Below are 72,089 nucleotides of genomic sequence, written 5' to 3' on the forward strand. Positions count from 1 at the left end.
CAGGAGATGGTATGAAGCAGCACTAGAGGGACATGCTCCTGAAAGGCTGGGCAAACAAGCTCCTCCACCTGTAACAAAAATGTAATGTGGAGGTCAGATTGAGGGCAGCCTGTAGTCGCACACTAACATAGACACACACACGATGACTCACACACTTAATGCTGTTAGCATAAATACAAGCACACTTGCAAAGACACAAAAGTTAAGTTCCACACACAGCAAACAATGCTCTTGAGTAAAGGATGATTATCTACACCACTTACTGCCACTATACTTGCTCACTTTAGCAGCTGCAGTCAAATGCAGTGTTTGAAACAACAGCGTCTGAGGCAGAGGAAGAATGAAAACGCTATTGGTCAGTTTTTGTCTTACTTCATGACGTGTTATTATATTCAGCTTTAGGGACAAATAGTAGAGCGGGTGGCTGTGGAAAAACTGGAAATGGATGATCCCATTTCACATCCCTTAGAATTTTAAATAGATGTGCTTAGGGTACTGTGTGTGTGTGTGTGTGTGTGTGAGAGAGCATGTGTGTGATATTCATGAGGCTGAGGAACAGAGCAGGAGGGTAATTTTCTGTACTCACTGAGCCAGGCATTCCTCAGGACAAAAGGACTGGAGAGACATAGATTACAAGGTTGAACAGGAGTGATGACGGGACTACGCACGTGCACATACACAACCACCAACCTCCATACAGTACATACACACTCTCACTCCCACACACACACACACACACACACGTGTACACATTCGACACCCCTATTTTCTCTTCTCGCAGCCTCGCCAAATCCGACTCCGCCCCACTAACTCACGGACGCCTGCTCTCCCAAATCCCTCTCTATTCCCAAATTGCTTGTCAAAAGGACGAAATTAGAAAATAAAACTGCAGCTGACAAACAAGATTACATGCTGTTTGCACCTGGCCGTGGCAATTAAAGCTCTGATGACAAGCGAGGATGGCCTCCTAATGTGGTGTCTCAAGGCATATCAGCGTTTTCACAACAAGATTGTGCCCCGTGTGCTATTGTGGCAGCCTTGCCAGCCGCGCTGCCTGTCATTCTTTGGCCCTTTGTGCTGTCTGTTATATTCTGTCACGAGCACGTCTGGGATTTGCTACATTGAGATATTCATAATTAAAACTCTGGCAACTGATACAGCTATACAAGTGACACTTCACTGATTTGGATTTAAAGGCTGATTTAGCCGAATAAAAAGGGGGGAAAGAAAACAAGTGCAGGAAACACAATCCAAATTTAGCAATACAAATTGCAGATGTGTTTGAATAGACAGAGAAAATTGTTGCCGGCACATATCGAAGTTCAAATATGCAGATCAAGTAACTTCCAAATGCATCCTAATTTGATGTGCTGTGTGTTCTGTGTAAACAGTGCAGTCCGGGGTTTCACTCCAAGTCCTCATGTTCAGCAGCTTTAGCTCAAGGGAATTTTCAGAAAGTCTCTTTTTCCTTACATAGCCCCATTTAAGTGACAGGAGACAAGCAAACAAAATTGTTTAAATGTACCACTTACACAAGCTGATTGCTTTCTTCTTTATTTGTGCCAGAATAATAAAACGGACCCTTTGCGCAAACAGACGCCACATCATTATTTCATACGTTTGCTGAGTTGAGCACAGTAAATTATGTACACTTTGCTTTCGTGTAGAAGACAAGCCTTTCCCTCTACATTAGTGTATAATCTGCCTTGAAGAGGGCGATGTCTGTGTACTAAATGCTGAGAAGTATCTTAAATTTCAGAAGATACTTAAGCGTGAAAGAGGGCTGAATTTAACTGTCTGAGTTCACAGAAATAATAGACAGTGCTAAGTGTAAATCTGTGGATATACTCTTTGCAAGGTCCTGTTATGCTTAGTATGAGTGCCAGTATCTATAGATAAAAGCCGAGTATAAATGCATTGTTTTAATGTATCTTTCATTGCTGATATTCTCTATCCTCAGTGTAATTCATTTTGCATGTCTTAGGTTGTGGATTCAAGTGTTTCTTGTTTTGATTAACACAATGCTGAGTTGGTTAAAGAAGCATTTTCTTTCTTCATGATACCAAAATGGTAATACTGGATTTTCACATCCCCTTTTGGCTCATTAATGATCTTTTAAGGTCTATCATTGACTGACTAGCCTGTAAAGAAAGTGACTCTCCTCATTAACAGTTGCAGTTCTCCTGCTATGTTGGCTCTGTGCTCCCTTTAGTGATTTCCATTGTTCTTATGTCCGCATGTAGAAGAGTTATTGGAGAGCTCGGGGCGTCAGAGTGTCAGATGAAGGCAGCTTTGTGACCCCTCTGTCCTCTCCTGATTGAATATCTAACTACCGGTTGCTCTCCTCACGTCAAACAACGCCGCTTTATGTTATTTCAAGCTGCTCCCGCTTGGCTCACTTGCTGCGATGGCAGTGTCAGATCCTGAGAGCTGTCGTTATCTGCAGCTAGCACAGATGCCATTGAGATTTGATGAATGGCACTTTTATGAAAGTAGTCAAAATCCTAACAGGCACAGGTTTGAATGAAGATATGAAAAAGCATCTTAGAAGCAAGACAGAAGGGATGAATAAAATTTGCAATTAATTCCTGGTTTGCATTACTATCGGATGAGTTGGGTTTGTTTCAGAGGCCATTGCAACAAATTGTCCAAAGTTTTAAACTATCAGGAAAGTTTTTTTTTTTTCTCTGTGTTGGAGAACTGACACATATTAACAAGATTTCTGATGTAAAAACTCAATACACAAAATGCACACAGAAATACTGCCAGCACGGGCCGACAGAACCATCTGAACTGGCCGCACACAAAAGGCACTGAACTTACAAAAACGCTAAATAGCTCTCCTAATGAGACAGAACTGACTGGAGCAGAGACAGCTCCCTCAAGACTCAGAGACCAGGACTGAGGGTAGGGCTACTGAAGTGCGTATAAGACTAAACTATATCTGGTTCAACTAGTATGAACAAGCTGAACACTCTCAAATGTTCATAAAGTTGTGCACTTATTGATCACACACCTTATTGATGGTGTTTTTTCAAATCTAGTGTGCTGGAATAAAGAGACAAAACTATGAAAATGAATCGCTGTTCTACTACTTTCTGACAGCACTGCATACGTATTTTTATGTAGCACAACACATTTACCTCTGATTCTGTATTTCTTTTGGAGATGAGTTTGGTATGTACTGTTGAGATGCTAGTTTCCAGCTCCTGAACAGCCAGCCATTGAAGTGGGAGCGTGTCTGGTCTATTTAGGATTGAGAGGCACCCACAGATGGAGTGTTCTGCATGGCAGCAAAGACGAACAGAGCAAAACTGTGAGTAAATGTCTTCTGTCCTACCAACAATAATCTTTTATTCACAGAGATGTAACTAAGTCTAGGAAAACAAAACAAAACAAAGTCTCGTCGCAACTGTATCTCAATCATGATTAATGCCATGTACGACTCTGCCAGTATTTCTCCTCCAAAGCCCTGTTGTGTTTTTACAGTAAGGAGTTATCACAAAAATGGATACTGAGACAGTTCAGTGCTTCCCATGAACCTCTTTTTCGTCCAAAATTCAGTATATGCACTCTGCGTTTTGACTTGGAGGCGATTATCTGGTGCTCTGTAATTGGCAGCATTGAAAAAAAAAAGAATCAATATTCACATATGAGTTCCCAGCAAATTTCAAAATAACTTTCATTGATGCACAAATGCCCTTCCTGTGTACACTGAGGTATACAAGGTTGAATTCAAAAGAATCTGCAGACTTTTTTTGCTTGTTATATATTTTTTTATTATTTTATTTTCTGAATGCTCCTTCTTTTAGTTCCTTAAAAAAATCTTTAAGCAGATGCCAAGGGCATCCACAGCACATACTAAAAATGCAAAACATCTATTCTTTCTGAGGTACAAGGGGGAAAAAAAAGAGGCCAACAAATTCATCTTTTAATCTCTATACTTACTCAAACCACCTTTTAACCTAAGTATTTTTTTAAATAAAAGTAAAAATGCAATTAAGCAATGTATTATTATTTTTCTCATACTTGCCTTCTTTTGCCACAGACTCTGCACTGCTGTATGTGATGATGTCTCGATTTTGTTTTTCAGGTTGCAGAACCTGTCCAGACAGCCAGGATGAAGATGTATCCTGGAAAAAATAGTCTGTAAACATTAATCTACATTCAATCTACTGGAAATATCAAGGGAATAGTTAAATGACTCAAAATAATAAAAATATAGTTGTGTTCAATATTTCAGATTCTTATAAGATAGATATACGTAAGGTGAATTTCTTCTGTCGTATTGTTCATGACTTGTGAAAAACCCACCAACATTTGTTGAGTGCTCAGTGCTCCCATCTCATGCACAGGCCACTGCCGTCTTTAAGGAAATGCACAGATCTGGATTTTCTCTACTGGTAGTTACCAATAATCTGGTCTTTATGTGAAATGTTCCTTTGTCAAAAGATATTTACATATAGCTTTCTCAACCATCTGTTCGGTTGCATAGAACATTGTTAGGGTTTACAGTCATTATGGCTTATTTACAGGTTTTTATAAGTTATTCCAATTTATCCTCATTTCCATGTCTATGATGATTTTCCAAAGGAGATTTCCTCAAGCATCAAATTGATGAAATGATCTCTCTGTTAGAGCTGTGTAACAAGTCCATAATATCCCATCGGTCTTTATTTGAGTTTAGATGTGGTTACTGTAAAGGCCTCAGCATATGGTTCTTGTAATTTCCATATTTTCATACTCATCAAATAAATAAATGTACCCTCATTCTTTATGACTGGTGGGTACAGGTGATCACTCAGAACAACTTTTTATTGATTTGCTTTGACCCTTTACTCTGAGGTGACAAGTGGAGCCAAACCATGCCAGCAAAATACTTCTCACGACATGAGAGCCAGTCATTGTTGTGGCGAAGGACTGGGATCTGGGACACACTTCCACTTGCTTCCTTGTCGGGAATGTGTTGAAAGATGACTCATCTGACCATATCTCCTTTCCACACATCTCTGTAGTACCTACGGTTGTTGCACCATTGAACTCGAAAATGTCGATAATGCATTGCATTACTACAATACCCTCTCGTTGTAATTGTGGACAGACTGTTGCTGCTGACAGTCTGACCATGTCCTGCATTGTCATCTGAGGGAGAGTCACTTTGTTTATTACACTAAAGCCAGACAGAATTACAGTTATACATACATACATACAAACATGCATACACACAGCATCACAGCTTGCTGTACAGCTGTAGACCTGTCAGAGTGCCCATGCTGACACCGGTCTATCCCAACATTAATACCACCAGGTAGCGTTAATAATTGTGGCTGACTGATGTATATGTTTCACCAAAGTAAGCACAGACTACAGTAATATGTGAGTTCAGTACTGAGCTTTGTGGTTGCCAGTTTGCTAAAATGGACCCATGAGAAAGATGCATAGACACAGGGAGGATTTGCATGTTCAAATGGATAGATGCAAATGACTGGTTAAAAAAGAAAACAACATTCAGTGCCTTCTTTAGTGCTGTCAGATGGTGACTGTGATCTGGATTATCTGCAGAAAGAGATTTTGATTTTGACTTGTCATGTTTCATCATCAACAGAGATTTCATCATGATTTTAGTTATACTATACATTTGTTTTTTTTTTCCTTGTTATGGTTTAGTCATTAAATAAACCTTTATCCACAAATACTTACGGTCACAAAGTTGTTGATGTAATTAACTCTGCTCTATATTCTTCCCCAGCTGTGAACCTGATCTTATGTGTGAAGAAAACGGGGACTTCCAATAGTGGACCTGCTAATTATGGTGTTCTCTGGTGACTGCCAATCCAGCTGCACATTGATGGGCTGTGAGCACAGATTTTACTAAAGGGCGTCATGCCACCCTCATGGAGTCTGTTTCTGACAGTTTGGCCAATAACATGTGCACCAGTAGCCCACTGGAGGTCATTTGGTTGTGCTGTCACAGTTCTCCTCCTGTTCCTTCTTGCACAAAAAAAAAAGCAGATACCAGTCCTGCTGCTGGGCTGTTGCCCTTTAAGAAACTACTGTACCTGGTGCCAGGTACTGTGATGATTAAATGTTTCCTTAAACACTTAAAGTGTGTCATACTTCCTGACACACTTCACACATACACTACACACGAGTCATTCGTAAAGTAATTTTAAAAACCACAGCATGGCAATTAACAGCAACAAATGTAAAATTTCTAAATGTGACTCGCGAACAGAAACTGAAGACGACATCTGCTAGACGTAGAGATAAATGAGGACCTAACTCTGAGGTTTCAGCCCAGCTCCTCCAAGGACTCAACATAGTAAGAAACAATCTCCAAGATAGATATTGATAGAGAAAAAGAAAAATAGGGACACAACACGTAGAGTAGTTAACGTTCAGTCACATTAGTCAGTGTCGTCTACACAGACTGAAAAACAACCTTTAAGATGCCATTGTTGGGATATTTATAGTTTTTTTACAGTCACTGAAAATGGGATATGGCATTTACATGGAGCAGCTCATAAATAATATTCTTGAGACTGAAATATTGAGGGAATAGTAGCATGCATACAAACACAAGTCTCTGCCAAGTCCATGTGTAGGCAAGTGAATTAATCAAAAATGAGAGTTGCATTTACTGTCTACAAACAGACAGTTGCATCTTCAGCTAGTATTTTTTTATACAATATATATATTCTTCTTCGCAATGGTGCTCTACTATTGTGCAAAATATGTCATGAAGGATGCAAGAGTGTAAGAATTGCTTTGTCCTGTCTTACAACTACTTCTTTGTTGTTTTCTCCCTCGCCTCTCTTAAAACTCATGTGTTCTGCTCTCTCAGAATACAGGACTCCTGTCTGTTCCTGGAGTTATCAAATAGCTTTTTAACATGGTGTCAATCTCCCTGTCAATTTCACTCTTTAGAGGCCTTTAACTCCAAACCTGATCACATGCCTTAACTTTCACTGTGTGACTTGGTAACGGATTATTTCAGGGCTTGTACGTATAAACGGTATTTGGCGTGTGTTGGTTTTAGTCTCAATGAAACTATCAAGCACAATATAGACCTATTACTGACTGTTTTATTTTCCAGAAACCATTGCATCTTTCTAACTCTTTACTCATTGGGTTTGAACTATCTCAATCTCCAAGGGTCTAAACTTCTTTCGATCTCTCTTTTTCTCTTGTTTTGTGTTGTCTTGTGCGTGATGTCATCGTACAGATTGCAAAGCCCCTTATGCATAAATAAAACTTGATTTTCATTTGAATTTCTCAAAAAATATTAAAATGTTTTTATCCCCACATGATGCCGGCCTTGGCCAACAAAGTGGCATCAAATAGTTAGTTTACATATTACTGAGACCACTGGTACTTTTACTGTGGGTACATATCTGAAAATATATAACATTCCACTCAGCAAATTAGTCTTATTCCAACATGAGTTGGCATCTTGCCTCTCAAATGACAGGTCACTGTCACTTTTAATTGCAACAGATGCTTTGCATTTCCTTCATTTTACACATTTTAAAGCGAAAAGGTACAAAATAATGAAGAAATGAAGAAAGAGAGGCAATCCCCTGCTGCTCATTGGTTCTCTGTCTTCCCTTGTCCAGGAGGAGCTCTGTCACATTTATGCCTAAGAAGACAAGTGCTCCCGCAGCTCCCTCTCCTGGGTTTTCCACCCCATCCTTCTCTTTGAAGATCTATTTTTTTTTTGCAGCATCTGCTTTTTTCCTCCCTCCCCCACTTCACTGCTACATAGCCTCTCTCACACACTTTGATTGCATGTATCTCTCATCGGACTCCTCTGGCTAATTGCATCATTCTAATGGCCTTTTTCATGATCAGACTCTGTGGTAAGTTGATGTTTCACGTTGCTTATTAATTAGCTTTAGCGAGAATAGGACAGAAAAGTAAAGGAAAAAGTGCTGATGTGTGTGTGTGTGTGTGTGTGTGAGAGAAGTGTGTAAATTGCAATTGTCTTGGTTTAGGGTATTGATACCGTGAGGCAATCAGGAAATGAGGCTAAGATCCAAAAAGTTTACATAATTCCTGGCTAACCCCTTTATTTTAATCCCATATCATTCCCAGTAAAGTAAATAAATAAATAAATGAAATAACCACGCATTCCCGGTTCCTACCAGTAAACAACCAGCTGCAGAAGGGCTCTAATGTCTATTGACATATTATCTCACTTGGCTGCAGCCATTATCAGCAGCATCCACACAGCAACAGGACTTGGCCTGCTATTGGAGAGAGTAGGTGTCTCCATCATCATCTTCTCCTAGCACACACATACATCTACATACACTCACACTCTCTCACACACGCCCACACACACACATGCACAGCAGTGGCAGTGAGGATGTTGAAAGTCTCCTCCTTTAGCTCGAGGGCTTACCTCTCTCTCTCCGTCTCCCTCTCTGCTTCCACTCTGTCACTCCGAGATGCTGCCACGTCAGTGCAATTTAACAGCTCTTTGATCCATGTCCTGAGAGTGAATGGCAACAAATTAAGCAAATTATTTGAACCACCCACGGGCCTAAGGCAAAGACAGAGGTGGAGGGAGGAGGGACCGGGGGGATGCTACAGTTGTTTAAAGGCGGGCAGAGTGCAACTTCTAGAGCCATGAAGCTATGGAGAAATAAATAAATGCAGTGGAGATGCGTTCAGCTTCACTGGCTTCCACCTGTCCTCCGTGAGAAGCTGCCTGCGCTGTTTAGTTTGGCAGCTGAAGGAATGTAAGATTTTAGTGAACGGTTTTAGAACACAACATCTCTACTACGTCTCATCTCCAGGAAGAAATCAATTGTGTGGCTCTTCTCCTTTTATTTTCATTGCTTGAGCAAAACAGTGTTTGATATTTACTCCCCGAGGTCTCTCCTTGTTTTCTGATATGTTGTTATGGTGGTCCTGCTGTGATATTGACGGCGCATTTTTAGAAGAGAAAAGTAAAGAAAAAAAAAGATACAGAAGAAAATGATACAGAGGCGCTATAAAGGAGTTAATGAAAGACAATGAGCTTCATACTACAAATCTGACATTTTATCAGCATTCACCAATATAGTGGTGTTATGTATTGTTATAATAAATGGACCAAATATGAATTCAACTAGTTTAGAATGTAGAGGTTTGATGTTTCTGAAGTAAATTGTGCAAATACAAAAGTTTAATTTTTACAGTTAGACGTTTACAGCTCAACAATGAAGCAGTATCTGTATTTTTTTTATTTTATTTTTTATTGCGCAAGCACAAATGCATGCACATGACAGCTGTTCTGTATGATTCTACAAGTCTCCTCAGACCTTGTAACTGAGCATGGACTTTGCATGAGTCTCTAACTTTTAATTGAAACAGTGTGCGGCATTCTAACTGAACTCTATGCCACAATCTGAACCAAAAAATAAAGGAAAAACTATGAGGGCAACAATAATCAAAGTAGCTTTCTCACAAAACTTAAAGTGCAGAAACCAAACAGTTTTTTTTCTGTCCAGCATGATGCAGAGCTAAGTAATGGCTACATCCTCTATGTTAATTTCACGCCATGGCTGGCTGTTGCTGCTCTGTTTCTGTTATGTACTGATATTGAGAGACAGTTTTTCATCTCGACTAGAAATATTGTCTTGTGGCACGCGTTTATTGGCATTTTTACCTGGGGCATGCACACTCAGCACACCATGACAGGGTTAAGGTTTAATGTCTTGATGGACATGGATAAAAACTGAAAAATCCATTTTAAGAAAGGGCCAAAGTCAAAACTGTCTTCTAAGGATCTATAATTGGTTTGCTTCTCACCTTGACTCCTGGCTTACTGCTTTTTAATGATCCAGCAGTGTGGATAGTGTGCTGCCAGTTCAGCTAGTTAAGTCTTGTGCACAGCAGGAGTTACCAGTATAACTGCTTCCATTATGATTACACTGCACCCATCCACTCGTTGTGTCCTGCTCATGTACATCTGTTTATTACACCCCATTTTATTTTATTTTTCTATATAAAATAGCATTAAATGTGAAGTTTGATGCAGCATTAGTCATTTATTTATTTGTGATTTACTTGATCTGATGGTTTTATTTATTTTTCTCTTTACGCTATTATGTCAGAAAAACTTAAGGAAAGAAAAAAAAGCTGATATACAAACGATGAGTTGGACAGAAGTAACCTGGACCTCATCAGCTCAGAATTGTGTTTCCAGTGTAAGAGCGGACAAATTGTCATTTCAGAGGAGTTTTTTTTTTTTTTTTTTAACTGCATTCTCCTGTTCAATACATGCCATCTGCTGACAGAAATTGTGCTGCAACAGTTACGAACTTGTTATATTGCTTGTAACTTCTTCTTGCTGGGTAAAATAATGAAGGTGATGTAAATCCAACCCAATTTTTCATCGACCAAAAATCTCTCTTTCCAAGGGAAGCGAAGTGTGCCCTGCAAGATGTCAATCATTGCCTGCCATTACCTCTCTTCCAGTGCTCCCACTCCTGAAATAACTGTGCTCCATAATATTCACCATTCAAGCCATCATAATTATGTCGCTCTCAGCGTTCAAGTCTCTGAGAGCCTCCTGCCCTGTATCCATCTACTCAGTCATCAGAATTTAAGTTGTCCTCATCCTCTACGTGTCCTCTACTCAGTTTCCCCAAGTTAACAGGAGGAACTGGGCAGACTGGAGCCCTGGCTTCTCTATTCATAATGTAATTTCACTGGTCATTATAGTCCAAGCACCATTCCCTTCAGATGGTGTCAGTGAAGGCACTAGATATGCATTACTTGGCAGATCTGGGTTATGGTATTTGCAAATGATTCTTAGCTCTGTCATCTGTTCAAATGTTAGGACAGTCATGGAAGAATATTTGAAGCTTCAGTAGACATCAATTCATCATTATAATTTTCTGTTTTGGACAATATTTGAATCTGCTATCCTACTCATATGATTTTCAAAATAAGTCACTACAATATTGTATGATTTTTTTTTTTTTTTTTAAAGGTGTTTGCTTAGAGTGCACTGAGATTGATGTCCTCTATTCCTACCTAGTGAAATGCAGAGCGCTTTGTTTTTGAATGAAAGTAAATCTAAAAATTCACAATGCTAAACTAATTAATGCTTAACGGCTCACATTATTGTAATGAGCTTTAATGAAGCATTTTCCCAGAGCCATTAAGATAAAGATCATAATGGATTCAGCACACAGGTGTGCTAACATTTATCTTCAGATCAATGGATTCCCACTGCCTGAGCTGTAATTAGACTGCCCGATTATGATAAGGGTCAGGCCAAACTTGTGTTGTGTATATTCAGCAAATGTCTTCACGGTTCTGTGTGTGTGCCTTCATACCTGTACATCCGCTGCTACCTCGGCTGAACATCTGTGCAGCAGAGGTGGCTTTGCAACAGCCTTGTTTGAAATTAGCCAATTAACCTTGTGAGACTGAGAGCAACTTTTGATTTTATCTTAAGGTGCAAAAGCTTCATGCATAACAATGATAAAGGGTACAACATGTAGGCTGACGTCGTTGAGGTGAGGTGATTGCGTGTATGTGATAGTGCTCTGCTATAAGACTAGTGCCTTTCCTTTTTAATATGCTGTGCTGCGGGAGAGAAACCTGTAATTGCGTAATGGAAGCCAGCTTGATCTATTGATCTGAACCATGAAGCTATTATGTACAGTTTCAGCAAACGTGGCTGTTTTATGTCAAGATTCTGCTAATAGGCTCCTTTATAGAGCTCTTTAAAAAAAGCAGAGGTCAGAGGTCAGTGTTTGAGAAAACTGAATGGACACGGAGAAGTGGCACGCTTTGAATACATATTGTATTTGGTTAATAAGAACTATTTGACAAGATGTGAAACTCAATAAGGAACTGAAACTTAAACATAGTCATAATTCTATAAATTGAAATCCTTAAAAGAATTAGTGTGTACATGTTTGTAGTTTATTTTGGCCATGACATCTCAATAACATATTTCCCAATGAAATTGAAGGTGAGATAAGTGAAGGTAACTGTGACATCAAAGTGGACCTAAAACATTTTATGATGAGTTGTTTATCTCTTCTTATGTCCATAAACTTTCTTTAGGCCTTCCTTGTAGTTGCATCACCACAGGCACAACTAGGAGCTCATTGAAGTGGGAAGAAAAACAGAATCTGAAAAATCAGATTCTGCATAGCTTTGAAGAAGCAGCAGTACCACTTCAGTGCAGTTGGCTTTTCAAGGGGCTTAATAAAGCAGCAGCGTTCACTCAGAAGTGAATTAGAAGGTGTCAGTAAAGGCATCACTTAGTGATCAAAGTCCTTAAATGAGTTTTCTACTGAAGTTTGTTTTTGTTGGTGGGGGAAACAAATTCAAACCCTTCATTCTCCCCGCTCTTTTCGTTGAGACTTAGTAAAGCATTATGGGGAGGCAGTAATTGCATGCACTCGTAATGAGACCATTTTAAAATATTCATTGAATTCATCTTAGGAACTGCTGTTATACTCTCGGCTGCATCCCCCCCCCCCCCCCCCCCCCCCCCCCCCCCTTTTTTTTTTTTTTTCTCCACACAGAGTTAACTGGTGGTGTTTTGTCTGTTGACTGACAGTGGCCACAGGTACAGCCGCTTCATGCCTGAGAGCGAGTTTCTGAGTCACAAAGCATTTCTAATTGGTCATGACAGGAGCTTCTGGTTGCCAGATTTGATCTATACAGCCCCCTAGAATATTATTGTTCACATTGTGCCCATGAAATATACATTTTATGAGAGTTACTGGAAATTCCAACCAGAGGCAACCAAACTCTAATGACAACTGGCTAGACAAATAAAACTCTAAATAAATAAAGCAAATACACTAACGCAATCAAATCATAAATCCTTCGATGTTTTTTTTACAGAGGCTTAACCCTTTGCACTGCATCTTAAGGACTACACTTGTGTAGTCGAAGCTGAACAGCAAATCCTGTAAATTAAGTACTAAATGAGAATAAAAGAGAGACTATTTATTTATTTTATTTTATTTTATTTACCAGCAGATGGGTCCTTAGATATAAACACATAAGCACATTCAGTGGTTCACAAGACCTAAGTTCAGGGTTACTCCCAAACTAACTTATTTTAACTTTTACAAAAAACAATCTCCAAGTAGAAATTTGACAACTCAGGTCAGCGGTGGTTTAAATTATGTTTCCACTCTATTTCCAAGTGTTGTTTTTAACACATTTCTAAACTCTGTATTTCTGGTTAAAAATAACTGGCATCTTTTTTTTTTTAATACTGAAAAATTTAATGAAATAAATAAAATCATGTTAAAACCAACGCACCAAATTCATCCCTCGTTACTTTACATTTTGGATATTTCTATTTATTAGACAAAGTGTTCGAAATGGATTTCTATTTTCAGTGTGTTGGATTATTGGATTATGTACTGCTATTTATTTTAATACAGTTTGTCATTTATAACCGAGTCATATTGTATGTAGGAGAACATTCTGTACCCACCTATCATCTATAGTATAGTAGTAGTAGTTTCACCCAAAAACTAATTAACCTAGAATTACTCTTGATGAAAAGGTGCTGAAATCCACAGCTGTCAGATGAAATTTCATTTTGATAAAACATACACTGAACCTGCTTTATTGCTATGAAATTGTTTATACTTGCAGCTTGAAGTTCTGTGTGACCTGCAGTGTGTGTTAGACTAGATTTCTTTTGTTATTAATATCAAATGTTAGGTAATTTCAAATCTGTTATTTACGTTTTGATCATATCCTCACTAATTCTGACATCAAGGGGTAGACCATTTGCATAGTGATGCATTGTGACATCTGGCCTCCCTTTTAATTAGTCCCCACAGCCTCTTACCATGTAAAAAGTGAGTTCTAAACATTAGCGTTTGAACATGGAAATGTGACATTAGATGCGAGGGAAAGGTGGCATTTGGAGCAGACTCAACCTGAATAGGAAGTTAGTTCATTAGGAAAGTCAAAGGAGAGCTCTGTGCAAGACAGGGTTTTTAATGTAATGTCAGAGTATCCCTATCATTAGTGGAGATGTGGTGATTTCCTGCCTTGGCTTCACTTCCACGGATGGTTTGAGTGACAGAAACTGTGTTACAATGTGACAAAAGTTGTGTTCAAGGGGGGACCTCATTTCACAAAGTTGAGGATAGAAATATTTTCCACTTCTTATGTCTGTGTTTGAAAGAGCTGAAGTAAAACTTTAATCAAAACGTTGGCTTCTTTATTCTTTGTTGACTTGCGACAAGGAAAATGATCAAGAGAGCAAAAAAAGCTAAGAAGCTAGGACGATTAAGATAAGTGTTTGTAAAGTATTTATGGTATAGTAAAGTGTATAGTACATACTGTATATACAAATTAATAAATTCCCAATAATTTGCCTGATGTCAGCATTTTGCATCCTGCAGGCATTTAAGCATCAAGATGCAAACCAAAGACAGGGGGGAAAAAAAAGCCTCTTCCAATTCTCAGGATGCAAAGAGATGAAATAAGGGGGAGATTTCTGATGAGCTTTTGCAAATTGAGAACTAGTGAGGATCACTGACAACTTCAAAGCTGTGTGGATGCAAGTCACCTATGAGACAGTTTATGCATTAATTTGTCCCATTTAAAGAGAAACCTGTGCACCACCAGTTAAGGAAAAGGGAGTTCAGAAATGAAACCAGCAATAACCTATTGAGCCTTATGGAGATAAAACTTTGTTGCCTCAAAGCCTGAATATCTTCTTGTGGTCCTTAGGTTCTTTTTTTTTCATAGCTGATGCAACATACAGTAGTTGATATATTACTCTGAGTATCCTATCATCCATTGAGTGAACTGCAGAAGAAGAGAGATGCAGTTTTGCTCTCATCTTACTGTCCTGAAAGGCCTTGTAGTGGGACTACATGCTTTCTAAAACCAATACTGAGCAGGAAGTCCAGCAGTGCAATTAGCATGAGAGGATGCTTCATGCATGCCCTGCCATCACAGAGTAGTCAGACAAAGTATGACAGAAGAAGAGCAGATCCCCTTTGGTTACATCACCAAAATCATATATATATATATATCTCAAATACTCAGTACCTCTTCATGTATGGTAAATGTGTGTCTGAGTTTATGTGTTTATATAAGTGGAATACTTTTTGTTTCTATGCAGAGATAGTACATACACATATACAGGCTTACTGTGTATATGGTTGCAGAGAAACATGAGAGAGGTACAGTAGAGCTGGCAGTTGTTCAGTTGTTTAGGACTGGGACACTGAGAACAAAGGCGGCCACAGAACACATACTGCACTGGGAGTTCACACTGTAAAATGGAAGGGACGGCTAGTTATTTTTTTCCCTTTCCTTTTCCTCCATTACCCAAAGGTCTTAATTAGTTTAGGTTAATCAGGCACTGCTGTAATTGACTACCGTTGTTTCTCCTTTTCATCTATCATTCCACTGCCTGCAACCAACCTGAAGTGAGGCACCTCATTTCATGTAACAACACTGATGCACCCCAATTCCCTTATATGATTGTTCTTTAGCTCCCTTCCTCCCTCTCGGTCTCTCTTGTTTCTTTCTTTGTTTCTTTAATCTTTTCTTCCCCAACATTTCTCCAAACTTCCCTTCACACATATTGTACCATCATTAATTCATTTTTTATTGTTGATTGTGCTCAGTTTTGAACATAAAACGTAGGAAGTTTTTGGCACATAGGTTAGTGTGATCACTAATCACAAATCAGTCCAAGCTAATCATAACTCACAACAGCTTTACAGAAAAATGCAGTTAATTTAAGTAATTGAGTCTGCGAACTGCATAATTCCAGCAGTTTTGATTGTTCTGTCATAAAAAAAGAACGCCATATTCATATACAAAATCAACTAATGACACTTGCAATCACAAGGTGCATCTTAAAAACAATCAGAAATGCAAATCGTATTCACTTCTAAGGAGACATGCTCCTTGTTGAGTTTATTTTAAGGTATTTGTACAGCTGATTTACAGGTTGTATGCAGTTGGTGCAGCCACAACTTTAGAATATCCAACGCTGTTTCTGATTTTAATATATCCATCAGTTTTAGGAAAGAACAACAACAATGTCAGGATACATTTATTTAGGATTGGTCCACAATGGAACATGATAATAGCCTGACAGTGGAAAAATTATAGCAATCAGCTACAACACTGACAGCGGTCAGCATAGGTACTGTGACTAGTCTGCCGTTATGCATCACAATGAGCTGCGGGCTGTGACACACTGTGTGGTTGAGTGTGTGATCATATCCAGCATATTTTTTCCATGCATTCCTCAAATCCTTTCAGGAATTCACATGTTCACACACAAACACTGTAGAAGCTTTTAGACACATCCCAGTGACCACCAAACATACTGACTTATTGCTGACACTGATAGCAGCAATTGCAGTAATTACTGATAAAACAGTCAAAAGTAACTGTGTGTCTATTATCTTATTATATCAGTATATTGTATAGTGGTATGGTATGTCACAGAAACACAATCCACAATTACCAAGAAGAGATTTGTTAAAAAGCTCAGTGTAGAGACCGCTTTCCAGTTTTATGGTAGACCGAGGTTTGAAAAAGTCACGGTTAAGACTCGTCAAAGACAGAAAGTTTCTCTCTTTCTCAAGTTGTGTGCAGCGTGCAGAGTGGCTGCCTGAGGAGGTAAAACTTCAAATATGTTTTCCAAATTTTACCTAATGATGCCTTAAAATGAATGTTTGCAACCAACTACAGAAGTTAAGCAAATGTCAGGAATTTTACATCTGTATTAAAACAAAAGTAGCCTACAGATCATCCTCAGACCATTATCAGATCTTTTTTACTTCTTTAATTCTGAGTCTACCAACAAGCACAATTTTAATCTCATATGACTTCTTTCACATTATGCCTTTTGACTGTTATGACAGTCTAGTTCAAGTTTCAGTTAGGAGACTTCAGAAGAGCTTTACATACCTGCATTAGGTCAAATTATAAGAGTATATACAGACCATATCTACCTCACACTTGCACTCAATAAACTCAATAATTATTGTCATTAGATATATGCACACTATAAACTGCGTGCACAAATATACTGCATATATTTTTAAAATGTTGGCATTATGTCCATCAAACTCTAAAATAAATATAAAGACAGAGAAGTGCAGACACTGACAACAGGAGATCTCTGCTTACATTTATGATATAAACACAAGTATTTTTGTTTATTTGTGCTTATTTTCTTACCTCCACTACCCAGTTGTCTTAGGTTAATGAGTGAAGGAATGAGTTCATAGGAGTGTGACACAGAGCACGAATACATGTAAATATACCCAAGTCAGAATCTGCCAACCCTGTTAGGAGGCACAGGGGAGAGATAATGGCTACTGTTTGTGCGCACAGCATATACTAGAAAGTGTCTCTGTCAGTGCCTCAAACAGTTTTGCCAAGGCTGAAGGACACAGATAAAAAAAAAAAAAAGTAGTGTTTGCCAAATCTGTTTTGAGGGAATAGAGTTTGATGTTATTTTGATTTTATTTAGGAGAAGACAAACAGGAGATACATTTGTGACATTAGGCAATGTCCAAGTGCAATTGGAAGAAAAGTAAAATTTAAGTAAAAAGGACATTTGATAAATGTTGGCAGGTTATCCTATTGTTTTTAAATCCACATAAAGCCATACACTGGCCAACGTGGAGCTTCTGCTCTTGGTCCATGTACTCTTAACAACAGCTCGCTGCTTTTCGTTTGGCTTTCTCTGGGAAGAAAATTGAAATGATCAGAGAGAAAACTCTACACATCCTGAGCTCACCTAGAGCTGATATAAAATAAATAAAGGCATTTCACACCAACTGTGCAAAACAAATGTGTTTGTTTTCTCTGTCACATTTTAATGGTCTCTGTCCCCAGAGGAGGAGCTCTGCTGTGCGACCTGTTTCCTGATTGAGGCGTATCTTGGCGGCTTTTTATATTCCTGTTCAATAGTGCCCTCAAATTGTTCATGCCTAATTTTGGTGTGCCACTTTCTGTGTTTATTCAGAGCTAACAGCTAGTCTTGGATTGGATGGCAAACCAAAGACACAGGCTGACACTGTGATGTCAGGGTGGTGCCAAGCCATCTGCTCCTCTAGGGTTTCCAAGCTGGAGTGAGGTGGGCAAGAGTGGAGAAGAGAAAAAATAAAAAATAGAATAGAAAACCTAACCCCGGTTAGTGTCTTTTGCCTCATCCATAATCCCCAAGACACTGATTTCAATTGACAAAACATACAATTATTTTAGGGAATATGAGAGGTGAGTTCCACACTTTTCTCCAGGAGGTAGCTAGCACTTGCAAATGACAACATTTTGTCATTTTGTGTTACTCATGGAACCATGAGGAGAATCCCAGATGGCAGCACTTCAGCCGTCCTGAGTCATTTGGTGTGGAGTGCATAACAGTTACTTTACAAGAAGGAGAAGAACAGGAGTTCAAGACAGAAGTGCAGCGCTAAGCAATTATATATATATATATATATATATATATATATATATATATATATATATATATATATATATATATATATATATATATATATATATATATATATATATATATATAGCTTTGATTTCCACAGAAGCGATAATGTAGGAGCAAAACTAGGTTTTAGGTAGCACTACACCCAACTCTCTTTAGCATTACATCTTAATCGATTAGTTGAATGTCTGCATTTTTTAGGACTAATCTAAAAGTATTTTGTGCAAGATTAACATTCCTGAGTAAATGGATTGCTAACCGCATTTGTATTACAATGTGAAGAATTTCAGACAGTTGGCATTGAAAACATATTTTTTTACAGAGAGGGATTGAAAGGCCACAGAAATTATTATCACAACAGCCACTGTGCTTCCATTAACATCCATGACATGTTCTGTCAAACAAACCGCTGCACGTCTACCTACTCATCTTAAGTTGCTTCAGATAAAAACTTTAATGCTGCAAATGGTCATGTCATTTTCAGATAAAATAATATGTTTGGGAGTTGAGTGGAAATGGTGCTTGGGATTGGTAGACATGGCACTATACAACTGTGTGTCAGTCCTGTCTGCACTAAACACACACTATTAGAGTGGAAATGAAAAATACACTTAATTATCACACCTTCTGCAAGCCCATATGTTTGCAAAGAAACAACCACCGGTTCTCAAATCTCAAATTGGTAGACACAAACAAGTGTTGTTTAAGAACAGCAGTGCTGCTCTGGTTCTATTTCGGTTGCCTATTTGTTAATGTCTGCAAAGACTTGCATTATTATTTCCTTAATGTCCTGAAAGTAACAGTCGCTGGCATACAAAAGCCGGAAATCAATTACCTCCATTGCACCACTGCATCTCTCTTTCCTCTTAGTTCCTCACCTCAAAGAGTGAACAAACAGTAACTTTCGGTTATCTGAAGTCCTGGTTGCAGTGATGGAGTGGATGACAGGCAACAACACACATAAAACGAACCCGGCAGAGTGGAACAATAGCAGACGGGGAGTGCACAGAAAATGTGACGACTGGCTTATACAGAAGAACTTTTTCCATTGTTAAATATAATCATCCTCTGTTCTACATGCACACTCAAGGGAAAGTCCCCTGAGAGTTGATTTACATGAAACTTGGCAAATTTAGCAACTTCTCAGATTCAGTGCTCTGTTTTTGAGGGTAATACATCCTACTAAGCGCACTTGGGACTTCTTTATCGGACCTGAATGATTGCTGTTCTGAAGGTTTTCACAGGGAAAAGTCATAAATATTGAGGTTATAACATTGTTACACATGCATTATGTGATATTTATCTAATTTAAGCTAATCTAATAATAATGATAACCAATTGTGAAAATGGGAAGACACTGTATCGTAAGACTGGATCTTTTTTCACAGATGTCTTAATAATGTCACTAGATTTGTGAACGTTTTGTAGCATATACAAAGTAGTAGCACATGTGTAGCGTAAGCATGTTTGGGAATAAATAATATATGAGATATATGAGATTGTGGGAAAATAATTACAGAAAGCCTCACTTGACAAACACTATTTCCCTTAAGCACTTTCAAATATTATGACTGCCCCACTTACGACAGCTTTAATTAATATATCAGCATAAATAATAAACTGTGACAGTAAAATTAAGATTGTCAACACTAAAACATAGCATGTTTTAGTGTTGTTTGTAGTGTTATAGTTATCAGTCTTGACAGAGGCAAATCATATTTACTCATTTTTATATTAACAGAGCAGCAACAAATGTATATGAAACATGATACAGTATAAAGGGAGATAATGAAAAACCCATACTGCCTTAAAAATGTTAACAAACCTCAATATTAAATCCATGTGGTGGTTTTAATGATATAGTACACAGGGAAACATTAATGGTGGCTATGATTGATAGGTTGTCAAAAAAGACAGTTTCTCACAGCTTGCTGCAGAGCCTCAGCTGACCCATGTCCACTACTGTAATAATGTTGCTGTATTTTCATATTGGTATGTATTTGAACTGAACTGCTGTTTTCATCATGTTCTTTTTTTAAGGTTTTGACCATATGTTGTCTAATCTCCACATATGCTCAAAAACACTATCCAGCTCTATTGACAGTTTGTACACGGCTGCCCAGCCATCGAGTGAAAGGAGCACATTTACGTCATGATTCTGTTTGTCCTACAAGTGATGTTGTCGCCTCCGTGTGCTGTACTGTATGTTAGTAATAAGCTCAGAGTTGCTCGTATTGTTGGAATACCAATGGGATCGGTGGTTCGATTCCATGCTTCTCGTGTCACATGTTAAAGTGTTGCGTGCAAGATACTAAACCCCAAGTTGCACCCAGTGAGTCAGGTCAGCTGCATGGCAGCTGTGCCATTGGTGTGTGTGTGTTCTTGTGTGTGGGAATGAGTGAATAAGAAGCTGAGTAAAAGGGCTTCGACTACCAATAAGGTTGTAAGTGCAGACTATTTACCATTTTCCATTCCTTCTATTTGAGTTAGGCCGAGACAGAAAATCAGTAGAGTTCTGATCACTAAGATAACAGCACAGATAACAGAGTACTGTCACACTGTGTGAATTATGTTTTCTTTAGCCCAAACTGTTGTTGTGCCTGTGCAGTTAATAAACAGCACTGCATTCAGGAAGACAGACAGACATTGACGGCTTCTTCGAGTGCATTTTTTAAAAATAATCCTTTGAACAGTCACGTCCTTTCTGTGTCCATACGTCTTTCTCATCTTTCGCACAGGTCCAGTTTTTGCAAACCCTCAACTGTAGCGCTCGGTACTGGGACAACACTTGCGCCGCTCCACACCTGACTGCAATGTAAATTCAGTCTACAGAAGTTGTGTATCCTCTGAACCGCTCTGTACTCCCTCAGCGTGGCACCTGGGCAGGAGTGTGCTTATAATCACGTATACGAGATCACCCTCCGGTGTTACATCGCAGCGGGAGACGCTTCAACACTGCTTGCTCTCCAGGTGGAACACTCCAAATTTGAAATAACTTAATAGCATCACAGAGAGAGAATTCAGAGTTTGACAGCACAGCAGTGCCCTTGCCATCATGGTTCTTAATCCAGATCAAAGTTGTTGTTTTTTTTTGTCATATAGCCCTTTAAGATTAGGTAAAGATGTGGTTTTGTTTAAAGGTAAATAAACACACTGCTTGAAGAGACTGTTGATTGTTTTCTCCCACAACCTCATATCTGCATGCACTGCAAAAGATTATTATTAAAATTTAAAAAATCTGGTTGATAGAAGCCAGTGTAGGGCAGTGTTGCACACAGACATCCATGTCATGCATTTTCCATCTTTCATTGTAGTCACAGTAATACAAAATCATAACCATAGTGTATTCTTATAACGCAACTTATAATAGTACTGAAAAATGTTATTATTTTACTTTTTTGTAAAGTTACTCTTTTTATCAATTGCTATTTCTGCCAATAAATGGTTAGGTCAACTGCTGCATTCAATACTTGTATTATTATTATTAAAAAGTGTGTTTAAAAATCTCTAAGACAGGTCGATACAGCCTTGATAAAAAAAAAAATTGACACAGACTTTGTATTGTTTTAACAGCACTGTTTTCCTTTTGTTAGTATGCCGTGCAAACCTAACTCTCCAACAAGGACAAGGAGAAATTAAAATTGAATCACAATAGGAGGTCACATCCAGATAAGGATGTGCAGTGATGTCTTCTGTTTATAAAAGTACATTTGTGTTTAGGTTTGCGTATCATTTGTATTGAATCGATTCAGATTCAGATTCTGCCCACGAATTTCGGTTCTAATGGATTCTTTATTTTGATTACGTAATACAAAACAAAAGAAAAAGTTAAAATGTCCAGAAACACAAGCATCTATGTGTTATTTTGTTTTTTAAGTTACCTGAACTTATTGTTACCTGAACATTTTTTTTTTTTTTTTTTTGCAAATGACAGTCCTCGGGTTTATCTTTGGTCAACTTTCTCTTTATTGCCAAAGAGAACAGTGTCTCACCTCTACTGGAGGTGTCTGTGGGGTGCTGGCTGATTAAACACTGAATGACATCAAACGCTGTACACTGTTGATTCTGTGCTGCCTTAAATGTTTGATCAGATCTGATGTGCAACTAGACTTGCAGTAGACTGGGCTTGTCGTGATTGTCTTTTCTAAATTAGAGCCAGACTTTTCCACCTTGACAGTCAGGGTTGTAGCTTGTAACATTTGCCATGTATCTATCTTAACAAATGGTATGTGCAGCACTGGTGTTTTCTGAAACTGACTAGCAGAACCCAAATTTTGTTTTTACTACAGGTACCCTGTACTTTCCATTTTGAATTTAGTTCTAATTTGGAACCGAGTTGTGGTTCCCAACCATATTTGCATTGTTACCAAAAGATCCTTCATATTGCTGCCATAAAGTTTTGTCTGTCCAAATATTAAGCACTATCAAATGCAATAATAGTTTTTTGGTTGTTTAATATTATTAATATTAATAATTTATACTTAAATCACGCTTCTAGTATTTTTATTATTTGAATGTAGGTTTGATATTAAACTTTTATTATGACTCAAAGCTTGTTTTATAATAATTTGATTTATAAATCAATAAGGTTATTTGCAAATATCTTATATTTTGTTGTTTGTGTTCCTACCCAGAGGCTACAGATGAAATTTTGCTTTGTAAGCTAATTCTGGACATTCATGGACATTCAGTGTGAAGTTTCCACCACTTCACACACTGAGATTTCCACGGTGTCCCTGAATCTTTTCACAATTTTATGTACTGTACAATGTGAAAGACCTACGTTCTTTGTAATCTTGTGTTGAGACATACAGTGGCAAGTGACCTTTTGAAATTTCATGGTTTTCTGCAATAATTTGTCATAAAATGTGATCTGATCACACTCTTAACAAATATAATGTGCCTAAAATATTAACACAAAAAAATATTTGATGTTTTATTGAAAACAACCATAAAAACCTCATAGTACCAGTGGAGAGGTGTGTGAAAAGCTAATTGGAGTCAGTTATTAGCATACATGGAAGAAAATTATTATTTTGCCTAATGAAGAGTTTTTACCAAATTGCAGAATAGGTCCTAACTTCACTGGGAATATCATTTGTATGTAGTATATTGTCAGGTGATCACATCTCTCCAGGAGACTCAAGTCACAGACCATGACTTGAGGAAAATGTCTTCAGTCCTTGCATATAAATGTGTTTACAGTTTTAATCCACACTGTTGTTTTAGTTGAAACTGGGACACAAAACTGCAATACAGCTTATCACGGACAGCTACACTAGATTTTGTGTTATTTGAAAGTATAGTGGGGCGAGATCAAAGCAAATTACCAGATAACCAATTACCCAGGCTTTATCTTTTATTGTTATTTGATTATTTACTTATTATAATGTGCATTACACTCTCATGCCAAGCAGTTGTGTAGATTTTCTTTGCCTCATTACAGATTCCATACACAAAGTGAGGAACATCATTAGTGTACATGCAAATTTGGAGGCGGCAGCTGTTAACAATGCCTGTATTTCCAGCTGCTAACAAAGCTGTGATTTCTACACCCCTGAAAGTGGATGCTCCGTATTGAATACATCTGTGCATCCAGGACTGTATGTGTGCTATCTTTCAGCACAAACCAGTAAGTTAATAATAATACATGATGCATAGAGACACAGGCAATACAATCCAGTGACTGTTGACACATTCTACTGTAGAGCATTTATTATGCAGACACATAAACCATCAATGATGGATGCAAGAGGGATGCAAAGACAACATGGACCAGGGGTCCCCACTGTAATCTCACAGCATGGCAGCAATGACAGAATGAGTTTTCTCCCTATTGAATACCGAGACATCTCTTTGTGTCTTTTTTGATTTTCTCTCTTTTCAGATGATGTGTAGGGAAGGAAGGATCCCCTTTGTGTCAAGCTACAAGACTTAAAAGCAAAGTTGGATCTGGCTGCATATGGGTTTTGTGTGTCTGTGCGTGACACAGACTGAAAGAAAGAGGGATGAGTACACAATGCACAAACTGCCTGGATCCATGTTTTTCTATGATGCCGCGCACAAACAATGTTTCTTGAGAAAAATAGCGTCACTGTAGCTAAGTTTGTTGACAGTTTGTAGAAAAAAATCGAAGACTGAACAAGAAAATGACAAGATTATTTTTCCTCGTACTGAGTTTGTTCTGTAAGTGTATACTCCTTTGCCTGTACATAAACAGCGACTGCTGCTTTCAAAAGGCTGCTGAATATACAATTTACAGTTTTATCAGCATGAAATTGGGGGAGTGGAATTCACCAAAATCATTATACCTCAAAAGCCAAACTTTTGACCCCACTTAATGTTAGGTTGCCAATTACTGAGTTATTGTTTTAATCTCTTCAGGCACAGATGCCAGATATAACAGGAGGGGAGGAGGAAAAATTAGGGGAAGAGAGGAAGATGAAAGGATTGTTTCACACCACCACTCATTTACCTACAGTGTTATTCCGCTTAAATAGAGCACACTTCCTACTGTTCACCTTGAAGTTCCTCTCATTTAATGCTGCTTTTCATGATGTGCAGTAAAATGACCACTGCAGGCTTGATTTCACTAAATGTTACTAAAGCAATTTCTGGGACATGATTTACATAATTTGTATTCCCCAAGATATGTTGCCAATTTATAAATAGTATGTGATTCATGAAGTATTACAATTCATATCCAACATATGTCCCCAAATTTACCAGATGCAAACTAATGAGCGGCTGCTAACACTAATACAATGGCTAGTGTTGAGTGTAATCAAAATGTGCTTCTATCATTTATCTGCAACTACTACCTACATTAATGTACAGTGCAAAGCTGAAAATAATCTATGTTACTTAGTTTTATAAGTTTATATGTGCATATACAAACTGCTTACAACTTGCAAATGTGCTAGAAAGCATTACTGCCACACTTGCTGTTAGCATCTGCTCTAGGGAGTTTTTCATTGAGTTCTTATCTGAAATATAACAGATAAGAGCGCAACGGCTACTCTCAGGCACTGATAACAACAAATTATCAGAGAAAACTCACTGACTTTGCTGTGTCATCATTTTGAGGTCAGAGAGCCTCAGGATGTTTTGCTCTGAGATGCTTGTGCATAGCCTAACCTTATTTACATTGATGATGTGTTGGTTCATGTTCAGTGACCACTCCAACCACCTCCTTGGCAACTCAGAGCTTCTTTTTCAAAAATATGTTTCAGTGTAAGAAAATGCAATAAGATATAGTTATTAGGACTAGTGACTGTTAGACAGCAATACTGTGAGATGCATGCTGTACTAATAAAACACAGTGTCAAACCCCTAAGTATGATGTGCAGGGAGGTGTGGAAACTTATCTATCTAAAAACAGTAAACTTTTATTTGCAAAACTGTGATCATTGCAGATTTTTTTATTTATTTATGGTAACTAGAAACTGGTAGCTCGTAGCTAATTCTATAACTAAAATTGAAGAAAAAAAAGTGGCTGCTACGAAAGATGTAGCTTTGATCCCCTGATCATAGTTGTGTACATAGTTGCAAATTCATTTCTCTGTAAGCATGTGTCTGGCTGCTTTTGATTAGATCCAGGCTATGTGCTTCCATGCTCAGAAAGGGAACAAAGAAACCCTGTTGCAGTGGCATGATTCTAAAGTGTATTTAATAACAACAGAATTGGCACAGGCTATCTGCGTTTGCAAAAACAACTAGGGATGTGTGAGTTTCCTAATTCAGAACAGTGTGAATGGAAAATAAAGGAGAGGATGCGCCTACCAGATGCTGCACAGTAAATAATTATGGTTAAAAAAAAAGCAAGTTTACAGTGTCTGCTTTGGAAGATATAGGCAAAATAATGAGATCATCTCAAAATGATCTCAACAATGAGATGAAGTGATGCGCTTTAGTGAATGTAGAGTAAAACTTTCAAACTAGTCATATGTTTATGTATAAGATGCAAATATCAAGTTCATATCAATGCAAGTTATACCTACACTTGAGAAATGTATCTGATCGCAATTGGAAAATATATGCTAAAGTGCATTTGATGTATGAAAGCAAACTTTAGGACAAATACTCCTTAGGACCACAACATATATATATATATATATATATATATATATATATATATATATATATATATATAGTTTCACACTGCAAATGAATGTATTCATTTATTATCACAGCAGCAAAATTCCCTATATCTAGAATTAAACACCACGGAATAAACACTAGCACAGCCTAAGCCATTTATAAGCCTGTTTACAAGTTTCCTGTCCCCAGAACATCATTGTAATGTGCAGCAGAAAATGAATGAAAAGTAATTTCCCGGAGATGTCCTTCGCCAGAAACTGAGCAAAGGGATTCACTTTCTAATCCTCTTTCAAAATGTCCATAAATGCTTTGGCACTGCTGACAGTGGTCATGTATGTCTAATCTATGTGAAACTCTGGCTGCATGTTTTACAGGGCCTACCCTGCTCTCATGCTACCGTTCCCACAACAACATTTCCTCACTGGTAATCCCACCATATCTCATGGCTTGACCATGCGGTCAGAGCATAACCTGGGTTCTGTTACAGTTATCAACCCTGGTCACATTGCTCTGGAAGTCTGCCACTTTCTTTGCTGTACCAGGAAAAAAAAAAAAAAGACTCAGATCTCTGGATTCACCACACACATTCAGAAACACAGAGCACGACCAAACTTAAGTCAAAGTGTTATTGCACCCTGTGCTAATATTTCCAATCCATTCTCATTCCCAGACCCTCCACCCGCCATAAAGGATCTTCAGACAGAACAGCATTTTGGTTAATAACATCTCTTTTTCATTAGTTCACAATGATTTCCTCTCCTTTTACATACATTTTTCCTTTTTTTTTATAATTTTGCATGTTTTCATTAAGGTGTATGACATTCAACAGTTACATCATCTGATTCAACAGCTATTGTTAGTGTGTGTGTGTTTGTTATTTTTAATTAGCATATTTAATGTCACTACCATTAGCTCTGATCTTCTTTAGAGATATTTAATGTTAATACTAACCCTTGTGCCTAATGATCTGTGGTTAATTGTAATGTAATGGACACTTTCATGTAATTAGTATGTTTACATTTAATTGACACTGACAAATGTAGTAATCATGATGTTATTCCAGCAGATGTGACACCGCGTCATTATGTGATGACCTGGGAAGGAGAATGGATTGGTATTTCACTTTTTCCTTTGCTTCATCCAGATCTTTGATACTTTGTCAGTGTTATGCAATAGTTTTTAATTCCCAGTGTGGGAACGCACTTTCAGGGATGCAGTCACACGCAAACCCCCAATGTTGGTTTGATTCCCAGTTTTTCTTATCTGCATGGTGAAGTGTTCTGAAGTGACAAGACGCTGAAAAGCAGTAGTAGTGCTGTTCTGTATGTGCATCAGTAAAGTAAATAGAAAAAAAGATAGATCTTTAGATTTTTATATAATATAATCACATTACATAGTATAAAACAGACTTTTTTTTTTCCAGTTACTTGCATTCATGGCCACACACACTCGCATACATGCACACCCATCTCTCTCTATGTTGTATATACGTTCATTTGGGTCACTGTGTCACCTCAGAGGAGATCGAGATTCTCTCATTACCACCGTGATATGAACTAATAAATCAATGTCCATATGTACACCATGAGGGAAAAAGAACAGACCAAGTATAAAGAAGTATGATTGGTTTAATGCAATTATTAGGAAGTTTAACCTAGATGAAATAGCAGAATTGTCATATTTTATGGCTTTCGGTATGCCCGTGAATGGGGCACAGAGGAGAAAGCGAAGACTACGTACTGATGCTGAGGGACCATCAATGATTTTCATTTCACAGCCTGGTGAGCACATTCACTGTGGTCTTGATAAGGACTAGAAGAGAGTGCAGAAGGGGTCAGCTTCACCCTGGGCACCCGATAAGATTTACTAATATAATGTATTGTAAGAGCTGCTAACAGCAGTTGTCACAGCAGTTTGAGTATTAATGAATGTGGAGGTAGTTACTGGCCACAAAATATTTTTTAAATACAATACAATAACAAGCTTAATAATAATAACTCTAATATGACTTGACTGCAAAAAAAAGGATGGCTAATTGTGATTTCAAGTCCATGGAGTTTCATACAAATCCACACAACAATTTTGTTCTATTAATATTCTTTTCCCATTGAATTCTCTCTGTCTTTGGCCCAATTAGTACCACCCACTTGTTGTACTAAATAATTTGTGCCATCTGTGTGGCATGCATTATCATTATCGTTAACAAAACAACTACCTCCTCCACTCCGAGAACGGAACCTCGTCACGATTGACAGCTCACTTGCTCACAGTGGATCTCCAAGGAACCCTTAACCCCAATAGCAGCAATCTGTAAATACATTTTCAGCCAACAATAGTAATATCAAAAGTGCAAATGAACAAGAAAAAAACATGGTATGTGGCTGAGGTATTTTGATAATTTCTCGGGTCTAATGCCTTTGTGGTCCCACCAGGATAGCTTACATTTATCTGCTGTTTACTCTGCTTAATTAACCAAATTCCCCAGACTTCCACTCCTGAACAGCCACCTGTACAACACACCTAAGAACAGACGCAGATTATGGTCGTCAGTCCCAAGAGCTGCTGAGATCAACAGCCTGTAATGTCTTCTCAGCTGGGACGCACTGATATTTGCTCTGAACGCAGACTAAAATAACAGCAAACATCCTCTGATTGTCACGCGGACACAGATACGAATGGCACACAGAAAGCTAAACCAATACACCATTCTGATGAATGTACGTGTACGAGAGCATCTGTAAAGTCAAACAAAGATGAACATGTGCAGTCAGGTACTTGTATGATGCAATTACTGTGTAATACTAATAAACCACAACCTCAAAATGTATTTCAAATTAACTATTAAGCAAATATAGAACTGCGGTTTAACAGTAAATAAGGCGAACAAAGAAAAAAAAAAAAAAACACATCCAGATAAATAAGAACCATGAGGGAAAACGGATTCAAACATGTGATAGATAATGCAGTACTTAATACTTGGAAGAGTTGCCTGTGCTCTACTTTAGCCAGATTACCATCTGTTTATTTGATTTTCCTTACCCCATAAACTGGGGGTGGCACAAGCAGATTAAAGAATGGTTAAGCAGCCTAAACTGCATGTCAAGAAGTCTATAAATAGGCAGGAAAGGGGTCTGGGGAAGAGTTATATGTGTTGATTCGAATATATCCATAACTAGAGGACATGCTTGTAGCACTTCTAATGGATTCCTGTTGAAAAAGCCACTTTAACTCCACAGGATAGCTTTGCCTTCTTGTGTGCATCTTGTGTTATGATGGCATTATCGGAGATTTGTGTTTTGTAATTACATTAAATGGCACACTGGGTGAACAGGAAAACCAAACAATGTTATTGCTGCTCTCCGAATATAGATATTTAAAACATCTATAGAGTGAATTAACTCGATTGGACTTTGAATTACATTATTAATGTGCAGTTCTCATTAATAGTTACAAAAACAATATGGTACCTGAATTAGTAAAACTAATCAAAGCATTTTACATAATTTAACAAAACTTTTGCAACAAGTATGCGACTGGATTGGAACTGCAGTGCTCAACAGTCCAGTAAGATTTAGAGCACTAAATGCATTAAGATTGAACTCATATAAAATCACATTTTTTGACATTGACTGAATAAAGGTGTCAGCATTACTGTAAAAACGAATCATGTGTTGCAGAGCCTTTTGTGTCCATCTTTGAAGTGAATGCTTAGGACAGCTGCTGCAGTCTTCACTCCACTGACCTGCTAGCACCCTTTACTTATACTCAAAATGTCACACTAGTGCTGACCCTGCACACCCAGATAAAGTGGCAACCAATTCATGTGTCAGCTGTGCAGGTAACTCCTAAAATCAATCAACTGAAATCAAGGTGAAATTGGTTAATTTGAATCAGTTGATTGTTTAAATAATTAAATTATTTCTGCTACATATGTATGCAAACAACAATGTATTAATGTATTCAACTATACAAACAGTATATTATGACAGAAACACCATTTTAATGTCCTTAATATATTAAGTCCGCATTGACATTGTGTCTTCTGACATGGTTGTTTAAGAAATGAGAAGCTACTCACTGCATCAGTTAGGGTTAAATAACCTGTTGCCAGCTGAAACATAATCATCCATGCAATAATTATCCAATCTGAGACTCTTACCTATTCGCTTAGTTAAATCCAGGTGGTGACTTTATTATTATTATTATTATTATTATTTTGGATAGGGAGTGTATATTAATCAATGAAAAATGTTTTAAGAGGAAAAAGCAAAGTAAGTTTATAATAGTTGTAATTAAACATAGATGTGTGTACAGTTTTTTAGGCTTTGGGCAATGTATGAAACATACAGTACAACTAACTCCTGCAGTCTGAGCACACTACATCCCTGCACCCAATGTACAAAACAATTTATTTTGTATTTTATTCTCAGTTTATAATCTTAAACAAATTCCTTTTGTTTGGATGTACTGTTTATGTGTGTCATTTTCTGTCTGTTGGTCTAGCCTGTGCAATTTAGCATGGAAATTGGAAAATTGTTTATAGTAGCAAAGCCACCCTGGTAAAACAATTCAATCTGCTGTCTTTTAGAGACCCAGCAAATACGATTTTCTCAGAGCCCATTATGGTCTTGCATTTATCTTTATTTACTATAACTGTGCTTACTGTCTTTAGTAAATATTTTTTTGACTCTTGAAGGAGATTAAAATAACTGGAAAAAAATGCTCTCAGTGATATTTTGAAAGGAAAGCAGGCCAATGGGTGGAGTGGTCATAGGGAATGTTCTTTGTTCATGTGAAAGGGTATTAAGTTCTTAGTCTCTTCATACGAACACAACTAAAAAATAAAGGAAATGTGTAGTATTAGTAATAAAAGTCACAAAACATATTGGCAAAAAATAGCTTCTGTGTCTCACTCAACATTTGGACACCACCCAACATGTCAAACACCACACAGTGCACTGTATATATATAGTGCACTATATAGCGAAGAGGGAGTGGTTTCATAGAATCAGAAGAAGTCCAGCAATGACCTGGCACAGCTTCAACTGGATGCCAAGATCATGCTTCTATAATCCAGAGAGGCTTCATAAGGAATAGTCTTTGTAGAATGAGAGCAGCCAAGAAAGAACATTTTGTGTATGTTTTGTGTAAAACTTGAGAAATAAATACATATGGCCATCATAGCATTGTTAAAAAATAAAGAAATAAATCTAAAGGTGGGTTAAAAGTTCAATGAGAGAATAGAACTGTCCAACCAGGAAGTGAGTGGGAACTTTTACCATGTAAGGACCACACGTAGCGAGTCCCAACAGGTCATTTGTTTCTTATGCCACCTCATCAGTGCCTCCTGAGTCACAGATAAACCGAGTTTCTCCTAAAAGGTCATGAAAGCCATTATAGATCTGTGTTTACTATAATAAAGAGTAAAGACATTCCTTTGCCATGGTAGCGCTGGTCTCTAAATGCATAATGAACATAGATTTACATAGGCACGCACAATACACGCACACACACACATACAGTAATACCTGTAAACACACACGTGAGTATTTGTGAGCAACCTGGCCTCCAAGGAACTCTATCAGTGCCAGAGCATCTATCTTGTTAAAGGTGAAACGGGCAGAGCAGGCAGTGTGCTGTCAGCTTATTTTTCTAAAACCATAAATTCAGTGCATAAAACTCACTGGAGTAAAACTCTCTGATGGAAAAGTACATTTTCTTTGCAGCCACAGAGATTTTGCTATGCTATGCTTAGGCAGACAGTGAGATTTAAAGTGCCAATAAAGGTTCAAAACAAAGTCTCACTTCCCAGTCCTTTATTACCCAGATAAAAAGATTAATCTGTATTTAGTATTTATACTGGCATTACAAAGCAGCCGGTAAATAAACACAACAGCAAGTACTTTTGTTTAAATAAGTTATTCAGCTTCCCCAACTTTCCTTTTGGGGTGTTAAAACCTCGGCAATGTCATCTATTGCAATAAAAAACAAAAGTTTAAAAAGTTAAGATGACACCAGAACAGTGTAGAAAGACCTTTTTTCTTTTTTAGAGTATTGTGGGATGTTTAATTTGGAGGTATACAACAGATTTAGGTGTCGTGAGCCGACGTTCCTCAGTTGCACTCTAATAGATTCCTTGCAATATGATGTCAGCAGCTGCAAGAAGTTACCATTTGTCCATGACCCAATGATTAATCACCACATCCAATTTGCGGCTGATGGCTGGGGAGGAGCCAGTGAGCCAATGATGAGACAAGGTAAATTTAGGACACACGTCCCTGTGGGGTGAATACAGATGACCTCAAGAGGGTGGAGTTAGAATCAATGTTTAGATAACAAGTACAGATGTTTCTGCTGCAACGGTCAGCCAGACATGCATTTGCCTCCTTGAGAGGCAGCACACAAATGTTATTTTCTCCTCCGTTATTGACAATGATTTTACCATTACATGTGTATTGTGTAGGTCAGGGAGTTGAGCGATGTTTTGTCCCTGCAACAATTAGAGAAGACTAAATGTACGCAGCTCTCGCCGCACACTTAGATTGAGAAGTAATGAAAGGTGAATGAATGGTCTGGGACAAGAAGATGGAGTACTAATAGAGGACCCACAGGGCTTCATCTGCCACATGACATCTATCTCTCCCTCACTCCTTAACTCTCGCTCTCTCCCTTCTCTCATTCTGGTTTCATCTGTCTGCCTCTTGTCCTCTCCAGCAGAGCACAGTGTAATCTCCCACTCCCCTGTGGATGTGGGGAGTAAATCAGCACAGCTGGATCACAGGCATCAATCTCAGCCAGCCCTTAGGATGGGCCACTTGTGAGCCCACAGGGAGGCATTTCCTCTTCATTCCAAATGAGAGACAAATGTTGCGGGGAGAATGCGACACAGCGCGGTGGGTGGGTGGTGGGGTAGTGAGCACAGAGGGAGGTGGGCAGGCAGGCAATGAAGGTGGTGATGGCGGTGGCGAGGGAGGCAAGATTGGCAGGGAGTAAAAGTGATAGAGTGTGGAAAGGAGACAAGTGGTTGAGAGAGTACACTGCACCAAAACGTGCAGTCAGCTTTAAAATCTTTTTGTCTTTTGTCTTGAAAAAAGAAAAAAAAAAAAAAAACCCGACACGAATGAAAAACTACCAGTGTTTGCGAGAGGATTCGCTCGTCTCCATTGCAGTGGATTTTTTTGAATGTTCTATTGAAATTGCACGGTGTGAACGAGTGACTCGGTGTTGGAGAAGTTAATGTATGATAAAATGAGGAGTTTATAGTTTGAATGGGAGCAGGAGCGAAACAGTGGAGGAGACTGAGATACGGCACTTATGGGGGTTCCTATTTGGGAATTCCAGATAGCACAACGCCCTCTCCCAAAAATTGTATTTCTTTACAGCTAAACTGCAACTACAGACCCATTTTTGTTAATGAACATAGTTGCACCGGGGGTTTTTTATAGTGAGAATAAGTTGTTAATTTACAAACATACTACATATTTTAAACACACAATGTATTTCTCTACTGCCAAAAGGTCAGATTTAGCAGTATAACATGTTGTTTTTACTACAGTGTTGTTAACATTTGTTTGTGGTTGTGTTCAGGCGTTCAGCACATGATTAGGATTAAAGACAGATTGTGGTCTGGCTGAAAAAGTAAATGCTTCGAGAAGTTATGTTACTTCAATAAGCTCCTTTTTTTAAACGATTTCCTTCATGTAGTGGAATTGAACAGTGACCAACTCTTCCTCTTTCCCTGGAATCAAGATGATTGTGATTGGCTCTCACCTCACTGTCGCCCTGCACTGTGTCAGATGATATTTGTGTGAAGTTGAGCTTTTGCCAGCTTTCATCGGTGCTTTTTGAGTCTGTCAAGCTAAGTGAGGGGCGCTGGGCTGCAAAGCCCGGGCTTGTTAACAATCAGCAGCAGCTGTCCGGCGTTTTGAATGCATTTGTGCGAACATGCCGTTACACCCTGAGTTATCATGGCGCGTTCAAATACTGTAGCAGTGTAACGTGCAGTGCTGAGGTTTTACAAGAGTACTTGGCTGTTGTGAGTTTGACAATCTAGTCATTTGACCCTACCTCTAAATCAAACAGTCTGCACTAGCAAGACCCACCTCTTAATACAGTTCAATGGAAGACAAAGAAAACAACAGAGCTGCCAATGATGGCAGCAGATGAAATAACTCCAAATATGATTGTTATATCATCATTTAACCGGGAATGAGTGCTAAAATCTGGCAAATGAAGTGAACTAGTTTCACCTTCTGAAACTTAATAATAGCCTTAACCTGTTTTATGTTGTATGAAGGCAGGTATCAGTTCCTAAAGGTATATTTCCAAGCTAGGTAGGATTGTTCTACTGCATGTTCCGATGCAATAAACAAACATGCAACCGCTGTTTTACTGAATTGCATCAGACTATGCTCTTGTTCTGCCCCCCTTGTACCTTCTGTATACTGTATGCAGAATACACATTTATAATGACGATGACATGATACAGAACCTTTCATTATCTGTTTCCAATTAGGGCACTGTAATAAACGTATGTGAGCAAGTGATTAAAAAAGAATAGATGCTAGTTTGATAAATGTATGTTATGACTTCAAAGTGTTTTTAGATGATGATAGTGCCATCTCTCTCAATAGCTGATTATGATTAATTTTCCACCAAAAAAAAAAAAAAAAAAGTAGAGAAAGGTCTCTTGCGACACTGCAATCCCTGATTGCTTTTGCCTCATCTTTACTTCAGTTGATCTGCAAGGAGGATGGTGCAGGATAACGCTTGAACAAAGGGAAACTGACTCCGGAAACAATTTTGTAAAGTTGCAGAGGATGTCATTTTAGTAAACGTGTGTAACTAAAAAGGCCATATTTGAAAAGACATACTGTATACATTTACACTGATTCTCAATCTGAAAGAACATCTGGTGATCTCGGAGTCCTCCATGTTTGATATGAAAATTTTAGGCTGGCAAGAAACTTTTAATGTAATTTTTTTTTTCCTCTTATGAATGTGCATTCATAACATGGTTGTCCAAACGTTTGGGTTATACACTGTATGTTAGTTCTGTTATTAGGTTTAGGGAGCTGTGGTCTTATTTCCCAGCTGACCATGCAAAATGAGCAAGTTCCATATTCACTTTATGCAATAGGTTGCATAATATAAATCGCATAGTTAGATTCCAATATAGAACAAAGAGGTCAAAAGAGAACAAAAATAATAACAAAGTAATTTGCCCAGTATAGTTTGCAGTGTAGTTTGTATAGAAATTAGAAGTGAAACTCATATTATGACCAAAGTCAAGACTCCTGTGTATGTCAATGTCTGTAATTCCTAAATGGTTTTATCAGTTCCTTTGAATGAAAGCTCACTTGTCTTGACTTTGCTCACATCTTGAGTGTTTCATTACATATTGTTCAAAGAACCTTTAAACCTGTAAATTTTCTTATAATTTACATGTTCTCAGTTCAAACTACTATATGTTTCTGTGTTCTATTTTGAATAAAATATGTGTTTATGAGATTCACAAATCACTGCACTCTGTAGTAGTAGTAGAAGTAGTTTATACAGCACCCCAACTTTTTTGGTATTGGTCCACTTTGTGTCACACTTTTAATGGAAAATACAGCTACTACAATTCTTCTAATAGAATGTACTGTATTGACAAGCGCGGTTTTAATCCCTACTGCACAGAGCAGTTTTCTAAAGAGCCATTTCAGCCTGAGCCCTGTGGTTTGAGTTTCTAAAGAAATTTATTGTATTGTATATTTTTTTTCTTTGTTTCCTTTCTGTCTCACCTTCTTATTTTCTTTTTCACTTTATAGATTATTGCTTCCACTTTATGTTTATGTGTATAGAAATATGCACAATAACGTGGTAATGCTTTAAAAAATGGTCATAGACTCACAGCGATAGTATCAGTCGGAATTAAATTCTAGCATTGACATATCATACATTTCCACCCAGGATCCTTTTATTCATAGTTGTTTTGAAGCTCCCAGTGTTTACTTTTCAAGCCTTCGAGTGTAGTCGGTAACAGCATTGCCACATAATCCTTGACTAACAATGAGCAATACACATATTCTCCCTAACTAGCTCATTAAACAAGAAAAATGTTTGGTTGACAAAAATGCCCATTGATATTCACACATAGTGTTGTTACAATAAAATATGCAGAGTTGCCTATTTTACAAATCCCACAGTAAGATCTGCTCTGGTCTTCACTATCCCTGGATAGAGAGTGCAGCTTCCCTCTGATATGTATGGATTTTTTATCCTACATTAGCCTTGGGTTATGCTTGTAAATCACCCAAATGACACTTGTGCAGGGTTGTCTGACATTCGTCAGATGCTCGTGCTCAGCAGAGTCTATTTTCTTTTGTGAAGGAGTTCATTCTCTGTGTTTTGAAGCCGTCTCAAAAGGGTTGAAGTGCTTCTGCAACACAGCCACAGGATGTGTTGACAAATCACACAAAGAGCATACCTGTATGTGAGAGATTAGACGCCTCAAACCTGAGCAAATATGAAAAGGGTGACAAATACTAGAAGGGTAAGCAAACAAGAGGTAAACCTATTATTCCATCACCTACATAACAATATGTAGCTCTCACAAATTGGGGAGTTTCATATGGATGGGCATGACATGCAATAAATCACGTCTAAAATGTTGTAATATCAGTCACTGTATTCACTTTTTTAATCATCTGCAGACAGTGAAAGATATAAAGGACAATATGGCTGCCATCAGCAATGACTTTCAGTGATAATCATTTTTTCTGTTACTTTGATTTATTCCTAATTGGAAACTGGCTCTTCACGTTAGGACATAATATCTCAAAGCGCAAGAGCAAAGCTGGTATAATGGCTAATTCCTTATACAATCAAACATTAGTCGTACTTTGTAAAAGTTGTGATGGATGCGTGTTTGCTGAACACTGCCACTGTACCAATATTAATCCATCAGTTTCCCTAAAGCCCTCTAAATCGAAATTCCAGTCAGGAGATTGTGTGTAATGCAGTGCAAGGCTTTGAGGGCCCTCAGAGGAATCACAACAGGCAAGCTGAGGGTTCTACACTGAATTAATCAGCTGGTACAATCTGTGAATGAACAGTCATTTTGGTTAGGAGGGGCCTCAAGCAGAAAAAGCCCATTAAGAAACATTACATTTCTTTTTTTTTTCTCCATTATCATTGCATTTGAATGCCTTGGCTATATCTCAATAGAACATATCCTCCAAAAAACCCTCCATGAAACAGTTTCCCAAAGAGATCAAACTATGCCTCTATGAGTGATATTTACCTGTCACCCAATTATTTTTAGCATGCTGTCGATCCACACTACACACCCACGTACAGGGAGACGGGGATGTGGAGGGTGTTTGATTGCGGCCTTTATTCTGGAACCTTTGCGTCAGATGCAACAGCTGTCAAAGGAGCAGCTCCCTTCATTAGCAGTCCTACCAGAGTGTTCCAGCAGCTCTGCGCCAAAAGCCAAGAGTTGTGCTGGAAAATGCTCTAATCTTACAGCAAGGAATGATGGGGAGGGAGAAAGAAATAGAAGATTTGGAAAGGATTTAGGCAGGGAAAAGATTAGAAACCCATATCGGCCTTATCGTGCAGCCTCCACACTGGGGAGTTGAATGAAGCAGCTGTCAAATTTGAAACATACAAAAGCAGTAATCCTAAAGTAAACAGAATGCTGGGTTTTAAATACAGCAAAATCCAGAGAGAGAGAGCGAGACACACAGAGAGAGCAAGCAAAGAATCTATCAGCTCCTAAACAGCCTTCCTACAGAGAAAGCACTCTACTAGGGTCTTTCACTGGGCCTGACTGTCAGCCCTGGCAGTGAAGCGTCAGCCACATGGGGAGTGGGTGAAAGTGAGAGCGTGCGAAGATGCTGACAAAGTCTTCCACAGAACAGGGCATTTGGAGAGTATTGGTGTCTCGCGTTGAAAGGCAGAAGGGTCTATGGTCAAGTGAAAAAGTGAGTTTCATGTGGCTCAAGAGCTGAGATAAGGACTGCACCTCCTGCTGTGCCCCTGTAAAGCTCGCATCTCACTTTTTCCTCCTTAAACAGAGAGAAACAAGTATTATCTGTGTGAGAAGAATGAAATAGGAGCCTCATCTTGAACTGAGCTAGCTAGCAGACAAAACGATGAGTTGTCCCTTAAGGACTTCTGTTTGAAGTGGCCATCAGCAGCTGACAGTGAAGATGTGTGCACATGTGTGGGAAGGTCTGTACACGAAAAAAGGGATTGTTTTTCATTCTAATGTGTATCAATTATGGCCACCCATGACGATGTCACTGGCTCACATGCCGTTGGCAGGAGACCAACCCAGAAAAAAATGTGTCAAGTTAAGCTTAGTGGATATTTTCATCCTTGATAAATTGTTCTCCTCTTTAATTTTTCACACTATGCGTGACTCATTACTTAAAGATAATATCACCAGTGATTTTACTGCTCGGATATGAAAAGCAGGAATATATATAAAAATAATAATACGAATTAAAAAAAGGCAAGCACAAATATTCTCATTATACTGCATTATTTTAAACTAGTCTTCAAGTTCCTGGCCTTGACCACCTTTGTATCTCTGGAAAAACTATGTTTGGCGGACTACTGAAGTCAGCCATAAAGATTTTGGGTTGCTAGGGAAACCTCGCAGTGATAGACAAAACATGTTAAAAATGCAAAATGTATGTCGAGGCCTCAAGAACAGTGTGATTGTGTTGAACTGTTTTGTTGTTGTTGCGGCAGACTGATTAACAGTTGCCCTCTGGCTAAAGAATCACTTCCCCGAAAGAAACTAATTTAGGGCGAAATCTACAAAGTCGCAAACGTGTTTAAATGATATTTTGAACACAGCTATTTGTGTTTAGTAATGTGACATGAACACAGTCCTCATGCAGCCATTACATAACAGTATCCTTGAAAGCATTCTTAAATTGCAAACTTTTAAAGAGTGCTTGCTGTACGGTGCGGGGAAACAAATAGTTTGCAATATTTGCATATATGCATAGTGTGTATACTAAAATATCATACTCTCTGAAGACATCTTGAAAAAGAACAACACTATTATCATAGAGAAACATTTTTTAACCTCGTTGCAGAGCCAAAAGCCAGGCAAGCAATCAAAACTAGTAAGCTAAATGCTATAGGCAATGAACAACTGCATAGGCAGAATATTAAGTTGTAATCAGAGTTGGTGACCCTTTGAAGAAACCAACTCTACCTCATGCCTATGCAGAAATTAAAGCATTTTGCTCACAGAACACAATCTGAGTTTACTCTGCTTGTGTACAGAAATGCCTCCAAACCACTGATTTGAGAGACATATTTGTGGGACTAATGGGGCTGTGGCCCAGCTGTGTCAAAACAGCCCCCAGAAAAGTTGCTGTGTGGTTGTTCATGATTACTGAACAGGTCATTTATATATGCATATTCAGCAGCGTGTTTGATATCCCTCTCGACTTCTTTGGCCGCTTGCTTTTAAAGCAGCCTTATACTGCTTGGTATGCAACCCACACAGGCTCTCCTTCAGGGCATCATCAGTGGAGGCTGAAGTCTGATGAGGAAAAAGAGAGGGTGAAGAGAGAGAGAGAGAGAGAGGAAAGAAAAAATAAAGAGAGAATTCTTTACACAGCGTACCAGAAACGGCGCTGCATTTCCAAAAAGCATCCATGTTTTGACCGCAGTGTTTTGATTTGATGAACCCTAGCTTGAAGGCTACAGCTCCTTGGTCCCCCATTAAACCCATTCTGTCATCCATTGCAAAGTAACTTCTGCCACCAAACTTTCAACTTTTTGACTGGTACACAAGATGTTTTTATGTTTTATAAAAGCTCACTACACAGTGAACTTGCGGACAGCGCCTGAAAATTAGTACCTTGATTCCTTTATCCTTCCTAACTTCTCCTCATAACTCCTTTGGGAAATGAAGCAAGTTGATTTGCCATTCCTGAGCCAGGGCCTTAATTACGTACTAAGTCATGCCTGGCACAGAATTCTCATCTCCTTCTGCTGTATTTGGCTGACACTGTGTGCTCTGCGTGCAGATTGAGGATTGGATGCAGTGTGGGTGCAGTTTGGACTTGGCCCTTGATGGTTTGTCTCTCCCATCAGCCTTGATGAGAGAAATCTAAGGTCATTGTAATGCCCATTTTCAGTCTCTGTGCAATGCATATGCCCATATATAGCAGAAAACGCAGCATAGCTTTGAAGTTACGCATGCACTTTATAATAGCATACTGAACTAATAAAGGGAGTCAATCTGTTTTGTAAATCCCACTTGTGCAATTCCAGAATTAAAGGAAAATTAGAGTGGAGGAAATAAGCAAGAAAAAAAAAAAAAAGAAGGAGAAGAATGAAATGAGATTGCCTCCCATTGCCGAAAGCTTTCCAAAAGCGTTTTTTTTTTTCTCCCCTCTCTTCCCTCTTTCTCCCTCTCTGAGCTTATTGGTGTCTTATTAGATATGTCTCTGCCATACAAAGTTATTGTGCTGGGAGTCTTTTCAAGGCCCAAATCCCAGCAAAGCCTGTAATAATCTGTCAGCTGAGGGAGATGCCCCCACAGACAAGGGCCTCCTAATCCACACAGATCAATAGCAGACTGGCTGGCTTGCTCCCAAGCACCCTGTACCAGTGTCCATCCAGTGACAGCAGCTTCCTTTGTGGCTTGTGTCTCCCGTTCTGCCACCATTCACATTCTCAAAGTCCCATCGGGCCGTCATGAGGTTAATAAGTGAGATAATGGAGGCGCATTATAGTCAATATCTGACCTTTGGAGGTGGGTCAGCGCGAGCGACAGGAGAGGAACTGTACACTGCAGCCAATCAACATCACTTGAACTAATATTTGCTTTATGGAATACAGACTTTGCAATTAGCCTGCATGCTTGAACATTCATTTGCATACCACACGCCCCACTTGTCAAAACAAAGAGCATGTTCTATGAGATTGAACAAAAATTTTAATTTTCTTGTGGAGAGAATTCTATCCCACAGGTGTCATCATTTTAACATAGATTAGAGTCTCTGGATTGACAGATTTGCATGAGAGGGAGCTATAAATGAAGCCAGAGACATTGCCTCTCCTCCCTAAGAGAGGAAGAGGAATACTTTCTCTCTCCATGTCTGTCTTTCTTTCTCTCCGACTTATCATCCTCTCTAAAACATGATCTCTTTGCCTGCCCTTCTCCCCTCATTTCCCTCAGCTTGAGGGCAGTGTTGATAGTGTATGCCATAAGGGATGGACTTAGAGAACGTTGAGTGATGGTAAATTGATTTATTAGATTGCTTGAGATCACTGCTAGATTATAAACTCAGACAACTGGCTGTCATCTCCAAGACAGGGGGCCATTGGTATGTTGGTCCCTAATACGCCTATCTCCGAGGATGTCCGAGCCAATCATGGCTCTAATGAGGGAGACAGAAGTGAGAAGCAGTACAGGAAATTGTTCCTTCAGGCTGGTTAGTCTGCTTTATAAATCAGTTGCTTAGTGAGTGAAGACACATGTCGAGTGCTCACAATGCTGTAGGTTAAAAATGCTCTGTGACACATCCCATACTTTTACTCTGTGAAAAGTGATAGCATTACATGGACGAAACTAAGGTTTTTGCCAAGTGCAACACCATTTATTTTGTATACATACACAGTTAGGGCCATAAATAATGGGATGGTTTTATTTTTTTTTGGCATTTGTCCTCTGTACACCACCACTTTGAATTTAAAATGAAAAACTGAAGATGTGAGAGCAGTAAAGACTTTCTGCTTTAATTTGAAGGGTCTGATAAAAACGTGGCATCAACGTTTCAGGAATTACAGCCATACTTTATTAATGCACCACTACTTTTGGGGGCTTATAAATAATGGAACAAACTATCATAAATACAAAAACAAGGATTGCCTTTAATGCTTTGCAAAAATATTTTATAGTCAACAACTGGCTGCTAGTCTGGAACCCACTGACATAACCTGATGCTGAGTTTCCTCCCTCAAGATGCCTTGGTTTGTTTCTCTGTGTCTGTGTAAGTAAAAAGCATGCTCTGTTGGGTCGCGATCAGGTAACTGACTTGGCCTGTAAAGAATGTATAGTATAGCCCTACACATTCAGCAGTCAGGGCACCAGTGACCACCAGTCACACCGTTCTGTTGACAGCCATACATGCCCATGCCATTACGAGCCTTTAACCAGTTTATTTTAATTCTGTTTGCCAAGTTTCCATTACCATTATGCCTCTCTGCCCCTGTCTTGTGCGGAACATACTGTAGAGAGTCTGAGTAAAAAGGCGCACAAACACAGAATACACAATATGTCTGCTGTCAAGGGGAAGAATTAACTATGCAAATGTGAGTGACGTAGAGCTGGAATTTTGCCCTAAGTGCATCTACATTGAATCACCCTCCCCTAAGGACATATTGTCTTCTGTCATACTGCAGAGATGGTCTGTGTGTGTGTACAAATGCATGTGGATGTCCATTAATGTCTGGATGATTTAGATGTATTAATGTGTATATGTATGTTTCCAATGATGCAATATTATTTGTAAGACATAGATCATTTTAACCCCACACCCCCCTTCAATTATGCCTTCTGGCAAGCCCATGTTACATTTCTGACTTGGTGTAGATGTACATTTGTAAAAAATGTTGAGATGTGAATTTTTGATTTGTGGCTTGAGGCAGTGGATTTCATATGCAAGTCTTGCTGCTGATTATTTTGGAATAATCACTCCATTACATGAACATGTCTCCAAGGCATGGTGTGTAGAGTGTGTGCTTCTTCAAAATAAATATATTTCTTTCAAAGCAATAGTTGTTTCATCTGGGGTAAAATATAAATTTCCTCTCAGTACTGAAAAAAATAAAGGTTTTTGAAATGATAGAGCTAACAGAGGAAATACCCACAATAATTTCAAACCTGCAATATTGTGAGTTTGTTATTTCAAGGCTAGAGGACATTGTTTCACCAGTTATTTTCCAACTTCTGTGAACAACGAATTAATGAAAGTAGATAACTAATAAACTAAAGACAACACCGTAATTTTTACAAATTATACAATAAATGCCATTCAGGTTTTGTTATCATAAGCATGCGCTGGCATTTGTTGTGTTTCATGATATAATTTACTTCACAGGTGTTGCATGAGCATTGTCTCGCCATGTTTTGTCATTTCCAGAGACATACAGGAAAAACATGATTAAATAATAAACCTTTTTTAATGTGCACAGGAGGAAAGTTGTTTTTGTAATGCACCCAGGCAAGAACAACAAATAATTAATTCAAACACGTAAGCACTTGTCCTCAGTGAATAGCATCATACACATGCAACTAAGCAATAGTATATGTGCACTGCAGTAAAAAGATTCAGGCATTTTTTTAATTTCATATTGCTGTTCCAAAACTCTCAATCACATTTTAATCCTCTCCGCAATTCCCCATTTAGCATTTTAATCTCTTTTTTGAGACTTCCGTTTTACAAGAGGCTTGTTTTACGAATAATGTATGAATGTTTTTTAGCACTGATTACGTGATGGGTACATGATAATACTTTCTAAAGTGTATGAAGATGCTCAAATCTATGTTTTTATTCAAGAAAAAAAAGATTGATATTCAAATGTGATTAGCAGAGACTTGCAGCATTGCCTGGAAATAGCCTCAAAGGTTCAGTGGGTGTAGGTTCAGTGGAGCTGCTTCAGAATACCACTAAACCTTATTTTATGCATTGCAACTGCATCTGCGATGTGTGCAGTTTAGAGTGTCTAAGCAAAGCCCAGAGATTTGCAGAGGCTCCAACAGGGGTCCACCGTAGCTTCTGTGCACCAGCCCCAAATTGAAACTCTGCAGGATCACAAAGACTGCACAAATCGCAATCACATAATGTCGTCAGCCCAATAGTTCGGGGAGGAGGTATCTTGGAAACTGGGTTAAAATTCACCACAGGTGCCCCAACCAAAATGCACAAACCCCACTGAGGCCACATCAAGCATAGCTGAGCCTTTAGTTTGTATGTAAAACAGGGCCTTGCTGAAGAAGAGAATGCATGATTACCCATTCCCTTAGGTACGAAAGTAAAACTAAGAATATGAGATACAGAGGTCATGCAGTATAGTTACAACAAATAGGAAATTACTAAATTTAGATTAAGTGCTGCTATCAATCTCAGCGGAAGCAAACACAAACATAGCATTTGTCTATTCATGAATTAAAACTTCTGTCTTACTCTCCCTATTCCCACCCCATGTCAAAGGCTTAGATGATGAATTGGCCAAGTGTGAGCTTGCGATGGGAACTGCATTGTTCATGGACAATCAACCCTCACAGAAAAGTCTGGGGCAATGATGTGTTAGCACATCCTCCTGAGATGAGTCACCCTGATGCCTTCTGACAGGCCTCATTCCACGAGTGAGAGAGGCTAACCAGGAGTGCAGCTTTGCCCCAAACACATGCTTCAGGGCAGACTCCATCTGGCACAAATGAGACCAAGGGAAGGGAGGTTAAAAATAACCAACAGGGAAGGTATGGCAGAAAGACAAGGCAGGGATGAAATGAAAGCATGCACACACAGTGATATGCTGCCATTGAGGCAGAACTGTACAACAGCCTTGGACTGGCAAACAAGCTTTATTGATTTATTTAGTTTTTTATTTCCTGACAGAATTAGGTTTAAATGAAAACTTAACAGTTAAGCCTATTAAAAATAAATAAATAAATAAATATTAAATTACAAGGAATGATAATCCACTTGTTAATCCACTGAACTAACGCCGCTATACAGTTGACTTTTCACAGCTTATTGTTTTATTACTTATTCAGACAGCTCAGACGACATCATCATGGCGGATGGACATATGAATGGCATTTTCATAAAGCAACTTGGATTAATATCTAATCTTTCATTTTGAGAGGGATCAAAGACAGTCTCATCATTATGGCTGTCTTTGTTGGTGGTTAAAATGTTGACTTTCAAAGCACTTTTGTGGCTGAAATTAAAATACTGAATCCTTACTTGAAAAGGGGTAAAGGGATGGTAAATCCCTAGCATCATATGACTGAAACCCCTCACATTTGCTTTTAGTTTATTATTCATGATAGGAAAGTGGATTTTCTTTTTTTGTCTGATCAGTCGAGACATTTGCTGAATCTGATTAAATGAAAAAAATTATCTATTATCTTTCAGATTATGTTTTGAAAGTACCTTTCAAAGTGTGTTTTGTGCGCTTCCTGTTATACACAAACACGTGTTAATCGGGATTGCATTCATGGTCCCGTGTCAAAGTTGCTGTTTTGGTGAACCCAAACACTGCTCCTCCCCGTCCTTTTCTCTCTCCCATGAGTTCTTATCATCTCACCAGACTGTAGGCAGAAAACGAACATCAGACAGAATCCCTCGTTTGAAGACGTACTCCCTCCTGTCACGCTTCATTGTGGAAAGATATCTGTCCATTTCCTGTTAAAGAGAAAAAAAAAAAAGGTTCAGTGTTCAGTTAGGATGCATGGCTCTGTGCCGCGAGCCTGGCATTACCCCCACACAGCTCTCTCTTTTGGCCCCCTGACTTTCTTTCACATTCTGGTATCTTCATGGATGGTTAGCGGGACTTGGATGGGGGTAGTAGGAGAGGGTGGGGGTAAGAGGTTTGGCTGGGGATGAACTGACAGGTTATTACTGGCTTTGTGGGGGGATTAGTCCATAAAAGCCCCTGCAGCCCCATGGCCAGCACGGCCAGAACCCCAGCAAATAAGATAAAATAATCTCTGTAAAAATGGACTGAGAGACTGACAGACAGAGAGACAGAGATACCCAAATACCAGAGTGCTCTTGAACGAAAAAAAAAAAAAAAAAAATCTGTCCTAATTTTTTTGTTTCCGATTTTTTTTTTTTTTTTTTTTTCTGAAAAACTGCGCCTGGAGATATGTCAGTTGGAATGAGATTAAACTCCCACAGTATAGAGATGGGAAAACAGAGTGGAACACATCTAAAATGCTTAGAGCTCCTGTTTAGAAAAGCTGTGTTCTCTCCTCTGGTTCAATAGATGAGGATCTGACTCATGTGGGCTATTGCATAAGCAAGTACAATTATTATCAGGGACCTAGTTTGGTTGGAGAACTCTGCTCTCCCAAAGCTGTCCATTTATTTAAAATCGGCTTCTTTAAGACATAGTCATGCTTTTTTTATGTACTTGGTCTTCTAGGCCCTTGAAGTGATGGATGTATCCATGAAATTATCAAATATAAACCATGCAATGGAATTATGAAATCAGATGTGGCTTTGTCTAAAATATTAGCTAGAGGCTATTGTCCACTGGTTAGTTGACAGAGACTGCTTTCCACAAATATGGTCCCAGCTCACAGGTATAAGACACATTTAGAGAGAATGGACAAAATGACAGAAATATGGGTAAATTAAACATATTACAAAGCCATAAATATTGGGGTCAGAAATAATCAATCTATAACACAGAAAAGACAATACAAGAAAATCTATGATGTGTTTATTTATTTATTTATTTATTTCAGTAACATGATTGTGGAGTATAAGCTGTTCTGAAAAAAACATAAATAAATAATTACATATTCCTACACATGAATGCTAAAGGTTCTCAAAGCCCCTTATTGTACATTACATACAATACAATTAAATGTAAACAGACAGATCATACCTCTATGTACATATGGTATCCATAAAGCAGTACTGATGTAAAGCTGCAAAGCACCTCAGATTTCCATGAGTTTTAGGAAACTCTCTCCAGAGTCACTCACTGCAAATAAACTAATTACTTTGGAATGGATCCAAATGTGTTTCCATATAATAGAAAACACTCAGTGCTAAAAAAAATAAATTGAAGAGGTTAATTTGTGTACATGCGTCACGTTTTGTGAAAATATATTTTAAATACTGTTATAACCAGCACTTCGACCAGGATGCTTGGGACCTTGATATGTACAGTGTGACAAACCTTCAAGACGTTGTGCTCCAACTATGCATCTAGAGAAATTAGATATCCAGAGTCAGCAGATTTTTTGAGACTATACTTTATTATTACAGTCAAAAGCACCTTTTCTCACAATCTGCCAACAGCGATAAAGAAATTCCCAAACTTCAGTCTGTGCTGATGGATGGGAGTGATAGCTAAGCATTTTCCTTTTATTACCAGTTCAACAGTATACAGTGGAAAACTGTTTTCAAGCGCACAGCTTTTAACCATTTTCATGCACAGCAAAAAGTTAAGTGGAGTTAACTCTCAACACTTTTCCAGCCTATATATAGCTTCACAGTCTCTAGAGTTAATTTAATCTTCCCAAATTAAACAACTGACGCAATGCCACAGCTTACTGAACTCACAGAAAAGCACTTAAGTATACTATATAACACTTCACTTTGGAAACATAACACTATTCAGTTGCAGATCACTGTTTAGGTAGTATTAGTTTCACTCCATTTGCTGTCAACCTACAGTATCTACACTGAAATGGTGTTAAATTAACTCCAATACACAAATTTATGTCCAGGAACAACTTGTTTATTTTGTGCATTCTCCCTTGCAGTTCATTATGGACAAATTATACAGCTGTTCAGTCCTGGCACCCTGAAGGCTTTGTAAAGCATATTCCCCATGTTCAATTGGGCACACTGCTGTTGAAATCACAGTATCACTTATAATATTCAGTTCAATGTCATTTCACTTACTGTTTAAACTGCATGACACTAGAATAATAATGCTGACAAGTCCAGCCGAGAAACACAAATGCATGGGTGGAGTCTTATTACATTACACAGTAGTTGAACTGGTGTGATCAGTGCTGTCAAATAACAACATTTTACCCTGAATGTGTTAAAATTACTGGTAAGGTGTAGAAATCAACTCTGCAATGTTAAAATGAAATTTCAGCGCTTTAATTTGAGATTTGTAATACACAGGGAATAGAAAATGAAAATAACTGGAGTAACTTTGTACTATTGAAGCCAATATGTACACTACTGTACAAACTGTACATATTAAAAGGTTGTTAATTTTATAAATGTGGACTGAACAAAATAAGATGCCATAGCAACAATGGCTGTTACTTTTAATCCTACTGCACAGAGATTAGGTTTTAGTAGAGATTTTTTACTGTTGCCATACCTCTAAATTTTGTCAACACCTGTGCAAAATAAGTAAATTGTAAAAGTCTAACTAATTATTCCCTTTTTTCATTTTCCTCTAAATGTTTGTATTTAAATAATAGTGGCTGTAAATGCATCCTTAACCTCCAAATGAGTAGGACCTATAGATGTAGGTGTACTATGCATGTCATTCTCCTTTGTGCTCCACATGAATATCTAACTTATGAAAATGAGTAAACCTCCCTCTCTTGTATTTCACAGATACTCAGCTCTTTTGCAGTTACCAATGCAACAAGATCTCAGATCCATTCATATCCATTTGTGCAAAACATGTGGGTGTTACGGCCTGCCAGTTATCTTTGAATGCCATCTCCCGTGTATATTATTGAAGTTACAATTCAGGTTAACGTTCAAGTTCAGGTATACTGTCATTTCCACACATATGCATAAAAGTCTTTCTACAGTGTGCTAATAGCATTTTTAAGTACTGTATAATACTACTGTATGAAAACTGCACTATAGACTAACTAAGTCTAAGCACTTTCTTACTTAGTCTGTCAATCTCCATAAACATAATACCAAACAAATATCCAGAAGATCCCAGCCAGACTTTCACATTTACTACAGACATGCAGTTGTTGCACTAGAAAAGAACATCTTTTCAGACAGAGACGGACAATGGCATCCGGTAAAGTACCATCTCCACCATTAATTTACATTGCATCAGTACATCCAAAGAAAAACAAAGCCTAAATGTCCTTGATCCTTTTGGTTATTAAAAAATAAATTAAACATTAGACATTCTTTTGAATAAAGTGATTTAGAGAGCTTGCAAGTCTACATCCTGTAGCATGCATACCAATTATTGTATGCCTTTGATTTGCTTCTGCTAATAATGCATTGTTGAATGCTAACGTACAGCCTTCAGTTAAGCAGCCCCTGTGACATGCAATAAAACACGCTTCAGTTTTACTTTAATTAGACTGGCAGTTCATCTGCATATAGAAACATATATAGCATCTGCAAAAATATTGCTGGCTGTTAATTGCCTCTCAGCTGTGCACTGGTGACATGTGACAGATGTTACATTTAGCATGCATTTGGAGTAAGTTTTAACAGTTAATTTGACTTTGAAGAACTTAAATACATATTAAATATGTTAATACTGTTTGTAAAAATCAAAAATTTGGAGGACTACATTTATGATAAGACCATCATTTCAGCCTGCATGTTCAGTCAAATATCACAATAACTGAATTCAATACTCAATAGCTTTCAGATTTAATGGATGATAATTTTGTCTAATATGAAACCCCTTATCATTAACTCAGTAATTTAATGGAGATTAAGGCAAATCACATTAATATTTATTGCAGGCATACTGTTATTAGCTTATATTAGTTCTTTTCATAAAGCACATAATGTATTTTATGAAGAACAAACCATGACAAGCTGCGTCCCATTTATGAATATTGCTCAGAAGACAGAGGGATGAAGCTTGATTAAATATCCTTGAAGTGAATGTCACTTTACAGGTATGCATCATTATTACAACTCATTAATCTTGATCTGCGAGCTTGCGATAAGACTGCTCATTAATGAGTGCAGTATTCATTCAAGCAGCTAATTTCAGAAGGAGTGACCATCAGGGTCCCCAGATCAGCAGCACTAAGGATTACGTCATCATGCAGCTTTTGAAATGGCTCTGTCTTTTATAAACGAAACGAACATTGTCTCTAAACTGGTACTTCTATCATATTTTAGTACTTAATACGTACTTAATAATTCCTACCTGTAAAACAGTATAATGTGTTTTTTTCCAAAATAGGATAAGGGTAAAATTGCAGTATTCTTGAAAACAAAAGTTTGGTTTTAACAATTTGTGATAATATTTTTGGTCTCAGGTCTTCTAAACTAAAGGTCTGTAGATATCCTGCTTGTACTTATATAATAATGTCTGACTGCATTTCCTTTTTCCATGCCGACACGGAGGTTTGACTGACCCGTCCATTTGACCCAGAGGGTAAGAGCATTTCGAAAATCCTCTCACCTTGTGTTGGCTGAATGACTGACAGAGTTATCAAAGACACAGAAAAGAGAAAAACAGTTGCCTGGAGAAACACTGTGATCGCTTATCGAAAGGCTGCTGAAGGTGAGGTCTGATGTCTGTGACAGGCCTGAAATAGCATGCAGCCATTGTCAAGCTTCTCCATCCGAGGTGTAGCGCCACAGATTGGGTGACATTTCCAGGCAATGCCGTTCCTGGGCAAAGTTCGTGCAACATAATACAAATCCAAGTTGTAACTTTAGTCTAATGGTCGCCTGCCGTATAATTCAAGAATGCTGTTTTGAAAGTTCGGAATAACGCAGATGAAGGTGGTGCCGCAAACATCTGTCTTTTCTCTTGCAGGCGTGTTGTTAATTCCAACTGCATATTTAATGGTGTGAAGTAGAGGTGTGTGCAATTAACAGGTATGTATTTAGTCTTGTTGACAGTGATTGAAGACTAAAATTATTTTGCAGTGTTTTGTTGTAAGTAAGCTGGCCATGATGATTGGCAGCTTAGTCAAGCAGGGCAAATATGTAGGAGGCAAGCAGCTGCATAACTTAATTTACTGTTTAGAGAACAAAGTCAGCACAAACTTATCTACATCATACTTTGAGGACTAATAGTTGCCATGGAAAAGGGACGGTTGTAAGAAACTAAAAAGGTTGATGTAGTTTATCACTCTATTGTATAATGCTACCAGTAATGTATGTACTGTTTTTTCAACATTAATCAGCCAAATTAACAAAGTGTGATGCTCATGTTTTTTGTCCTTGATGAAGCTCCACTGTTCAGCAGGACAGGGTCATTTTTAGCTCTTTGCTATTTCGCCAGTAAGCAGGGAATGAACTAGAAATAGCCCTGTCAATGTAACCCGCTGTACTAAAGAACTTATCTTGCGAATTGACATCTGTGAATGCTGACCATTATCTTTTAATTAGAGCAGTGAATTAGAACTGTCCCTTGATGGTTGCCTAGGATTGGGATGAGTCAGTGATGGATGTGAGACAGAAACTGCCATACAAACTACAGATGCCAAATTGACTTGACAATGAATAGGTAGAAAGGAGATGGCTGCACACTGAATCATGTCTTCAATTTAATCTTCTTTCTCTGCTGCAATTGAGGGAAATGTTATATATTATATGTGTGTGTTGCTACAATATATGTGAAGACATAGTGAACTGGGTTAATTTGTGTGTATGTATATATATATATTTTTTTTTTCTTTTTTTTTTTTTTGTTTGCCTGAGAAACTTTCTGTTCCTCTCACTGTTGAATGTGCAGCAGTATCATACCACATATCTTGTTGTGGAGGACACTTTTGATTAAATGGAGTGCTTTTTTGAGAAATTGCTTTGATTTCCACTGTAGCGTGCTCTCAAAGAAACTATTCCAGCCCATAGTACTGTCCAGCCACAATGGTACTGTGTTGACTGGGCTTGGCAAGCATAGACCAGTGCGAGACACGCAGGTCCAACTGGGGTTCCCATTGATCATCTACACCCCAGACTCCTGCAGAGAAGAGCATAAAAAGAAAGAAACACGAAGATGAAGAAGAAAACGTTTTTAAGGAAAACTCAGCTGTGCTTTGTAAGAGAAAGATCTGTATGTTTTTATGATACACTGGAAGTTCTTTTGTAGTTCTCCTCTCTTTATTCTCACATTATTTGCAAGAAACTAAAGAGATGAGACTGGGTAGCTTGTCCACTCAAGTGGTTAACTTAGTGACAGTGGCTGTACTAAAGACAACCGGGTACTGAACTCTAAGATGCCATTCAGTGACTTGGAAGAAAATTGCTCACCTGGCACATGAGCAAAAAAGGGCTGTCTACCCTCCAGGTTCGTTTTTTGCATTGCACAGCTCACTGCACATTACAAAATAATATGTACTTTTCAAGACTTAGGGTGTGTTTTGGAAATATAAAAACACCCATGAATTTGAAGTAGCCACCTCGGTCTCCCTATGAATGTGAATGTGTCTAATGTGTATTTGTGTGTGTGGGCGTGCTCTCCTCTTGCTTTCTGGCCGGTCTCTTCCTCCTCAGTGCGGCTGGGCCATTGGGGTGGCCTCTGCTTCGTCCATGCCAAGGCGGTGGTCCAGGGGTGCTGTGGGTTCCTTGTGGGCCATGGGCGCATGGGCTCAGATCCTTGAGGTTGGTCCTGCACTGGGGGAGTGTGTGCACCTGTCTTCCCTGGGATGTGCCTGCTGTGGCCTGCCCTGGGGTCTCTCTCCATGGCTGCTTCTACATCTCCACTGGACTGGGCATGGTCATCTTTGGACAGCCTCTGACCTCCTGGCCCTGGGGATGGGGGGGTGCTCTGGTGGCTGGGTCTCTTCTCGCTTTGCTGGACCTGGACCCACCTGGTGGGGACCATGTCTCACAGATCACTTTGGCAGGAGTCACTGGCAGCAGTCAGGGGCATGTTCGCGCGCTTGCATGCACGCATCACAAGCATGAATCGCCATTGTGGTGGCTGCTGTTGTGTTGCTGCACGTGATAGTGGGTTCTGTCATTGTTGCTACTGTTAATATCATTACTGCCATCATCAATGTTAATATTGGTTGTTTTTGTTATGATGATTGTTATATTTCAATCAATTCTGATCCTTATATTTCAGACATTCTCAAAATAAATGTAAAGCACTTCGATTTATTTCTCCATCATCGTTGTCACATCCCAATATTTTTTCTTTTCTCTGTTCTTTTATGATCTGTCATTTAACATGTACACAGCAAACTGAATCTGTTTTAGGATTAAAATGTATTAATTTAATTAGACTTTTGAGCGGTTTCATTAAGTTTTATTTTGCCAAAAAAAGCAGTATCTGGGTTTTCTAGCTTTTAGCTTAGTATCTATTGGTTTCTCTATGTCAGGTGTTCTGTGGCACAGTCTTTTTGTTGCATACAACAGTTGGTGGTTTGGGAGCCTGATTTGCTCTAAGCTCTTGGGGCACGAGTAAGCTTTGTAAAGTAGATCTGTACTGGCAGCAAAATAAGACTAGCTCTTGTTTTGACAAAGGTAGCTGGCCAAAGGACTATGACAAAAAATGAAAGATTAGTTAAGTGGGTTAAGTGGGTGACCATAACTGGAATACTGCTAATTTGAATCCCCAGAGCAGAACAGGAAACACTTGGCAGAGGAATGAATCAGTATTATGTGGCACCCCTACGTAATGCAGTTAACTCTCAGCTGTTCATCAGCCAAGATCATAAGACTGAGCAGTTGCAGTCAGTGTGAAACAACATTACTCTATGCTTACGCACGCTCAGTAAACCTTATTGCATTAATGGAGCTTCTATTTGACACAGGCTTTGGCCTCACATAGAAGTTTATAGGCCTGGCTTTACAAATACACACAGTGTCTGTGTACTTAATGGGCTGTCACTATCAAAGGGCAACATTCAATCAATGTCTCAATGTCATTTATATGACAGCAGCAAACAACAAGTTAGAGACCACAAATCTATATCTTCCTAATCCAGATTAGTTGCCATGATCAATCCACACTGAGAGTACTTTATGTCCCTCATGGTGATAGTGCTGGTTCTAGATCATCATGGGCTTTATTTGAAAATACATTTTCAAATTTCTATCTAAGGATTGTGATGTGACACTTTTATGTGTGGCACAGCAGCAAGGATGGTGCTAAAAGGCAAGGTTAAGCACCTTTGCCAGTCTCCATGTCTCCCATCTTTGCCAAGGCAGCAAACAAGCCAAGAACAAAAACCCACCTTGCTTTGTCTCCAGGTTATCAGTTAGATGAGGAGTGTTGTGGTTTGACTCATTCTACTGCTTCCTTTAGGAAATAAAATTATGACTGTGTAGGTTTAGAAATCTCTCACACAAATATGCATGCCTGTGGTCACCCGTGTATTAACCAGTGGCGAGAGCGAGGGCCACTGTGCCAAGTTTCTTTCGCTTTGTTCCATTTTCCTGACAGGAGTTGACTTGACGCAAACTACAGACAGGGCCATTTAATAAAATGCAATGCTGGAGAAATGTATTGCTTCCATTCGGTTTGGGCTTAATGGCCTTGTGTGCGTGAGTCTGTACTACCTCTCTTCTGGAGTAAAAGAAGCACATTCTGCAGTCCCCCCCCCTTCCCATCTACACTGTTGTGCAATAGACATGCCTCATGGGGCACAACATACTACTAAAGTGTAAACTTTCTCCTATTATAGCCATTCATATTAGTGGTGTGCAAATATTTTAAGGGACCGCTTACCTGAATGTAGCCGTGTTAATTGTGTCAATTAAAAGTATTCTATATATTTATTTATATATATTTATCGAGTGGTTTCAGTTTTGCAGTGTACCAGTGTCAGCATGAGCACATTCACAGGTAGGCAGCTACACAGCCCATATGCAGCAGCTGTGATACACTGTGTGTCAGTTGTTCTCACACCTGATGATCACCGTTATATTTAAACCATCTCTTTGTGTTACTATTTTAACTTATAGGTGAACTCTGTAGCTGTTTATTCTGCAACTCAAACTTGCAGAATGACTTGTCTGATGATGCTGTCCCAGTCAGATGTGTAAAGTGAGCAGTCATGTCCAGGTCAGTCAGCTGTGTTATCAATTATGGAATCATGATAAGACATGTTAAAATTGCGCTACTTAAGGAAAAAAAGCTATGTCCAGATTATTAAAGCATCACAAAGCTCATAACAGTATCATGAAAGTTAACCTATGAATGAAACACTGACTACAACATGACTTAAATTACAGCTGAGTTTCACTGATTAAATCATGAATAAAACTAGGGGAGAACAAATGACTAAAATGTGACTGATTTAAACTACAATTTTAAGGAAATTATGACCACTGAAACTATATTGAAAATTTCTGTCACAATTACCACTGGTGGAGGCAGAGGCAATGTCTGGCTAACTGGCATTCAAATACTGAAATTCCAACAATCATCTTTCATATTTCTGTATGTAAAGAAAGCATATTAAAAAAAGAAGAAGGGATAGTCAGGGCAAATGGAAAATACAAACTCAACATATTTTTACCTTTCACCTCATGGCCTCATGTAAGAATATATTTCTGTTCTCACATATTCTCATTCAAAAGATATCCTTCTAAGCTTCCAAGGGGCCTGATGTCAGACTCTGCAAATTACTTGTCATTAATTTCAGTCACCAGTCAGCAATTTGACTGACCTTGAGCTGGAAACGTGCACATCTAGCTCACTCAATTCTACTTCAAGATTTTCCACATACACTTTTTTGCTAAATTGAAAATGTGCTCTAACTCTTAAATTAACGCAACAAACTTCAGAAATTAGGAAAACCCTGAAAGCCTGTGAAAAGAAAATTGATTAGATATTTTCTGTTGACAAACCTTTGAAGAAGAATAAATCATTCATGAGTCAAAGAGTTAATTTAGACTGATCCGTGAATTCCGACATAGAGGATTAGATGTGCAGAAAGCTCAAATGAAGAAGGAGGGAAGCCCGGCCAAGCATGTGTGCATCATTGTTAATCCCTTATTTCTGCTTTTAGGGGTTCTAATTAATTAAAGCATGTATGGCAGAAACTGAGCAGTAATCTTCAAAGCTGTTCCTTTTTAATTCCAGCATCATGTTTTATGACCATTACCTAAATGACTGGTTATTCTGTCTTGTCCAACACCAATCTTTCCCACCTCTCCTTCCTAAAATTTCTATTCCCCTCTGACACATACACACAATTCCCCTTGTTTCACCTCTTTTCTACAGTCACTCCCATCTCCCTTGTTCAACATCACTCTCACTCCCACTTGTACTTATTTGCGGCCTTGCTTCCTTTCTAGCCATTTCTTTCAGGTGTCATCTTATTTCAATTGAATATATTTTAATGAGCATTTTCTATTTCACTGGAGCCTTATCATGTCATTACTTGAAAAAAAGAAGAAAAAAACCCCAAATGAATAATAGATCTGACTATAAGACATCCCTGGAAACCTCTCATAAAACTCGACTGGTGAGATGAGAGGGAAGAGACAAGGTGCTTTTGTTTAACAGGACTCAATTTCCAACTAATTAATGGCTCATGGCTGCTCTCAAATCAATCTGAAGGACAGCTGACAGATATGAAGCAGAGAGAGTGAATCAAAATTGTATGGCACTCACAACTGCAATGCCACCATTGCATTTTTTTTTTTCCCAGGGCTAAACAAGTCCTCTTTTAGATCTGTGTGATGTCACTTCACACCCCAGCAGGGCTTGTGAGTGGGCTAAAGTGAGCGCAAGCCCCCTATTGGTCCTTTGTAGCTCCCAAGGCTAACACGCCCTGCCAGTTTCTCTCCATACACAGCGCTCTCAGCTCTGTCAGCTTAATTGGCTCGCCTCCCATCAGCAAGATACCCCAACCCCATCGTAATTGGCTCCCTTTTAGCCACCCAGCCAATGCTATTGTTCAGGTGCACAGTGTGTCGCTATGGATGCAGTGATCACTCACACATGAATTCTAGGACAAAAGGCCCATGGGCCGTCTCTCAACCAGTTTTCTGAACTGTGGCAAGGTTTCTGCCAGCAACAACCACAATGCACTTAAAAATGCCTTCTCCCTTTTAGCCAATACCCCAGTGCCCTCTTGGTAAAAGGTAATTTATTCACACTCTGCAGTTTCTCCACATGACGTAGGACCCCATGTCAGCAGCTGTGACAGCAGAGCCTCATGTAGTTAAGTTCACCATGTGTGATGTTTACATAGCAAGATCACAGTGCTCCACCGAATGCCAGTCAACCCACAGAGACAGAAATGAGAGATAATGATTGAGAAAGAACAAGAGCGCAACAGTGTGTGTGAGAGAGAGATGAGACTTCCCACACACCACGTGGATTGAAGCCAAGTCGGCTTCTGTCTGAGTAAAGGTAGTCAATGTTACCCTGATGAGTGCCACTTTGGCCCGGGCTGGGTCAGTTCCCTGCCAGTGTGTAATGAGCCCCAATGAGGGTGAACTCCCTGTTCTCCTGTGCTCCAGACTGTCTCCACTAATGAGCTTCTGAATAAATCACTGTTGGTTTGCCCACCCCCATCTCCTGGTCCATCCTCCTTCTCTTTTCAGTTCACCCCCCCCAACTCTCTCTACACTCTAACCCGTCACATAGCCTTGTCACCCTACCCCATAATGAGCCCTCAAGAACACTTAATATTCCCTTCCCATGTCCTCTATCTCCTAATTGTGACTATTTGTTTGTGAGACAGTCAGCCTTTGCCATGTTTGAAGACTCTGATATCCAAATCTCATCATGTTTGATTGTGACAGTGGCTGATGTCTGAAGCGGAGATTGTGTCTGTGTTAGGAAAACTGAGTGATGCTCTTTAGCTTTTTTTCTGATGACTGCTCCCGTTATTTAGGGTGATTAATAAAGAAGTGAAAGTACATCTTGCTCCTGTATACCTAATCAGTGCGGTCCCAGTTTGGTTTCCATTGGAGCATGAGGGAGTAAATGTCTGTATTTGGCATCTGGTAGTCAGACATAGGCTGCTTCATAAGAGGTGGTGATGAATATTACCAGAGATGCACCCACACTGTCCCATAAATAGTCTCAAACAGTTGGATTCTGACTGGTCAGGGCTGTGTGTGAAATAACCAGGGGATATTTCACATGCACAGCCTGATAAAGTAGGCCACAGCTTCTGGTTTTAGTGATGAAGTCATACATGGCAGGCTGACTCATAGTAAACACTGGGAATTCAATTTAGAATAGGAAAACAATAGCAAGCAGATAAAAAGTCATTTGGTTTGTGAGAAACGGTGGTAATCCCTACTGAGAATCTAATACATTCCTTGGTCAGAAAATTAACACGTGTTAGGTTTCCAGTAAAAATCAGGCTTCCTGCCATTACTTTTTTTCAGAAGAGACATGCAAGCAAAGAAACTATGTCAGTAACAACCAAAACCAAAAGTAAGGCTTGAGGAAAAAACTGTTACTTTACAGTACAGTCAGCACTGCTGTTCCCCACAGATTGCCTTTCCAAGGTGACTGACCCCTGAGCAAATGTTACTAGTCAAAGTATTGGCTGCCATGCATTGGGTTCAAACATTGTTTTTCTTTCACCTCAACTGGTTCGTTTCTTCACAGATTGCCTACCCCAGAAAACTTATCAGTTGGCTTGGGGAAATCAATCATGGGGTGACACTATTCCAGACCACTGTGTTGTTTGTGAATCTGTTGTCTGTGATGCCTGCAAAACCCCGGCTGTGATTGCCAAGCCTCTCAATGTGTTGGTTTTGGAGTTATTTTTCATTGTAGGGCTTTTTTTTTTTTTTTTGTCTGCTTGGCTCTGATTATCTGTATTGCTCTCACTCCTTTATTCCTAACAAACCCCCACCACCCCGCACCCCCCACCCGACCCCTTCTCCCTCTCATTTACGCCTCTCAGTACAAACCTTGGAGAGTATTGATGTAAGAAGTGCCGGTGCTTTTTTTGGAGATGCTAACAAATAATCATGCCCCACAAAGGTGACTGCCAAGAAGGGATTAATGTATAAACGGAACATGTAAGTGCTCAGATTCAGATCTCAGCACAGAAAAATAACCTAGTCAAACAGTCTTCCCCCCTCATCATGTGATTTATCTTTCCTTTTCCTTTCCTATAGAACCCCTCCTCTGTTTCAGGTTACAAAGATACTACATAGCAGTTATGACCAACAACATTTGTCTTGAATGTATATTGTATTTTGTATGTATGGAAATTGAATTCAACATTACCACTAAATACACGGGGGTATAATTTAAAATAGCTGTACAAAGATATGATTCATTACCAGACTTTAGTGCTGTATTCCATCTTCCTGTTAACACCCTGTCTGTTTTTTTGAAGTGCTTCTCAACCCAAGAAGTAGACTGCACATAACTGTGTGCTATGAACTGTCAGTGTCTTGTATTACAGCTCTTTAATATTGCTATGTAAACTGTGCACTGTAAAAACAAATTTCCTCTTGGAAGACAATAAAGGGTTTATCTCACCTATCTTAACTTTTTTCAAGACTGTCTTAGCCAAACAATAACAATCTAATCTATCATGGAGGAGACAAGGGGAGTGGTGATCCAGGAATAATTAAAGGCAACATAGCAGCTTTTAAAATGTGCATAATTTAAAAGCAGAAGCTCATGGATGTTTTTTTAAGGCCTTAGTTGGTAGACCATCAGCCCACTCATAACAATATCTGATAAGAAATAATGGGTGTTAAATTTCAACTAGTTGCCCTATACTTTGTGTTTACAATGAGAATAGGCGCTTAACTGATTTTGAATAAGTTCTAACTTCATTACACTTAAATGATAAGAGACTGTTAAATAATACTAAATTATTGACTTAAAAAGATAGGCTTCCATATTATACTGCTCTTGCTGATTAATTAGAATGAGACCTGTTTATTCTAACTGAATATAGTTACACAGAAGGTAAAGTAATTAACTGTAGTTGGTGGCTTTGCAGAAGTGGCTTATTCATGCCATCTAAACGAATTAATTTCTTTTTAATTACTGTAACTGAAGATGTTGAAAAGACAACAGAAGAGTGGGGGTGAGTTGTTTTGCAACACTTGTTTTTATCCATATGAAATGATTTCCAAGTAATTGAAATCATTTCACACTATTCACTGCATACATTTTGTTCAATTAGTAGGGCATCTTTACAATTTATTTATTTTAATTTAACCTTTATTTAACCAGATAAAACCGATGAGATCGAGATCTATTTTACAATCCAGCGTTGCTGGTCTTGTCCATGCCTATCACATCTTTTATGACTGATATGGGCTTTCCAACTGCAGATTATATGCTGTTTTACCATTTAAATAAAAACAATATTTAGTGTTTTAAATATAAGATACGGTTTAGCAAGTAACAAGGTGGTGGGATTGAGAATTTGTTAACATTTGTATATTTTTCCAGTCGTCATAAGATAAAACACAGAAGAAGAGGCTAAGAAATTCTCATGAATAAATAGTTTTGTGATTCTGAGAGGCAGGTGAGAAGAGGCCGCTGAGATGTAGAATAATTTGGTACATTTTGACTTGGAGGCTTCGTGGATCAGACATTCTGCATTTCTTCTTACAGTAAATGCTTCCAATGCTTTCAATAAGTGGTGTGGTCTATGTCAATGTTGTATGTGAACATTTACCATTTTTAGAGATGACTAATTCATGGCCATTGGGCACAAATACAAATACTTTGGAGCTGGATCAACTTTGTTACTTTTGAGGTTTCTGAAGATACTTTACTGTATGAATAAGAACAAATTGAACCTAAAAAGCCTACTAGTGGCTGCAACCTTGATTGCAATGATTAATGACCACAAGAGGTCTAGCATTGGTGTGCCATTAACTATATTACTGTACTGTAGACAATAATAATGCATCATTATCTGACATGTTTAACGGTGTGAGTCCTCATTGCTGCATAGTTCTAAGCTTGAATTGTGTAATTGCCTGTATTAAGTGTACCTTACTTTGTCATACACTCATACACTACTTTGTCCAGGAGGTAAATGACAATTATAGTGTGAGGTGCAGCTGTCTGAATAATGGTGATCGTAAGGCTTCTTTTTTTGGTTTAGTGTTGCCTTCACGGGATCATCGTGTTTAAAAGGAATAAGCTGTTTCCACAAAATGTTCTATATGATGCATAGTCATAGAGAAAACGTAGCCTCAGTTTAACTGGATAGTAAAGGAGGAACACCATTGATATACAGTTTCCATGTCTCAGCAAGGTCAAAAAGATCATTACAGTGTAAGCATCTATTACATATAGTCCCTATTCTCCTTCTGTAAGATTAATAGAAAAATGTTTGCTGAACTGCAAAAATCATGATGGCATGGGTATTTACACCAGGACAAGATGAAATGTATTGGTCTACAACTCAGCTGACTGACCAGATGGAGAGCCCTTGCTGAGGGTGACTCACTCCTCCACTGCAGTACTCCTACTGCCACTACTTGCATCTCTCGTCCTTTCCTATCCTCTCCACTCCACCTACCCTAACTGCCACTGCTACCACTACTGCTGCTTCCACCTTTTGGATTGCTATATTTGTGACTGTGCTCACTGATGTGGAAAAAGCCATCATCTGGGCCAGTAGATCTGGAAATAGAGTACTCGTTGAGGTCGGCCAGAGACAAGCCGTGTTCCGTGAGAGCTCACCCAGCCAAGGGTGTTAGGGGGCAATGAGTTCCAACTTGGGAGAGCTGGAGGTCTCTGCTGGCTATTTTCTTGACTTCACTCTGGGGCCTGTGGTGTTTTGAAGCTAAGACAACATTTCCCACTGACTGAGGGCTGTTCAGGCCTTTGGGTGCCTGTATCACTACAGTGCTGTGAGACATGCTCAGAAACAGTGTGTTAGATTGTGCCTTCTGCCTGAATATTTGAATTTCTAAATGATTAGGTGCAGTGAAAGCTGGAGGTAGGAATCAATAATGCTGGATGCAGGGCAGCCCAGCCAATTAGCCCAACTGAGGGATTTTGACAAATAATATAAGAGCTCAAAGGGAAACCAAATACCAAAGGTGTGGATGGCAGTGTGGTTTATTGGCTATCATGCTATATGATCATGTCTAGTGAAAATTGCAGTACTCAGTATTATTAAAGCTTGTGCACCTTTTTTTCTGCACTTTTTATTGTAAAATGAAAAAGGCCTTACATGATATTAAACACAATACACTTTGTATTATACTAATGGTTGTGTGTTGGATAATGATCAATTTACGAATATTAGATGGACATGGTGAAAACTTGTCTTTAAATCCTCATTTGTTTAGTCCATAAAATAGTCCTGCTATGTTTGCTATAATATGTCATTGCTACCAAATTGCGACACTTTCCCTCAATTCTCATAATTACCGGTATGTTTTAACCCAGGGGATTCATCGGCACAGCACTCCTAGCTGTGTGAGCCAACCTCTATGCTACATCCCTGTCTAAAATGGCCCATAGGCCTAAACTGTGGCATAGTTAATGGAGCATGCCTACATGAATTATTTACACTGTTTGCATTCCCTTTATGCTTGCGATCCTATCGATATTCAATCCTTGCACACCCATAAGTATGTGGGTGAAATTTTACACAGGGTGGATTGTCCTTTTCACATACATGTTGTTCACTCTCAGAGAAATATCTCTTCTAATATAGAAAAAGCTGTGTTTAATAAAACATTTGACATTCAATAAAATAAAATAGAAAAAAAGAATATGTCCTTGCCACAGTTACAGCCAACAGACTTGAATTTAAATGCTCATGACAACAGTGAACTGTGACAATACAGCACTCTCAGTCCTCCCGTTATTTTTTATTTATTTATTTTTTTTTTTGCGTTTACACTGCAGGGACACCTTGAGCTGTACGTTATTAAAGCATACTTGGATTTATAACATCATCTTCCATGGAGTGCAATCCAAGAGGTAAAATCAATGGCCAAAAAAGGCATCCACAAACTATAAAACAGCACCTCTCTTGCAAAGTGCTTGTAAACCTTTTTGAGCTATCATCACTGGAGTCAGTAGGATAACTCTGGGGAGATTCACATTAAGCAAAAAAAGAAGGAAAAGCAACCTCCTTGAATTTATATAAGGGACACAAGAGAGCCATAAGAGAGCCGTTACACTGGTATGGTCGGATCTACGACCAGATTGTTGGTCTAGACACAAATTCTAGAAGTGTGTTTTCTGGGGTTAATCATTCTGGTAGCTCAGCTATTGATTTATTTGAGTATGCGTAAGGAGGGGGTTATGTGTTTCAAATGATATAGAGACTCCAAAGCAGATGGCAACTCATTTACTACAGGGAAATGAGAGAGAATGCCTCTAAGCCATTTCATGTAAACAGTCAGCCTGTAAACAGTCATGAATTAGGGCATTTCTGGAGGTGCCAAAGACAACTTGAATTATGTAACACACAAAAGAGCAGTGCAGAGGTTTCAATCAAACATGTCAGATTTTGAGTCTAATCTGAATTTATATTTACTGGTTTTGCAGTAACACTGTTTTGACAGAAACAGGTTGTAGTCAAGTTGTATTTGTAGTTGTTTTTAGTCAACTAAATATGTATAGTCACTGTAGTTTTAAAGTTACCAAGACAGCACAAAAAACAAATGTGTCCCCACATGAAATAATGAAAATTTGGTGATAATTGCAAAAATATTTTTAACATTACAATTGTTTGCTTGTAGCATGGTGATTAAGTGACTGTCAAGGCTCTAATAGCAGCATCAAAGTGATGAATGTGTGAAAATGTATAGTATTAAAAACTATTAAAGCTTTTTTTTCGTTTTTTCCACAGCCGTGTTGTTCTTTGTTTCTCAGTTTGTTTTATTTATCTTTCATTTCTCTTTTTATTCTCCTCCCCACTCCTACCCCTCCCTGCTGCCTTCCCAGTCTCGCCTTTATACTGCGAGCCAATGTTTTCTCTCTTTCTGACTCAGTCGACTCATCTCACCCCAAGGGCTCTGGGCATGCAGGTCCTTGGCCTCCTTAGCCTCTGTGGCTCCCCGTTTGACTGGATGAAAATGAATTTATATAGTTTGTTAATAGACTGCCCACTTTTATACATCTCATAACTCTGCCATCATGAGCCCACAATGAAAGCATTGGTCTTAGCACCAGCGCCTTTAGCGAGAGATGGCCTTTTCATCCTCATCAATTCTAACACACTCTGACTTAATGTACTTGAGTTATTGGGAAGTTGATTGTTTTGCCAGGCACTTATTTCCAATTTGGCTTAGAAGTTAAAAAGAAAAAAAAAAGTTTTAATCTTCTTGCTTGAATTGTTATAGTTTTACCTCAACATCAAATGACACAGTCTTTGGTACTGGCATGAAGTACCTTTTACTTTACTGTATTGAAACGTGGATATGATTGACTACACAGCGGTCACTAGCTAACTTACTGCATATTTGACTTCTAGTATTGGTAGAGGACAGTGTTATTAAAGACTAATAGGTCAGGAGGCTCTGCACATATGGCACTGGGTGCTTAATCACAGCAATCTAGCATATTATCCTCCGTTTTTTTTTTTTTTTTACAGGGCTCTTCTTAATTACAGTCCTCTACAGACAACTTGTGTATGTAGTCCTCCACTGTTTGAACAACTGTACCAAATGAATGCTAATGAGATGCATGGTAAAGAAAATGTGGTACTATTAACATACTTCTTGATGAGCCATTGGAATATAAAATTCTGTTTTGGAACTTAGAAGTGGGTGAGGGAGCAATTTCATTTGAAGAATGTGTGGTTTTCCCTTTCTCAAGAGCATAAACTAATTTTTGGGCCCAAACTATTCTTAACTCTGTACCCAGCAGGGCACATTTGAGCTATTTCTGTTCTTATGCTAATTTGGCAGTAATTGTTAAAGCCACACACCGACACAGTAATTCAAATGTCCATATTAATGTGCCCTTACAGTAACAATTTCTATTTCCAATGTGTCAGCACCTCTTGGCAGAGATGGTATCTTTAAAAAGACCCTCTTACACTCATTATAGCACATTGAGACTCTGAAATAGAACATCTTTTTTTGTGTAGCCAAAAGCCACATACATAATGATAAAGTTGTTTCCCTGCACCAGAGCATTGATGCTTTGTATAGAAAATGCTCTGCAAAGTAAACTTGTCTTGTCCTATGTAATTCTGAATGGATCTAGTAATCAGCAGATTGAAATCTGAGATTAAATTGACTGATTATTACAGGAGGATTCGATGCAAAGATATGAGTTGTAAATTCAAGGTGAACCAAAACTTATTTAAAGTGCATTTAGAAATTTGATGACATTACAAATGTCTTAAGTCATATAATGATAAAAACTGCTATAAGTTTTTTATGAACCTTGGTACAAAGGGCAAGTTGAGAGTGAGGGCCTATGCTGGTGTGCTTAGTAAAGGAAAATCTTCCTCTGTAAAGCAGAGGGTTGGGACTTTACAAGTCACTCTTTAAACAATATTCACGTTGATGTACAAAGCACATGTACATATTGTGATTGCTAAATTATTTCCTACACTGCCCCTGACATCGTTCACCCTAAATGTTTCTATCCCTAGCCTTAGAGTGCTAGTGGTTACCTGATTAGTAATTATCAAAATGTTGAACTTTAACTAAGACATAACAGCGGCAATTTAATAAATATTCTCATAAGTCATTGTGGTCAATTGGGTTGTTTTGTGGGGCACAAAAAAAAAGTTATCAACAGTTATTACATTTAGATGAGGATACTTACTGAACTCTTGAACTGCCTCTGTGTTGCCAAATTTTAGAGAATGATCCAAAATGTCAGTTATTGGAAGACAACTTCTATCTACTCTACTGAAAACACTTTATCCTTGAAGGCACATTGATTTTTTTTTTCTTTTTGAACCAGTTTTTTGTGGTTCAGATAAACGAGTACCATGCATGACAAAGTACACATACAGTTAAGATCAAAATGTTTTGCTCTCTTTATGAAATCAAACTAAACCCTTAACCTTTCCGTGAAAATGACTATAGCGTTTTATAAGTGTTTATAGTTTAATTGCCTCTAAAATAACAAAGATAAAATCCCCACTGAGCTTGACTAAGATATTTTACTGATACACAGAAATGAAACGGGACAAAATGAATGTAAAGTATCAAATTATTTGCCCATAGTCAATAGTGTAATCTTTCTAACTCACAACTGGCGACAACCTCATAGGGTAGTTCCTTACTAAGTTTATCTAAATTCTGTGGTTTTTGAATATTAGGACCAATCCAGGAGCTTGATTTTGGTGCCTTTTTAAAAAGTTTTGGACCGACTTGGGTGTAAGGTTCTGGGGAGTGACTTGCTGGAAGACTCCACACCTACCTAAAGCTCGAGAAACCAAATATATAAATATATGTTAGTTTTTATTTATTTTTTAGCCATTTTAAAATTGAAACAAGGAATTGATAAGAACCAGAATCTATATGTGGAATCGTAATTGAACCTGATAAAATTCAAACGATGCCCAAACCTAGCTGTCCAGTCCTTTTATTTATTTATATTTTGGTGCAAAGCCAGACTATGCCCTTTAAACATCTCACCTGCCCTTTATACTCCAATTCAGCCCCCTGCACCCACCCCTCTTTTTTCACTCTCACCCTTACTCTCTATCTCTCTCTCAGTGTCAGTGACAGGGTCTGTTACATGAGCAGGCTGCCAGCGTGTCTGGTGCCAACTTCTCCCAGCTCTGGGGATGTGGTGAGCAGCCCTTTATCTCCAGGAAACAGACGTGTCCGATCACCTCCTCAGGGGGCTGTTGTGGGCAGAGAGGGTGAGGAACAGGAGGAGACCAGCAGGTTCCCCCCCCCCCCCCCCCCCCCCCGTTCTACTCCAAAGTCAGAATCACCTAAAATGTACCTAAGCACACACATATACATTGATGAAAACACAAACAGGCTGAAGCTCTTGTTCCCCAGTCTAAGGTATGGTTATAAAAATTATGATGTATACTAATTAATATACCTCACCTTACAACAATGCTTTAGTATAAGAAAGTCTCTCCTCTTTTCCCTCCTGCCTTCACTCCTTCCTTGGCAAGTAATGGGATATGAGTTGCAGCCGTTCTGACCTGTGTGATATTTGCAGAAGAAAACTCTGTCTTTGTTTCAAAATCTGTCTCCTTTCATTTGTGCTGAGTCATTCATCTGACTGAAATAGGCTCTCCATCTCAGAAGATGATAGAAATATATTTTCGCAGTGGATGACTCTAGTTTGCTCTAGGCCAAGCTCTGTTTGTGTTGTTTTACCAAGCGAGAGAAAGCTCCAGTGCATCTACGAGCTACAACGCTGGTCAAAGGTACAGATTACTGGCATGTTTACTTACAGAATTTACTAGGATGTCTTTAAAGTCAGTTTCTGTTAGGTTACCACAGTCATCAAATACACATGTACTAAGCCTTACAAATCCCTCCTATTTATCCGCACTAACCTGAAACCTGTTGGATGGAACAAATGCTTCATGAGTCGCCCAGTATTTGTTGATCACTATGCAACATGCATTTGCAGCAGTGTGCTTTTTCCAGCAGTCCACTTAATCATGACCTGAGGCTTTTACTACCTGCTTTTCATTCCCCTATTGCCATCTGGCAGCAGTGGCTCTGCTTACAGCATCAATTTCTCCCGCTTAAATGTTTTCATTGGTATCCAAAGACTTGTCTGGTAGGGTTGTCATGAAAAACACCACGAGGTTCTGTGTTTCCCCGAGCCATGGTAATGAATGTATCAAACACATCTGTTAATCTCTGGAACTGACAGTGCACAGAGGAAAATTCTATTAAGAGACCCACTAAAACTCCCTCATCATTGTCTTTCAGTGGCAACGCAGAAATATGGTGGCAATTAAGCTACACCTCTGAATATGCTGTATTCCAGCGGAGTGATAGAAGAGTAATGTGCTCAACACAAAGTTAATAAAATTTCTGCAGGTACTAGTTCAGTGGGGACATACTGATTAATAACTCATTCTTTTTATGAGTGCATTCTGTATGAATTATTATTGTAATTTGCTGTGACTGGGATAGAGCTTTGTCCTTTTATACACTGTGCCCTTTCCAGTTTCTGTAGGGGCCTAAGATTGCTAACATTGAACATCTCAGGAGCTATCAGCTATAAGGGACTTATAACCAATCTGAAAGGCAGTTTCGCTGCTGAATAGGTGTTTTTTCAGTTCTGGCACCTACGTCTTATCTGTTTTCAAGGGCTTACAATGGTCAACAGTGAGCAGAATACACTGGCCTGCTTTCCTTATCTACTTTAGCACCAGTACAGTATGAGCTTTTGTTTTTTGCTATTTTTGGTGACGATATGGAATCAAGTAGCAAATTTCTTACTGTGTGTGTGTAAACTAGAAGAATTTAGTGGTGCCTGTCCTTCAGGTGCTAACCATTAATAAAGTGTAATAGATACGAATGCTGCAAAACTAACAAATCAAGAAGAAATCGTTGAATTTCTCTGATCGTTTAGAATGGTGAACCTGGATCGAAGGCAAAGCAATTTTATCTGCACTGAACTCAACTCAAGACTCAAACAAGTTTGTTTTAATACTAAACTAAATACAGCATAGTAGACAATTCATAGTAAGAGCAAATATAGATAGGTAAGGAAATATAAAAAAAATGTGTAATAACTATATTTGCTTATTAACGTCTTCTTGATAGGAGCTTATTGGAGAGTAAAAAACCCGTTAAACTGTTCATTCAGCATGTTAACCTTCATGACACATCTCAGCTGTTATTAATGTAAAGTCTATTTGGGACAGAGCTGACATGCATCTGATCATTATCAGATCTATAAAATCATTGTGATTCTAACAATAACTGTTTGGTTTCCTTACTTTCCAATTGCAGATTTTCATTCCATCAATTCACCCTACCAACAAGCACACACAACACACAGTCATATATTCACATTTAATATTAACATAATGTACAGTATTTTAGACTTCAATAATTGACTCTCTACCATGCTATCGAAGTTCCTCTCACTTATGCCTGGCATCTCCGTTTTTGGCCATGAGCTCCCTGCCCATATTTTTTTATCATTCTCTCTTTCAGCTGTATGATGGCACAACCCACCTCCTTTCCATTCATTCCAGTTAAATCACCTTTTTCTTTAAACTTTAGCAAATATTTTAAACATCTTCGAAGACCGTAGACCACACATTTTTGTTTTCAGTATTTGGATAGAATCCTTCATTCAGATTTATGCAAATGAAAGTGCTTTACAGATCTCAGACATTACAAAATACATTTTGAGAAAAATAATAATGAATAATAATAATATAAGGTAAACATAAATACAACATTAATTATGCTTTAAAAACCTAGTTGAAGAGGTACATTTTAAGTTTTGCATTGAAGAGAAAATCAACACTTTCAGCTATTCCCATTTCTTTATGAGCCTGTGACCTTGTGCCTACGACTGCGTCACAGCCGCACTGATTCAGTACGACTGCACTTCCTATCATGAGTTATTGCTTTTTTATACAACACTTCTACAAGCACTATTTATTACTTGACAGTAAGAATTGACAACAGATTATGATTAGCTTGTTTATTTAATCAGTTATTTGGTTCCCACAAATAGATCTGCAACTGCACCGGTGTTTGAGTGTTGCTAGGCAACACAAACAATGAGTGTATTCCTGCACAATAGCTTACTTTGCACACATTACTGCAATCCATGGTCCACTACTTTGGTTCTTGTACATTTATCTGTATGTTCTCATTTATTGTCCAACCAATGAAATGTGTCTGTTGAGAGTTGCTTTCAGTCAAAGATCTCCAGTAACTTTTTAGTGAGCTTTCACACTTTTGGTTTGTTCTGTGATGCATTATAAGTCATCATGCTTTGTGCGTAATTATATAAATTATCTCACCTGGGTCAACTTAATGAGGTCTGCTGATATCATATGAGCGCACCGTGAGACGGCGTTAGAATCATTGTGTATTTTTTACACAATGTATTTCACAAGTGTTTTTATGACTCCAGGGAACTGGGTATAATATGAGAGCTTTAATAACTGCCAGACCTTCTCATGACTGCAGCAGTTTTTCAGACCTGCTTTGACTACTTCAGCCTGCTGTCTAATGACTCCAAGACGTTTGATTTCCTGCGCTGTAGGAGCACACCTACAGCAGGCTGGACCGTATTTTGCCATGGTAACAAGTATATGATGCATACAATCATACTATCACAGCCCCCACATTGGTACCACAACATCTGGAACAGTCATTTTTTAATTAGTTTTAGGACGTAATTATATTGAAAAATCTCAAAAACAGAAAAAGGAAAGAAAGATCAGAATTTGTTTTGTGTTATTATTTGATGCACATCATATTTGTTAATACTCTTTAATTAGATGAAGATCAGATAACATTTTATGACAAATTATTGCAGAAAACCACAACATTTTAAAAGATTCACATACTTTTTCTTGCTACTGTAAATATACTGGACTATATATAGAGATAGACATATACATTTAAATTGGAGACTAAAATGCAGCTTTAGCTTAATTCTAATACATTTTATTCTTTACATACTAGTACATTAACTACATTCATGTTTCACTTTATTTCCTATTTTAATGCCTCTAAAAACCTTCTTAGGCTTTTTTCATTACCTTCATATCCCCAATATCGGGTTTCTAATTAATTTTGTTATGGTGAGCAATCTTTCCTATCTCTTCACCCATGAGCACATGCTGGAGGCACATGAATCAAAATGCAGACGTACACAGACCTGCCCTTGTGGGTCTTCCTGCACACACACTCACACACACATACAATTTTTACACAAACCCATTGAGACCAAGCTCAATATCAGTCTGTGTACAAGCTTTCAACTACCATCTCTGTGCTTTCATTTTCCCAAATGTACACTGTCCTATATGCTCCACCACAGGGAATATCAATAGACCAACTATAGTATTCAAAGAGATCAATAAAGTGGAATATTGTTTCTCTCCTTTCTCTCTCCTTCTCTCTCTTTCTCCTCAGACCATTGGAGCCTTTTTATTTAGAGCCACTGTGACACAAATCCTGCATGCTGTTATTTCCCAAAACACAAAATTAGAAGTTTGGTGAGCAATGGTCTGTGTGACCCAAATAAGAAAGATGCCCTTGTATTTGAGTTGAGGCAGTTGGAGTTTCCAGACATATGAAAAATGCATCATCTTCAAAGTTTTATACTAGGTGGCAATGGCAAATTCTGAACAGTTTTTAGTTCTTAACATTTTTATTATTATTTTTTTAATTATCAGTGATGGCTCCTTTAATCTGGTCTCTACTAAAACAGAATTTTATTTACATTTGGGGGCTTAACTGCTGCACCTCATAATGGTCTGAGACTTTTTTCAGTTTTTTTTCACCGCTTCCCCTCATCCACATGCAGCTGCAGGACACTGAATCTTTGACCATCATCCTTTACTTTATCATACATCTTGTGTGTTTTAAGTCCAAATTGTTTCTTAAATCTGCCAAACTAGCAAAAGCACATCGCAGTTCATCCAGTATGTCATGTTGGATGTCATGTTAGTGCAAACAGGCAAAAAAGCTACTGAAACATAATACAGTCTGTAGTGAAAAGTGTCACCTCGTTACACTTCTGTTGTGTGTTGCATGTACTGTGCTAAAAATGTGATTCATTTAAAAATGCTGGAGCTTAAAAATGACATGTACAGTGTTATCACAATGTGATTTCATTATTTTGAACATTGTACAATTGATTTTCTTTACAAACAGAGACAACTTGTGTGTTATGTTGTACTCACATAATCTGATTTGCAGTATTGTCACATAATTCAGTTTGCATCCGTATGTTTGTGTAATACATGTCCATCATATGCAGTTTGTCTTTTGAATCTAGTTTATCAAGAGGTGGCACC

The sequence above is a fragment of the Anabas testudineus genome, chromosome 13 (genome assembly GCF_900324465.2).
Source record: "Anabas testudineus chromosome 13, fAnaTes1.2, whole genome shotgun sequence".
NCBI classification, from domain to species: Eukaryota; Metazoa; Chordata; class Actinopteri; order Anabantiformes; family Anabantidae; genus Anabas; species Anabas testudineus.